The 71,075-nt window shown below is 47.4% G+C and overlaps 2 protein-coding genes, 1 long non-coding RNA gene and 1 pseudogene across 3 annotated transcripts in view; 3 read left to right on the top strand and 1 right to left on the bottom strand.

The window, feature by feature from the left end:
• Positions 1-29,378: 29,378 nt before the first annotated feature.
• On the bottom strand, positions 29,379-39,749 carry SNRPA (small nuclear ribonucleoprotein polypeptide A). The gene is made up of 7 exons (XM_039713994.1): positions 39,659-39,749; positions 38,404-38,489; positions 38,039-38,211; positions 36,109-36,291; positions 34,232-34,402; positions 33,427-33,515; positions 29,379-30,974 (listed from the first exon to the last, which is right to left on the bottom strand). The coding sequence occupies exons 2-7, from the start codon at positions 38,474-38,476 to the stop codon at positions 30,815-30,817; spliced, it is 849 nt and encodes a 282-aa protein (XP_039569928.1). The 5' UTR covers positions 38,477-38,489; positions 39,659-39,749; the 3' UTR covers positions 29,379-30,814.
• A 129-nt stretch (positions 39,750-39,878) lies between these two features.
• On the top strand, positions 39,879-48,827 carry LOC120504479 (annotated as a pseudogene).
• A 6,072-nt stretch (positions 48,828-54,899) lies between these two features.
• Positions 54,900-60,582, top strand: LOC120504481. Its single transcript, XR_005628037.1, has 3 exons — positions 54,900-55,112; positions 59,375-59,411; positions 60,337-60,582. It is a non-coding gene; the product is annotated as an uncharacterized LOC120504481 (long non-coding RNA).
• Positions 60,583-69,592: 9,010 nt separating this feature from the next.
• The window catches only part of LOC120504480 (zinc finger protein 397-like), a 3,414-nt gene continuing 1,931 nt past the window's right edge, over positions 69,593-71,075 (top strand). Inside the window, exon 1 of the mRNA XM_039713993.1 lies at positions 69,593-69,720. The gene's annotated coding sequence lies outside the window, so the exon portion shown is untranslated. The remainder of the gene's footprint in view (positions 69,721-71,075) is intronic.

Genomic DNA, 71,075 nt, shown 5'->3' with positions numbered 1-71,075 from the left:
CACGGGACAGGGGTGACACCGAGGACAGGGAGTCCTGACCGGGGGCTTAACGGCCACAGGGGACACTGTGGACTGGGCAGCAGGGACACCGGAAGAGAGGAATGACACCAGACCAAGGGGGACACGGACAGGAGGGTGACACCGAGCAGGGTGGACACCGGGACAGGGGTGATCCTGGGACATGGGGGTGACACCGAACAGCGGGGACACAGACCAGGGGGTGACACCGAGCAAGGGGAGCACCAGACCGAGGTGACACCGGTGGGTGTGCGCAGAGACCGAGTGGCTGCTGAGTCGTGGCACAGCACGGCCGAGGCAGCTTCGGTGCCGGTAGTGGAGGAGGAGCTGTGGTGCTGGCTCAGGTAATTCCTCTTGAGCCTCTGTGACAAGTACCGGGCCCGCGGCAGGCAGCCCGTGAAACTGGCGCTGGAGCTCGCCAAGATCATCCTTGTCACCGTGCAGGTGACACCACAGGGACAGCGAGCTGGGACAGTGGGGATGGCTGGTAGGGACACTGGGGATGGCAGCATGAGGGGCTGGGATACCAGGGAGGGAGCACGGGGACATGGGGACACTTTGACAGGGACACTGGGGTGTCCTGGGACAAAGCATTGGCAGTATGACCGTGGTGAGAAAGGGGCTGATTTGGGATGCTCTCAGGGCATTAGGGGTGGTCCAAGAGGTTTGGGAGCTGGGATTTGGGGTTAGGGTTTGGATTTGAGGTGCAGGGTTTGGCATGGTCCCTGGACATTTGGGGATTGGGATTTGGGTTGGTCCCTGGCATTTGGCAGCTGGGATTCGGGATTTGGATCTGGGAGTTGGGATTTGGGATGGTCCTGAAGCATTCAGAATGGTCCCGGGGCATTTGGGATTCAGGATTTGGGAAGTCTCAGGGGCTTTGGGCTCCTGGCATTCCCTGACCCCAATCCCAACCCCACAGAGATCCTGGGAGTACACCCTGGGGCCCCCCAGCTGCAGGTGCTGGATGGCACTAATGGCAACTTCACCCTCCAGAGCTTGCGGGCTGGAGCTTGCTGTTGAGGGGGTCACTCCTCAGGCCTTCCTGAGCTAGAGAAACCTTTGAGGCGAGGTGAAGAAAGGAGTCGTCCTGATGGAGAGTTTTCAATCCAGAGTTTTATTTTGGTGGCACGGCTTCTGAATCCTGCAACAACTCCACTAAACTTCTCCCAACAGAACTCTCCACCAGAACCCCGACAGCATGGTCTGCTTGTTCTTTTACCTGGGGAGAGGGGCAGGGGAGGGGACCCAGGGACCACCAGCCAGGCACAGGGGAGGTGGTCTCAGGTGAGAGGGACACCTGGGTGGGCCAATGGCCCCCCAGGGGGGGGAGAGCATCCTTTGAACCTGCCAGTCATTGGACGATGCTCTCCTTGGAATTTCTGGGTTGACAGACAATGCCCAGCAGGGGTTAAGGGTGGGGAAAAGGAGATGTGACTGACACCCCACCTGGGGAAGAAAATTTCAGGGAGAAATCAGGGGAAACTGAGGCAAGTCATGACATCACACTGCAACAGTTGTTGACCAGTTTTCCTGATTATATATGGTCCAATTTCAAAAATTCTTGGGCAGAGCATGACCGGTGATTGGGCTGGAGTGGTGATAGTAGAAAACTGGGTCATAGCAGTTATTACAAATTTGAAAGAAAGGCCTTCAGTATTTTTGGACCAAAGACAAACTACTTCTGCGTTTATGTTAATGTAAAACTGTGCCAACAGTCTTGTACTCTTGGGTGTGTACAAACCTGTTCATGCTTATTTGCCTGATCTGTTGAAACACTGATTGAGATTGCCTTACTATAGGTAGTTCCGTTAATCATTAGCATCCTATGCTAATTTCTTCTCCCACTACCCCTTGAAACTTCCAGGTTTTTTGTTTTTCCCATTCCTGCCTAGTGTTGATTTCAATATCTGATTTTCATGCATAACACAGTCGATAGGTTTAAACCCTTTACATTTCCCATGGATCCAGTAAAGTGAACAAAAGCCTGGGACTAAGGCCATTCGGTAACATACTGCCTAAGGGGGCTCTCAGTCCCTTCTACCAATTGGAGTATAACTATTGTACTTAATCTGGGCTTCGTAGTCTCAGTCCCTTCTACCCACTGGGATGTAACTACTGTACTCAATGTGAGCTTTGTGCTCTCAGTCCCTTCTACCCACTGGGATGTAACTACGGTACTCAGTGTGGGTTTTGTTATAGCGGTTATCTTAAATCTATAAACTAAGCCTTTTAAACCTAACAGGTCAGTCAAGTTATTTTGCCAGTGGCATGTCACATAAGTTGGTTTAGCTAAAGTGAAATTATGCCAGCAATCAATTGGTTCATTTTTACAGTCCTTTGTAATTGCAACATTGTTAGTTTTGGGACCTAGAGTGTAATTACCAACATACTCCAGGTTGTCCAGGGTGATGTGCTGGATTTTTGGAATCGTCACATACTGCCTAAGGGGGCTCTCAGTCCCTTCTACCAATTGGAGTATAACTATTGTACTTAATCTGGGCTTCGTAGTCTCAGTCCCTTCTACCCACTGGGATGTAACTACTGTACTCAATGTGAGCTTTGTGCTCTCAGTCCCTTCTACCCACTGGGATGTAACTACGGTACTCAGTGTGGGTTTTGTTATAGCGGTTATCTTAAATCTATAAACTAAGCCTTTTAAACCTAACAGGTCAGTCAAGTTATTTTGCCAGTGGCATGTCACATAAGTTGGTTTAGCTAAAGTGAAATTATGCCAGCAATCAATTGGTTCATTTTTACAGTCCTTTGTAATTGCAACATTGTTAGTTTTGGGACCTAGAGTGTAATTACCAACATACTCCAGGTTGTCCAGGGTGATGTGCTGGATTTTTTGAATTGTCAGGTCCCCGTAGTGAGGGAATGATGCTTGGAGGTGTCAGGCAAAAGGCAGTGATTTTGGGACATCCATTCACCCCCCACCTACTGTTCACTCCTTTAACAGCTTCCCATAACCGAACATCCCAATTTCCCTCCTGTGGCTTCAGAAGTCATTTCAAAATACCATTGGTCCTTTCTACAATCCCATTAGCTTGAGGGTAGTAAGGGGAGTGGAAAGTCCGCTTAATTCCTTCACCTTTTGCCCAGTCCTGTACACCTCTAGCAGTGAAGTGGGACCCGTTGTCAGATTGAATTTCCTGTGGCTTTGGGAAAGTTCCAAACCACCCGTGCCAAGCTTTAGCCATATTATCACCTGTAGCTCTTTTAAAAGCATCAGCTTGAACCAACCCAGATACAATCGCTGCTCCTACTAGCACAAAGTGTTTACCTCCTGACTTCTTAAAGGGGCTGATATAATCTACTTGCCACGCATTCCATAAGCCTTTATGCTTTTTTAAATGCAGAGGGTCATCTTCTAAAGGATGTCTCTCTCCAGTCGCCTGCAACGCTGCTCACAGGCTGATATGCATGTTTTTTTATCCTTTTGGGGCCTGTGATAGCTGTGATTAATATATCTCCAGATTTATTTTTAGTGAGCATTCTCAAATAACCCAGCCTCTGCCCCTTCGCCCACCTGTAAGTGGCAGAGATATTAGTTTCCTGAAAACCTTGTTGGTTTTGGTTCACTGTCTGTGCTCTGAAGGAGAGGCTGGGGGACTGTTGTGCTATTTAGATTCTGAGAGAGGAGCTGCAAGAGGGTTAATTTTGGCTCACTGCCAGTGTTCTGAGAGGGAGACTGGGGGAGGGTTCCGCTGCCTAGATTTTGAGAGAGAAGGTGGGATGAGGTTAATTTTGGCTCCTTGCCTATGTTTTGTTAGAGAGGCTGGGGGGGGATTAGAGTGTTGGAGGAGGTGTGTGTTGGTTCCTGAGAAGGGAGGAGTGCACTGGGTTGAGCCAATGGATTCGGTTTTCCATAGTGCCAATTGTTTATTATTTTCTGCAATTTATCGAGGGGCAAACCATCCATCACCTCTTTGAGGACCCCCTTTTTAATTCCCGACAACTACCAACAGTGGTGGTTAGAGATCTGTTTTCCCTTCTCTACATTTTCCGTGTGAGAAGTCCCAATAAACGGAACACATTTTGGTTTTTTCTGATTTCTCCTCCGGGGTTTTTACAGGTCCATATTGTCTACAATAATTAATCCGATCTACTGCAACTTCACCTCATGTCCAAACTTTACGGCTACTGGCAGATGAATCAGATTGAGAAGCTGCGGGCTGTGAGGGGGAAGAGTATGGAGTGAAGCCAGGATCAGTAGATCCAGTTTGGTCAGTGGAGTTACTGAGGAATCTAAAATGTCCCCACTGCGGGGGGACCCGCATCCCCCTGCCGGGGCTCTGCTGCCACCCACAGCGGGACCCCCCAAAAACACCTCTCAGGGACCCCTGATGTCCCTTTGAGGGGCATCTGTGGCTCGGCTTTGAAGCCCTGCCAGCTCCAAACATCCCCCCCCCCAAAAAAAACCCCAAACCCAGGGATCCCCCCAGGTTATTTGGGCCGAGTTCCTCCTCCCCAGGCACCTGCAGGATGGCGGGCGACGGTCCCAGAGCTGTGGTGAGTTCAGGAAGCGCCAGGGCCACGCGGTTCCCCCCTCTCCTGCTTCTTCCTGCTGCTGCTCCGCCTCTTCCTCCTTCCCTCCTCCTCCTCCGCTGGCCCTGAATCCCAAACTGTGACCCCAAGGTCAATGAAAGGGCGGGAACTGTTAAGGGAAGGGGTGGGGTCAAGGAAAGGGCAGGAACTGAGAGGGGAAGGGGCAGGCTCAAGTGGCCACATGGTCCTAAAAGGGCCTGGTTTGGCCTAAAATCATCCAAAAGGGTGTCATATGCAGCCTAAACCCACCTCTTTTGGCTGAAAATCAGCCAGATGGGCCTAAAATCCCCCAAAGTGGTTTACAATCGACACAAAATGGCTGAAAATCACCCTTAAATCTTCTAAATGGGTGTAAAATCCATCTTAAACATACGTGGTTTGGCCTAAAATCCCCCAAATGGGCCTAAAATCCACCCTAAAATCCACCCTAAAATCCACCTGGTTTTGCATAAAATCACCAAGACACCTAAAATCACCCAGACTGGTCTGAAATGTATACAAAGGCACCTAATATCATCCAAAATGGCTTGGTTTGACTTAAAATTACCCAAAAGAGGCCTAAAACTCACCCATATGGGCCTAACAGCATCCAAAGGCATCTAAAATCCAGTCTAAAACACACCAGATGTGGACTAAAATCAGCCAAAGGGGCCTGAATTCCACACTAAAAGGCTTGAAATCACTCCAAGGGATCTAAAACCCACCCTAAACCTGCCCAGTTTGGCCTAAAATCACCCAAATGGACCTAAAATCTCCAGGACTGCAACCGAGACCGAAATCAGCAGTATAATTGACACCTGCAGGAAGACTGAGACCTACACTGGAACTGAAACCACCAACACTCCAAGACTGGGACTGAAACTGAGACTGGAACCAGAACTGGCAGTGGGACTAAGACTGAGACTAAGACTGACACTGGAACCAGCACCAGGAATGCTTTGGAACTGGGACTGGCCTCGGGAGTGCTCCAGGACTGCTCCAGGATTGGGATCAGGATCGAGACTGGGACCAGGATTGTGCTCTGGAACCAGGACCAGGATCAGGACAAAGAACCCTCTGGGATTGAGACTGAGACCATCATCAGAACCAGCAACAAGATTGGCATGCTCTGGGACCAAGACGGAGATTGGCACTGGGAGCACTCTGGGCCCCAGACTGGCAGCAGTAGCAGCACTGCCACTAGCAGTGGGACCACTGCAAGACTGAGACCGAGACCAGCGCTGAAAGTGGTGCCAGCGCTGGGACTGAGAATGGCACCACTCCAGGACAGACACTGGGACCAGCACTGCTCCAGGATTGATATCAATACCAGGACCAGAATCGGCACCAGGAGTGCTCCAGGACTGAGACAGAAACTGAGGCTGGCATCAAGACTGGCATTAGTGCTGGAATCGCTCTGGCATTGGCACCAGGATTGAAAATGGGATCAGCAACAGGATTGCTCTGGAATCTCCATGTTTGCTCTGGGGAGTTTTGGCAGTGCCCCTGGGCAGGATGGGGAGGGACTGGGAGAGACACATGGGACTGGGAGGGAGTGGGACGGACTCCTGCGTGGTGGGGATTGGGTGGAGGCATTTCCAAGCTCCCAGGCCATGACACATGTAGTATCCAAGATATTATTAGAAGAAGTAATACCCAGGTATGGTTTAATAAAATATATTGGTTCAGATCAAGGCGCACACTTTACCTCAAGGGTGATCAAACAAATGGCCAAAGTCTTAGGGGTCCACTGGGAATATCATACCCCTTGGCATCCGCAGAGCTCTGGTCAGGTTGAGCAGATAAATCAGACCCTAAAAGCACAATTGTCAAAATTGATACTAGAAACCAAAATGTTCTGGATCAAATGCCTTCCTCTAGCCCTGCTGAATATCAGGACTCTACCAAATTCAGACACAGGAATATCACCTTTTGAGATGTTATACGGAATGCCGTATGAACACGGGATGCCAATAGGGCACCCCAAAATTGAAGACGGACAAATAAGACCATACCTTATAGGTATTAACTGGAACCTGCAGGAGCTAAGAAAACAAGGAGTTATAATATAATATATAACCTGCAAGGGACTCCTTTGGGTTTTGCCATTCACCCAGTCCGACTCGGGGATCACGTCCTCATAAAGACGTGGAAGGACGTACCATTATCTCATCATTGGGAAGGACCTTTTCTTGTTCTCTTAACCACAGACACAGCAGTTTGAACAGCTGAAAAGGGTTGGACTCACGCATCAAGAGTCAAGTGGGTGGAACCTCAAACAGACACACCAGAGTAGGAAGTCGTTTCTCCCCCTGGAGATCTGAAGCTTACACTGCGCAAACCATGCTGATGACCGAGATCGACCGGATAAAGTGTCAAGAGCACAACTGCCCATGCCATCCATTTGAGATATTTAAGTGCTTCTATTGTAAAGAATCGTGGGTGGTGCACTGCGAAAGGGGAGGGAGGCCCAGGGGTCTGTGTGAAGATTGTTTTACTCACAAAGTACGCTTGACTAACCTGTTCTTGGTGCTCCTCACAGAACTGTGGGTGATTGAGGCAGACTCCCTAGGGTGGTTTAGGCTCTTTCAAAATGGACTAAGAGGAAAGCTTCAATCTCGGGCCCAAATTCTAGCCGTCAAGTGCCAGAGACGAAACAAAGTACCCTGCAGTGCTTGGCCCGTGAGACTCAACCGGTGGGGAATATTTAAACGAAGGTACGCAGCTCGGGCTAGTTATGATCTCGTGAAACTACTTCCTGCTGCCAAGAAGATGGTCTCCCCGCCTCTGGTGGCAGCCCAGTAGGCGAGAGTGGAGGCAGAGGAATGCTAGTAGGAGTGATTCTGATGAACCTGAGTCTAGTCATGTGCCTCAGGACTAGTGCTTATGCCGAAAGCCAAATCAACTTAGAGCAGTGGAACCCCAGCCAAACTTGTGGAGTCTGTACCGAGAGCCTCGAGGGAAGTCAGGGTGAGGCGGAGGCTTCAACCAACGTCACCTCCAGGGACTGTGCTGAGGGCATAGGAAGCAGGTACTGTTGGTTCAATGGCACTTGATATAGAGCTTGTGTAGCAGAGGGAGAAGAAGTCTGCATCCCGCAAGGGGTAGCATCCAGAAAGAGTAAGTCAACCCATTTAAGACAAAAGTACAATATTGAACCTATCAAGATTCCTGTATGTAACAAATGCAATCGTTACTGTTTGGACTGGGAGAAGAATGGAGTCAGTTTTTGTAGGTTATTATCAAGTGAATAAATTATGCTATGAAAATGAGCAGTTGGGAATGTGTGCCATGGGAGGAAAGACCTACTGGGTAGGCAAAAATGTGAAGTATGAAAACAAGATCCATTTAAGAAGGGAACCAGTTATCGATTTACTCAAGAATCATGATGACTGAACCTGCCTGCAGTATAATAAAACCTTTTGTTTCTCCAGGAACAAAGAAGGAGTAAACCCGGAGAGTAAGATCCAGCAGGTCACTCAGGAATTAAAAAGGCAGGAATCAGAATTGAGGAAACACAGAATAGAACAAGAAAGATGAAAAACCTTGAGTGAGCAATACAACCAATTGGAAAAACGATACAATGATATCGGTCTACCCACATCAGACAGCAACCTATTTATAGATCTTCTGCAGGAAATAGCTACAGAATCAGGTCTATCAAATTGTTGGATATGTGGGGGGCTAACATCAGCTGAGAAATGGCCTTGGAAAGGAGAAGGGTTAACCCCAGAACAGCTGTTAAAGTAGGACAATACCAAAATTTCCAAAATTATACAATGAACCGAGGGATGGGTCCTGGACAAACAGGTAATTAGAACAATTTGCATAAGCCGAGAAGGGAAAGAATATACTGAAGTTATGAGATAGACGCCCTGTATTTCCACATTAGTATTGAACTCGGATAATAAAAGCCAAAATTGGCAGCCAGAACCTCCATCAGGGTACTGGAGCCAAGGACAGAATGATAAATGCGAATGGAGTGAGAAAATTGGGCTTTGCTGGAACAAAATGGCTGGGGCTAACCCTTTCCAATTCATAGGAGAATTAAGAGACTTCTGGAATAGGCCAAAGGATATAAAGAATTGGAAAGCACCAAATGGAATATACTGGATTTGTGGGAAAAAGGCGTACAGTGAGCTGCCTTGGAAATGGAAGGGGTCATGCACCCTAGGACTAATCAGACCAGCTTTCTTCACCTTGCCCTGGTCAGAGAGCAGCTCACTGGGGGCTCCCTTATATGAGACCCTCGATCGTCAGAAGAGGGAGGTAAGGAAGAAATTCCCTATCTTTGAAGGTAGCCAAAAATGAGGGGAGAAAGAATGGCCCGCAGAATGCATTATTGAATACTATGGGCCTGCCACTTGGGCCCAGGATGGTAGCTGGGGTTACCGTACCCCAATATACCTCCTGAACTGCCTGATTAGACTCCAGGCAGTGGTAGAAATTGTATCTAACCACACCGCAGATGCCCTTGAATTACTATCGAAGCAGCATTCTCAGATGAGGGCTTTTGTCCAACAGAATAAGATTGCATTGGATTATCTATTAGCAGAGGAAGAGGGAGTCTGTGGGAAATTCAACGAGTCCGAATGTTGCATTGAGATTGACAATTACGGAGAGACCATACAAAGACTTGCAGCAGAAATAAAAAGGGTTGCCCATGTGCCCATCCAGAAATGGAATTCAATCGTAAATGCTTCCTGGTGGGACAATCTGTTTAGTGGGGCTTGGTGGAAAAAGCTAATATTCTTTATACTTTGTTCCATAGCCGGAGTAATTTTTCTACCCTGTCTAATCCCTTGCTTCATCTGACTAATACATTCAGTAGTACAAAGGATGCAAATCGCAGCCTATGGACCCAGAGTGTGCAACAGGGAAAACCAATCTAGTTTCAAAGATTATTAAATTAGAAGAGGATGTTCCACATAAGTGGGCGGCAAATGCCCTAGCACAATTTGAAAAACAAATAGAAGGTAACGAGTCAGAACTCAGAGAGTATCAGGAAATACCTCAAGATTATTAGAATAAGAGAAGGGCTGGTAAAGAAATCACAAACATATATATAGATTCAATGGTGTACAAAAATCATAGAAAGGGCTAAAAATGAAACGCTTGAGTAAATTTTTAGAAAACTGCACAAATTAATATGTTTATGAAAAAGGAGAGGGAATTGTTAAGGATATAGTTAGTAATTCATGCAGATAAAGTTGTATAAAATATATAAACCAAACCAACTGTACATAGGAGAAGGGAGAGGGAAGAATTTTCATCCTCAGGATGGCAAAACCGTGGCAGATGGACGGGGAGGCACTGCAACATTTACATGTGAAAGAAACCTTGGCTGTACAGGAGATGGGCATTCATGAAGGCATATGTCCAGTGACACCCAAGAGATGATGGCCCAGATGAGATATCAGATCTGAGAAAACCAGAGCCATCAACATCTGCCATCTGAATGCCAGATTCCGGGAATCGGGAAAGTGCATTAATCAACTCCCAGATGAAGGCTTTGTGCAGCCCGGACCAAAGAAAGAAACCAACTTGAATATCAAGAACTCTAAAAAGAAACAAAGGGACTCTGCCATGGGCAAAATAAATCGTATAAGATTTATTTGGCTGCCTCAGAGCAGCCAGTGTGGGCAAGGAGGATTTGGTGCTATAGAGTCCGTATCCACGTTCACCCAGCTTACCTGCCGGGAGTGTTATGCTGTCCGTTTGATTGTTGGCTGTCAGGACTGAATTACGGTCGCAAAATAAATTATTTTTATTTTTATTGGAATTGGGCATATTTAAATTTTACTTATAACACTGGCCAATCAGAGCGCATGGCACTGAAGATGAAAAAGTTCCCCGTGGAATCTCAGGGTGCTGGCCCCTCCCAAACTGAGCTGGGAGGAGGCTGTGGACTGGGGGACTGCTACGAAAGGGGAGGAGAGGGGAGGAAAAGGTGGAGTGGGACAAACTGGGCAGGAAAATCAAACTTTACAGTCAGACAGAGCAGGGATTTGTTTATTCAGCGTGGGGAGTGGGGGGGATGTCTCCAGCAAAAACTCACTTGAACTTCTTTAGCCTTTAGTTATATTTTAAAAGCCACAGTTATGACATTTCATTAGCATACTCACATTTGCATAAAGCTGTTTTACAACCGTTTGTTGCTTCCGTGCATGCGTCAGTTCTTTCTGTGGTGATCCTCAGTCTTCTGGTGGTCTTTTGATGAAGGTGTGAGAAACAACTGCTCACTTTGAAAATTTAAAAAGGTTTATTAAACCTTAACAAAAATACAACAAAGGACTACATAAGGAAAAACTGCAGGGCTGGGAACTGCACCTCGTGCAAACCACATGGCCACTTCGTGGGTTGCATCAGCCAGCCCTAGCCCCTCCCAGTCTGTCAGTCAGCTCTTTTTTGCCATTCATCAGTGGAAACTGCTTTCTTGTAAGTTGATTGGAGGGTCAGGTGTTGCCATGCTGCACCCCCTAAGCAACAAGCTTTTCCATTCCCAACTGCCCCATGCAAGGGGCACATGTGCATGCCTTCTTTTTTACCTGTCCTAGACAACCCCAGCTGTCTGATGGTATCAATACAGGGGGTGAAAAGGGAACTATGGGGAGAACAGAGGACATCTAAGCTACAATAACATAACTATACATCACTAAAGATTTTCTTAATATTCACACAATAGTTATATTTTAATTGTGAGAGCCAATAATCTTCTTCTGTAGTCCTCTTCACATTTGAACTTTTTACCTGTATCATCAGCCCATGCCTGGTGCTTCTTCAGTCTAACCTGGTTTTAGCTGGTTTTGCGGTTTGCAAGTTCCGTAAAAACTTGCTATCTTGCTCTTGATGGCATTTGTTAAGTCACTTGCTCTGCTATCTTGCTTGCTCTGCTATCTCGCTTGTTTTACCTGCACATCTTGTTCCAGTGCTGCTTGTGGTGAACATTTCCTTGCACACCACTAAGGATTCCCCCCACCCCGGTGTCCCAGCAGCTCCACGCCCAGCCAGGAGGAGCAGCAGGGTTGACAGGGCATCCCTCCAGATTTTGCCCCCACCGATGACACAGCTGGACACCTGGGAGGCTGTCTCAGGCTTTATTGTCCACCAACATCCCAGGAGGGAGCAGAAAATTGTCCCCCCTCCTGCAGATGCTGATTCTGGAGGCTCACAATGGTTCCTTGCTTCCATGAGGTTCTGTCAAGTCCCAGTGAAACCTTGGTGCCATATTTGTTCCATAGCCTCACACTGCCCTCCTGGCTTCCACAAGGTTCCTCTCTGACACACTGCAGCCTTGGCTCCATGAGGGTCTCTTGGCTTTCATGATGCTCCACTACATACCAAGGGGCATCTGTGGCTCATCTTGGGAGTGCTGCAAGATCCAAAAGTGAGAAATGAAACCCCGGAGATGGGAGCTCTTTTTCAGAGTAGTAATTGTTAATTAATGTTAATGAAGTTGATAGGGTCTTAATTTGAAGTGTTGGTCTATTGTTGAATATTGGATGTTAGAGTTCTGATACTTGCCTTTGGTTGCCACTGTTAAGTGTTACTATCTTACCCTGTATTTGTATCCCTTTCCTTCAGGAACCACTTCCCCTGCTCCCTGAAGGACTTGCACCCTGCCTGAATTTAATGAGGGGCTGTTGGTATTATATGGACCCTCTCAAAAACAACAAACCAGCACATAAACTATGATTTTAACCCGTCAGCACCACAGAGAATCACCCACTATTGACCAGAGCTGGATTCCATCCTGTTACCATAACTTGAAGAGTACTCAGTCTGGATGACACCCCTAAACTACGAGCCAACATTGTCTTCCTAAGGATTCTCATGAGGATGGAAGCCCCAGCTCTGCCGAGAGACAGAGCTGCACTCCTCCTCCTCAGTGTCATCCTGTGGGAACAGCGGTGCTGTGCGTGACCCCTTGAGTTCCCCACCCAGAGCTGTTTTTAATTAAGGCCTTTTTAAAGGAGCTGGTCTCCTGGCCCTGTTTATTACAGCTTGGGGACTCGTCCGGGATAGCCACACCCAAAGACGACCAGGGAGGGGATGGCTGCCCACCCTATTGGGCCTCCTGGGACTAGTGACACAGAGGAGCGCTGGGACCTGGTAAGAACTGGTGACGGGAGTTGGAGGCGAGCAAGTGAGGAGTGAGTGAGAAGAGGGCCAGCAGCTCGGACCCCCGAAGCGAGTGAGGACCTCCTAGTACTACAGTTCCAGACACCCGCGAGGGGGCTGGCCAGGAACAGGGAAGCAAGAGAGGCCTAACAAGGCCCAGAGGAATGAGTGAGGCGTCTCCTGGAGACAGAAGGGCCCCCTCCTCGTGTGCAGTGGAGAGCCGTGTGAGTGGCACACAACAGGGGTAGGCCCCCCCCTTTTTTTTTTGTTGTTGTTAGGCCTGGTAGGGGTGCAAGGGAGGGGCAAGAGGGAGCCCTGTTGGGCCTAACCCCAGGGCCTAGGTGACTCTGGGCATGCAGAGGCTTAAAGTTTTGGTGTAAGTCACATGCACTGTAGGGGTGCAAGGGAAGGGAAAGAGGGAGCCCTGCTGGGACCTAATCCCAGGGAAGTGAGACAGTCGGGCCCAAGAGTGTGGGTGAGTATCCTCTCCTTGTCCCAAGTGTGTGAGTGAATTCCCCGTCCTTACCAGTGTGAAAGTGAAAGAATGTTTGAGCAGTAAAAGAATATTAAGTGTTGCGTTCCCGTCTGGAGATTTCCATTTGGGTAGGGGCACCTTAAGATTTCAGTTAAAAATCCAATTATTAAGTTATCAGTAAACATTGTGTTGCCTGTCTGTAGTTTTCCGTTAGGGTAGTGGCACCTCAGGATTTCAGTTAAAAACCCAATTGGAGTCAGTATGGGAAAGTGTTTGAATAAAAGATGAAGATTCAGAAGGGAAGATGAGAAAAAAGAGAAAAAATATTCCCCCTGATAGCCCTCTTGGACAGATGCTAGATCAATGGGACACTTGGGAGGCCATGAAAGGCTTAGACAAAATAAAAATGATTCACTATTGTATGGAAGTCTGGCCTAAGTTAAACCTGCAGGGGGAGTGGCCATGGTATGGGACAAGATATCCATGGATATGTTCCCAATTAAATCAACACCTGAAAACCTGAGAAAGTCCCAATCTTGAGCAGTTAACATATGCTGCATGGTGGCAGAGGGATGCCACCAGCAATGAGGTTATAAAAATCTGTAAGCTACAAAAACAGGAAGAAAAGAATGAGAGGAGAGAAGAAACTAGTAAAAAGTAGGACCCCCTTGATTACTTACCTCCACATCCTTTCCCTCCTACTTACCCGGCAATGCCCCATGTTCCTCTCCCAGATCCCCCAATTTTACCTCTGGCTCCTCCATCCCGGAATCAGTAGCTGCCCCGATCCCATCACCACGTCTGATTAATACTCCTATGACTAATACTCTTACCCTAACCTCAACTCCCTCACCTGCTCCAAATACTTCTGTCCACCTCCCTCTAATCCGGCTATTTCCCCAGTCTCCGTCTCAACCCCTTCAACTGTCTCTCCAGCTCCACCCCCAGTGTCCCTTCCTATGGGTTCGGTTTCTTCCCCCTTACCTACCCTATGCCATTACCTCCTCCTAACTGGGAGGCGACCACCTCCATCTCTAACCCAGTTAGTATAAGTCAACTAGCCCCCACTCCTCCCGTTTCTTCCCAGAAGGGTAACCTCACAGAGGGACCTTACTGTAATACAAGATCTAAAACATCTAAAGAGGAGAGTTTTTTTCCTCTTAGAGAAGTCTCCTTGGGTGGGATACGTGGGGGACTTGGGTTTGTGAATGCCTCACTAACAGCCACTGAAGTTCGAGGTTTTAAGAAGGAGTTAGTTTGGAACTGGGCAAAGCATCCTTAAAAAGGCGAACTCTAAAAGCAGTTCTGGTCCATGTGCAGTGGTGAGAGCACTGAACATGGAGGGAAGAAGTCACAAGGGCAGATGTTCTCTGAGCGGTGCTACGAGTGATATGGAAACACAAGAGGTTTCAGTTGTATTTCCGGGGGAAGCCTATGGTGCAAGGGGGGACTCTTCTCTCCATGACGGACTGAGAGTTGATTATTTGAGGGGTGGTGATGGACTGAGTGTTGATTATCTGAGAGATGGTGACTGGGTGAAAATCTAAGGTTTTATTTCATGCTGTGGAGGAAATGGGGGGAGGAGGAGGAATGTATTTGGAGGGTTTTCATTCTTAGTTCTCTCTCTGTTCCTCTTTAGATATTGTAGTTAATAAGGTTTTTTTTTTTCCCCTTTATTGCTAAGTTGGAGCCTGCTTTGCTCTATTTTTCATCACATCTCACGGCAGCCACTAAGGAAAGTATGTTTTCATGGGGGCACTGGCATTGTGCCAGCATTAAACCATGACAACTGTTAACATTACTTTGCAGTTGATGGTATTCTTAAGGAGGGAGGGAAAATGGATATGAAGCATCATATGCAGATATGTTTTTTACCCTCCAAAACCACCCAGAGTGGCAGAGAGACTGTGGGATTGTGCCACCACAAGATCCTCTTGTACTTGCCCTCGAGAAGGAAAATAACAAAGACCTTAAAGGTAAATTAAAGGGATGTTGCTCAGCATATGGTATTGGCCAACGGTACACTAGAAGAGATAAAATTCACCAGCTACCAGAACAGGATCTAACTGATTTGTTTAAGCCTCCCCGTTGATCATAGGAACAAGATGCAGACTCAGACAGAACCCTCACTTCCCCAGATAGTCCTGTGTCTTCCTGCACCAGAAAAAAGTCAGCTCCAGTGGTTGTGCAGGCACCTCTCTGGGAGGCAGTAGGGCCTAAGGGAGGGACATTGCTGATTAAGGCACCTTTTTCTACCACCAATTTAGAGGCATGGAAAAAGTTGCTAAAGATTATCAGAAAGACCCAGTGAGTGTATCCAAACACTTCCAGTTTATAGTAAAACAATACAATCCTGATTGGAACGACATACAGCTTTTGTTAGAATATATGACTGAAACAGAAAAGCAATTAATTCTAAAAACTACTGGGGATTTGGCTGAGGATTATTATAAAACCAAGGGGGAAGACATTATAGAATACCTCCCCCTCCAAGACCCAAAATGGGATGTGAACAGGTCTGCACACATGGAAAAATTACAGGCATACTAGGAAGGGATCTCAAAAGGAATGGAAAGAGCCATTCCCAAAACCATAAATTGGCCCACATTATACGTAATCAAACAAGATTCCTCTGAGTCACCATCTGAATTCCTGGATCAAATGAGGGACGTGATGTGGCATAACACACTGCTGGATCCTGGGTCAGAGGTAGGAATACAACAACTAGTTTCTTTGTTTCTGGGCCAGTCTAGACGAGATATTAGGCACAAGCTTCAAAAGCTGCATCCTACAGAAAGCAGGGACCTATAAGTGTTGCTGGATGAAGCATGGAGAGTTTTAGTGACAGGGAAGAAAAGTACAAGCAGAGACAAGGAAGAGTGGTGGTGGTCACCAGGGAGGAGGGCGAAAGAAAATGGGGACTGCCCCGACAAGGCAAGGACCAATGTGTGTTATGCAAAAGGTTTGACCACTGGAAAAATGAATGTCCAGAAAAATCCAAGGATAAGGAGATAGTACAGAATAACCAGAAAAGGAGGATAGCAGACCCTGAAGAAGAAGACTGATGTGACGTGGGGAATCCACCCTAGCGGATCCACTGATTGTAATGAAGCTAGGGAAAAAACAAAAGAAAGTAGAATTTTTGGTCAACACAGGGCAATGTATTAAGTTTTGAACAAGGATTTGATGCCCTTGGGAAATTATTATATTATGGTAAAAGGTGCAACTGGCCAAAGTGAAAGGGTGGTACTTTTGTGAACCCCTGAGATTCAAACTGGGAAAACAATGGGGCATCCACAAATTTCTGTATATACCTAACTCCCCAAAGGCACTTTTGGGAAGAGATTTATTAGAGCAATTGGAGGCAGTTATTAAATTTTAAAAAGGGAAGATTACTCCAGAGGTAAATGACCAGCAGTATATACAAATAATGAGCTTATCCCTAGCTAGTGTTTCTACAGAGAACAAAATCAGTGAAGAAATTACAGACCAGGTATGTCCCAGGGTAAGGGCCACTGATGTGTCCCAGAGAGCAAAGAATGCTCTGCCCATCAAAGTCAAGCTTAAAGAGGGACGGCAGCCAATAAGAATCAAAGAGTACCCCCTGAAAAGGGAAGACAGGGAAGGAATTTGGCCAGTGGTAGAAAAATTTTTACAACTAGGATTGTTAAAGAAGTGTGAGTCTGATTTTAATACTCCCATATTACCTGTCTGTAAATCTGATGGGTTATATCGAGTGGTGTAGGACTTACGTGCTGTAAATAAAATAACTGAGGACCTCTATCCAGAGATGGGAAACCCATACACCTTGTTAACTGTATTGACATCTGAACTAACCTGGTTTACTGTTTTAGACCTGAAGGATGCCTGCTTTTGCCTCCCCTCTCCATAAAGCCAGCCAAAAAATGTTTGCATTAGAATGGGAAAACCCCAAAAGTGGGTGTAAAACCCAGCTTACTTGGACTGTATTACCCCAAGGATTCAAGAACTGCCCCACTATATTCAGCAATCAATGAGCAAAAGATCTTGATACCTGGGATGTCCCATTGGAAGAAGGGAAGATGTTACAATACGTAGATGATATCCTGATGGCCATCAAAACAAAGGAGGCTAGCCTGACCTGGATGGTGAGTCTGCTAAACTTCTTGGTACTGGGTATCTAAGAAGAAGGCCTAAGTATTGCAGCAGGCAGTAATTTATCTAGGTTATGACATTAGTGCTGGACAAAAAACTCTAAGATGAGCCCAAAAAGAGTCAATATGCCAAATGTCAAGGCCACAAACAGTGAAAGAGTTACAAACCCTTTTAGGGTGGTGCCAGCTGTGGATCTACAACTATGGACTGCTGATTAAACCCCTATATGTGCTGACAACCACTGAATGAAAGAACCTTCAGTGGAACAAAGGAGCTATACAAACCTTTGAGTCACTAAAAAAGGCTCTGATGTCAGCTCCAGCCTTGGAACACCAGATGTCAGTAAACCGTTTTTTTTCTCTTTTCCCATGAAAGGCAGGGGATTGCCCTAGGAATCTTGGCACAGGATCTGAGCCAGTATTGCTGAGCAGTGACTTATTTTTCCTAACAACGCAAGTGCAAAAGGTTGGCCTGGATGTTTGTGAGCGGTCACAGCCACTAAACATCCAGGAGGCCTGAAAATTTACCCTGGGCCAGACAATGACCATGCTAGTGTCTCATACAGTATCTGCAGTACTAGAAATGAAAGGTGGGCATTGGTTTTCCCAACAAAGATTTTTGAGATATCAGGCTACAATGGTAGAACAAGACAATGTGGAAATTGTGGTAAGTAACATTGTCAATCCAGCCTCTTTCCTCAGCAGAAATACAAGGGAACCAGCACATCATGACTGTCTGGAAACCATCAAAGCGATATATTTAAGCTGTCCGGACCTGAAAGATAGTTCTGTGGAGAACATGGAAAACTGGTTCATGGATGGAAGCAGTTATGTCCTAAGTGGTAAAAGACACACTAGATATGCCATTACCACCAGCCAAGAAATAATAGAGTCAGGACCTTTGCCCATCAATACCTCTGCACAAAAGACAGAGATAATTGCTCTAACTCATGCCTTGGAACTGGTGCAAGGCAAAACTGTGAATATCTATACAGACTCAAAATATACTTTTGGAGTTGTATGTGCACATGGACCAATCTGGAAGGAAAGCGGATCATTAAATTCACAGGGCAAAAACATTAAACATACAGAAGAGATTCTGAAACTGTTGGAGGCACTCCAGCTCCCTGAGAAAGTGGCAATCATGGACATCAAAGCACTCCAAAAAGTAAGTTAGGAATTGGAAAAAGGAAATTAACTGGTGGACAGAGAGGCAAAACAGGCAGCCTAGAAGGTGAGTCAAAATATACCAAAGAGGATCAAAGCCTCATTTCTGACCTAGACAGGTCATTTAATAAAGAAGGGTGGGCTCTTACCCCACAAGGGCAACTGATCATTCCCTCCTATTTAATATGGCCTTTGGTTGTGGAAGAACACAAGAAAAGGCACTGGGGAGCAGATGCCCTACACCAATTCCTACTTAGAGAAATTATATCTAGAAATTACATGCCACTGTGAAACACGCGACTCTGCAATGTGATCTTTGCCTCCAGACTAATCCCAAAAACACACCCAAACCAAAATTAGGCCAAATTGGGAAAGGTAATGGGCCTGTGCACCAGTGTGAGATTGATTTTATGGAACTCCCAGGAAAAGGGGGGAATAGATATTTACTGATACTAACTAATACCTTTTCAGGTTGGCCAGAGGCATTCACTACCAGAAGAGCCAAGGTTTGGGAGGTAACTAGAATACTAATACAGGAAATACTGCTCTTTGGAGTTCCATCAACTATGTCTAAGAGGACACAGAGGACATAAGAGGACTAAGAGGATTAAGAGGACCACTTTTATCTCAAAAATAGTGCAGCAAATCAGCTGACATTTGGGTATAGATTGGCAGCTTCATACCCCATATCGCCCTCAGTCAAGTGGACAGGTAGAAAAGATGAACCACTTAGTCCAATAGCAGATTGTGAAATTAGGACAAGAAACAAACTTGGCCTGGCCTCAGTCTTCCTCTAGCACTCTTGTGCATACCAGCTAGGCCAAGGGGAAAAGAAAGACTGAGCCCTTTTGAAATCTTGTATGGGAGACCTTATGGAATATGAAAAAGGATGTCCACACAAGCTGAGGATGAAATTATGACCTCCTACATAGTGGTGTTAGGCAAACAATTCAACAAAATTGAGAAATGTGGTTGGGACTTGAAGCAGGGGTTTGGATAGGCCTGTGCATAACATCCAGCTTGGAGACTGTGTGTATGTAAAGACACTTGCAGAAAAAACTCTGGAACCACAGTGGGAGAGACCATTCCAAGTGCTCCTCACTTCCTTCACATCAGTCAAGATCAAGGAGCGAGCATCACGGGTACATCACACCAGAATCAAAAAGGCTCCACAGTCTCCTTGAAAGGTCACACAAGTACATCCTAGAAAGCTCTTTACATGATTCTCATCTTAATCAAAAGATGTGCAAATATGGGAAAAAACAAAAAACGTAATACCACTGCAAACTTTCAATGGCACCACCACTGTTATAAGGTTGTGGGGAGGATTGTATGAGTCTACAGGTATGATTGTTACTGGAAATGCTACAAACTTTTTAGGGAAAGTATTATATGATACAACAAAATACATGGGCCCATAGGTTCAGCAGAGGTTGGTAATAAATGCTTAATTAACTGTACAGTTTCTGAATTCTCATTGAAAGCCAAGAATGCAGGGGTGTGCAATTTCTATACAATAACACAAATTTATTTAAATAAAGTCAAGGATCTTGATGAAAACATAACAAAAAAATGAAAAGCCCCAACATAAAGAGGAACTCCAACCTCTAATTGCCAAAATAGGGCCTTATGCCATTAAAAATATGGCAATTTAAAAGCTATTGATTAACCCAGAATGGTCCCTGAAGCGAGTTGAAATGGCAGTGCAGGTGAGTGCTTCTAACATCTGGTCAGAATATTCTCCATTCCTTAAGACTTCCTTCATGGAATGCACAAATTGGCTACTGAAACTTATGCCCCATACAATTTGAAGGAAGAAAAACCTTACAGGGGTGCTGGGAACAGGACTGGGGGTTTTAAATACAACAGATGCAGAAGGATTAATGAACAGATTAGCTGTAACAGGCAGCAATCTAGTTAAATTATAAAAACCTCTACAGTCTTCCTTACTAGCATTAGGCACTAGCCAATGGAAATTATCTAAATTATTACCAGGGTGGGAAAATATGGAGGAATGGGATCATGAGTTAACAATAACTGCACTAAATACATTCCAAGACAATGTTTCTTTAAAACATTCTCAGCTGTTTACAGGCACAACTATGGATGCAATCAATCACTGCCTCAATTACACAAGAGAGAGGGGAGGGCACCTTCCCCACTGAGATCCAAAGGATTGTCTGGGACAATGCTACTGAGGTAGAGAGAGAGCTTGGTGGAGTCCTGGTGGACTGGAATATCACTTACGAGCCTGCCACTAGCAAAGTGACTGCTTTCATGTTGACCATTCATAATGCCTCAATACACATGATTCACCTCACCATTGCCTTAGGATTGAACCATGACAAAACCTTGTTATATCCTTCTGAACATAGAACTTGGGCACGAAAGACTAAAGGGAAGTGGCAAACTGTAAATATAGATTCTTGTATTGCAAGGGAACAACGAGGATTCATTTGTGAAAGCAACACCATAGATGAACAAGACATTTGCCTAGATACTGAACAGAATATCTGTCATTTTGAGCTTCATCCAGTTAACCAAACAACTATGCTTGTGTATATAGGCCAAGGCTGTGTATGTCTAAGAACAGCATGCCCCACCATAGTGATAGATAATTTCAACTATGATGTATAACCATTCTAACCTTTGTATCTTCAATTTTGTCAAAATGTGTGGGGGTGATTTTTCTTATCAGGCAATAGTTTTGTCATATCAATATGCAAAAATTAATTTTACTGTGGTTCAGGAGCTATTACCCACACCCATTGGGGTAAACCTTACTCTAGTAAAACAATTATTAAGACATGAAGACCTAGGGAACATTCTCAAAGAAGTAAAGGAGACTGGAAAGATAATTTTCATGACAGTCCACCATGATGCTGAAGAGATAGGGAAAGTTTTAAGACAAATAAGGGATGATATGACAGGGCACACCGTTGGTGGGAAGTACTTTTTGGATGATCCCCTGTGGATGCTTGTTGCGGCGAACCACCCATGTGTGAGGACACAAGGCTTGACTCCATTTTGCTCAGAACTCTGATTTATTATGTTATATATTATATTAAAATACTACATTAAAACTATACTAAAAGAACAGAGAGAGAAGAAGATCAGAAGGCTACAAAGAACAAGAATAGAATAGGAAAAGAATGCATAACAAAATCTTGTGACTGCTCACAGCCTTGGCACGGGTGGCTGTGATTGGTCACTGATTGAAAACAATCCACATGGACCAATGGAAGATGCACCCGTTGCATTCCACAGCAGCAGATAGTTATTGTTTACATTTCTTTACTGAGGCTCTCAGCTCCTCAGGATGGGAAAAATCCTAGAAAAGGATTTTTCATAAAATATCATGGCTACAGATGCTGACAGTCTGGTCAGAGAGAAAGTCAGATAAACTTTCCCAGGCATTACTCTGGGGAGTTTTGAGAAAGCTCAGAGAAATAATTAAAACAATCTTTAATCTTTGCAGCTGGTGTTTTGAATTTGTTGTTTACTTGTAAGATGTTTACAATAAGGGTGTTGTTCCTAATTAGCCAATTATATGAGAGGTGTTGATTGAGGACCAATCAGGTCCAGCTTTGTCGGAACAGTCTGTAAAAGAATATGATGGCTAACAAACCAGGCATTTGCCTTCTGACCACATAAGAGTCTGTGTTGCTTTCTTCAGCTGTCCCAAATACAACAATGACAGTCCCCTATCATTGGGATCTTAAATATGTTGTGTCATCCTATAATAGTGTTTTTAGTTTTAGTTTGCATAAGTCTAGTTTTATTATCATTTATGCTTATTTGAATTGTTAGGATAATGAAATATATAAATGTAACAATTGCAATGCTTGAAGCACATGAAAACACAATTAAAAATATCACGGTATCACCTAGAAGGAAAAATAATTGCCTATAGTTTAGAAAAGGGGGCATTGATATAGGCTTAAACAGACTATAGTTGGCTGTGTAATCAAGGATTAAACAGGCTATAGTTTACAGTGTAATCAAGAACAGATGCTCCTTTTCCTATATTGCTGTGTAATCAAGAGCAGATGGTCCTCTTTCCTGTACCTTAAAGGGACCTTCTATACCTTAAGGCATCTTGCCTATTGTTTAAGACTGAACAAGTGCTCGAAAAACTGGTAAAAATTGCATCTGTGATTTGGACCATGGCAAGAAGCCTTGGAGAATTGCCAGATGTGAAGAGTGCTAAAAGAGCACAAGCACAGAACAATAAAAGATGATTAACATACAAAGTGAGAACAGACAGGGATAGGCTATGAATATGTATAGATGATTATAAATATGTATGAGCTTAAGTGTATATAATACAGAGCATCTGCTCTGCTGGACACATACGGCTTTGATGAAGTGATTCCTCATGTGTCCAGTGCTGAATAAACAAACATACCTACTTCACTAACCTAATGGTTGTGGAATCTCTATTTCCACCTGTCAGCCCTTTGGTTCCATGGGCCCCACAGTGTCACAGGAGTTTCTTTGGCTCTCTGAGGTTCTTTAGTGTCACAATGGATATTTGGTTCCATGGGGCCCCACAGTGTCATAGGACTTTCCTTGTTTCCATGTGCCACAAAGTGTCACAGTCATCTCCTTTTTCCTGCAGCAACCAGCAGCAATCCCCACTGCCAGAGCCAAATGCCTGGGAAGAAGGAGACAGGGGGGACATTTGGAGTGATGGATTTTGACTTCCCAGGTCACAGTGACATGGGGTGGGGCCCTGCTGTCCTAGAGATGGCTGAACACTGGCCTGGCCATGGGAAGGGGTAAGAGACAACAACCTCTGACCATGGAACTACAACAACAGAGAGGTCAGGCAGAAGTCTGGATTTAAAGACTGTCACCAGCACAGGAAACATCAATTTGAGAGGAAATATGTGAGCTAATATCTACAAATAATTTGGTGAGTAAAGGGATGAGTGTTAATATCTTTGAAATGGGTTGTAATATTTCTACTGACTTTGGGCAGCAGTTTTGTTACCAGGTGCAGACAACATGACTCCTGAAACAGACAAGAGTCTGCACAAGCCTGAACTTGGAGGGGAAATGCCAGGTTCAAGGAAGAATATGGGGTAGGCAGGTCAGGAAGGCTGTGCCTTCTCAGTACCTTGGCCAATGGGGAAAGGAAGAGGGCAGCATGCAGCCAGGAGTTTAGGATAAAAGGAGGCTGCACCCTTGGAAACCTCAAGAGAGAAAACCCTGCAGGCATGTGCCCCAGTGAAATCTCTCCCTTTATGCAAATAAAGTTGAAGGACTCCTCTGTGTCATTTTTGGACATAAATCTCTGGCATTTATGGATTTTCCTGGCAGTGACAACATGGAATCTCATGGAAGCAAGTGTCCAGAGTTTCATGGCACAGACTCACAGAGTGCTGGAGACCATTGTCACAATGGGAACACATGGAACAAAGGCTCCAGAGGGACACAGCAGGGTCTCATGGAAAGCAAGAGATCATCCTGATGGAATGGAAACTCATGGAACCAAGTGTCCACTGTTTTACAGCAGGGCCTCATGGAATGCTGGAGACCATTGTAGCACAACTGGGCCTCATGGAACTAAGAAGATTGCTGTGGTACAATGGAATCTCAAGGAAACAAGGGTCAGTTGTTAACCCCAGGCTCTGCTTTGACCACCTGGGGCGTCATGGGACACAGGTGCCACTGGGACATTGCCAGGTCTAGTAGAAACAAGACTCCATTCTTGCACAGCAAGGCCTCATGACACCCAGGACAGCAGTGTGACACAATGACATCTTGGGGGAACCAAGTGTCAACTGCAAACACAACGGGGCCTCATGGAAGCCAGGTGCCACTTGGATAGTGCCAGGGCAGGTGGAAATCAGTGTCCATCGTGACACAGCACAGCACCTTGGAACTCAGCAAACCATTGGGACAACATGAAATCTCATGCATCCAAGGCTCTACTTTGGCAAAGTGGGGCCCATAGGACACAGGTGCCACCAGGACATTGCCAGCTCTTGTGGAACCCAGTGTCCATTGTGAGAGAGTGCAGCCTCAAGGAAATGTGGACCACTGTGACGCAATGGAGTCTCATGGAAGCAAGTGTCAATTGTGAATGCAGCATGGCCTCATTGAACCCAGGGGCAACTGGGACCATGCTGTGGCTCATGGAAGCAAGGGGCCATTGTGACACAGCGGGGCTGCTTGGGACCCAGGAGAACATTGTGGACCCAACCCAGGGGCAACTGCTGTGGCTCATGGAAGCAAGGGGCCATTGTGACACAGCAGGGCTTCTTGGGACCCAGGAGAACATTGTGGGCCCGTGGATTCTCATAGAAGCAAAGTGCGACATCACAATGGTCTCCTGGCTTTCATGAGACCCCTCTTTATAACAATTCAGACTTGTTTCTGTGAGATTCTATTGTGCCACAATTCTCTCCTGGCTTCAATAAGGCTGTGCTGTGTTTACAATTGATACTTGGCTCCCCAGGATTCCATGGCGTCACTCTGCTCTCTTGTGATTTGAGGCTGTGCTGTGTTACAATGGACGCTTGCTTCCACCAAGGCTGGAGGTGTCCCAGTGGCACCAGGCTTCCATGAGACCCTGCCATGTCACAATGGACCCTTGATTCCCTGAGATTCCATTGTGGCAGAGTGCTTTCCTAGATCCCATGAGGCCCTGCTGTGCAATAATGGAGACTTGTTTCTCCTAGGCCTGGAAATATTTCTGTGCCCCTTATGTTCCATGCGCCTCCTCTCTGTCAAAATTTACCCTTGGCTCCATTGCGTAACAATGGTCCCCATGTTTCTATGATCTTCCCTGTGTCTCAAGGGACACTTGATTCCATAAGAGCTGGCAATGTCCCAATAGCACCTGTCTTGTATTTGGCCCTTTTGTCAAAATAAAGTAATGGTTCCATGAGATTTCACTTTGTCACAATGTTTTCCTTGGTTTCCTGAGAAGCTGTTATGTTCACAATTGACCCTTGGTTCTTTGAGACTTGATTACATTACAGTGGTGTCCTTGGTTTCATAAAATCCACATTTGTCACAATGGAGCCTTGGTTTCAGGATATTCCATCGCAACACAATGGTCTCACCACTTTATGAGGTTGCACTGTGAAACAGTGGACACTTGGTTCCATGAGATTGTTGGTAAAAGTGTTCCATTAGGCCAGCCTCTGTCACTATGGACACTTGCTTGCACAAGCCTTGGAAATGTCCCATCAGCACCTGGGCTCCATCAGGCCCTGCTGTGCTGACAATTTACCTGTTGTTCCAGGACATTCCATTGCCTCACAATGGTCTGCTTGGTGCCATGAGGCCCCTCTGTGTCACAACGGAGCCTTGGTTCCGTGAGTTTCCACTGGGTCACAGCGGTCTCCTGTGTTCCATTAGGCCTAGCTCTGTCACTGTGGACACTTGATTCCATGGGCAGTGGCAATGTTTACAGTGGCACCCCACAGTCTTACAACTGACAGTTTGTTCCATGACATTCCATGGAGGCACAACAGTCACTTGGGTTCCGTGCAGGTGCCCGGGGAGAAGGAGCTCAGCCCAAATATCCTAGGGGTCCCTGGGCTGGTGTTTTCTGGGGAGAAATCTTTGGATCTTGCAGGACTCCAAAGCTGAGCCACGGATGCCTCTTGGGATGTAGTGGAGCATTGTGAAAGCCAAGAGACCTTCGTGGAGCCAAGGCTGTAGTGGGTCACAGAGGGACCTCATGGAAGCCAGGAGATCCTCATGGAAGCCAGGAGACCCTCAGGGAGCCAAGGCTGCAGTGTGTCAGAGAGGAACCTTGTGGAAGCCAGGAGGGCAGTGTGAGGCTATGGAACAAATATGGCACCAAGGTTTCACTGGGACTTGACAGAACCTCATGGAAGCAAGGAACCATTGTGAGCCTCCAGAATCAGCATCTGCAGGAGGGGGGACAATTTTCTGCTCCCTCCTGGGATGTTGGTGGACAATAAAGCCTGAGACAGCCTCCCAGGTGTCCAGCTGTGTCATCGGTGGGGGCAAAATCTGGAGGGATGCCCTGTCAACCCTGCTGCTCCTCCTGGCTGGGCGTGGAGCTGCTGGGACACCGGGGTGGGGGGAATCCTTAGTGGTGTGCAAGGAAATGCTCACCACAAGCAGCACTGGAACAAGATGTGCAGGTAAAACAAGCGAGATAGCAGAGCAAGCAAGATAGCAGAGCAAATGACTTAACAAATGCCATAAAGAGCAAGAAAACAAGTTTTTATGGAACTTGTAAACTGCAAAATCAGCTAAAACCAGGTTAGACTGAAGAAGCACCAGGCATGGGCTGACGATACTGGTAAAAAGTTCAAATGTGAGGAGGACTACAGAAGCCTTCATCAAAAGACCACGAGAAGACTGAGGACCACCACAGAAAGAACATGCATGCACTGAAGTAGCAAACGGTTGTAAAACCATCACACAGCTTTATGCAAACGTGAGTATGCCAATGAAATGTGGTAACTGTGGCTTTTAAAATATAACTGAAGGCTAAAGAAGATTGAGTGGGTTTTTGCCAGAGATCTCCCTCACTTCCAGTGCTGAATAGAGAAATCCCTGCTCTGACTGTAGCATGATTTTCTTGCCCAATTTGTCCCACTCTACCTTTCCCTCCCCTCTCCTCCCCTTTTGCAGCATTCCCCCAGTCCACAGCCTCCTCCCAGCTCATTTTGGGGGGTCCCATCCCCCTCTTTTCCCCCAGTCTTCCACTCCTTCCTCATTGTTCCCCCAATCCCCAGTCCCCTCCCCCATGTTTGGTTTTGGGGGTTCCAAGCCCCTCCTGCTCAGTTTGGGGGTCCCGACCCCTCTTTGATTTAATTTGGGGTCCCCATCTCCCTTCTCACCGTGCCCCACGCTCACCCCGCAGTCGGGGGGTTCCCAGCACCACCAGTATGGCCCCGGCTGTCCCCACATGCCCCATCCCCATCTCCAGGGTCATCTCCCCCATCCCCAAATTCCGCTCTTGGGGAGCGCTGTGGATCCGCCTGTCAACTGGAGTCAGAGCCACAACGGGTGCTGAGCCCTGAAAATTGCCAGGTTGGGCCACTGCGCCAAGTTTCCACCCGGCAACCGGTTCGTCATCAGGACCGTGCATTCTGATTGGCCAGGATCTGTTTTGGGGTGGGGACGGGAGGAACTGGGGACCCCCAGGAATCCCCCGGGTTTGGGTGTATGGGGAGGGTCCCCGGAGCCGTTTGGAACCCTCAAAAATTGGCTGGAAGCAGCAGGAGCTGCCCCAAAAAGGGATTGAAGGGTCCAGTCCAGGAATGGGGAAGGGTCTGGGGATGGGTCCGATCTGGATTGAGGTGGTCTGGGATTGAGGGAGTGTAAGAGACAGTGTGAAGTTCTCCTCATTTGCCTCCTGACTGTCCCAAGGACAGACATCAGGACCCTGAGGACCCCGATTGGAATTCTGGCCTGCCGGTGGTGGATGAACGCCAAAAATCCTGAAGCCCTTGAGCAGAATTCTGGCCTACCAAGTGATTATTCACAGCTGTCTACAGTGACTTCTAGCACGGCCTGGTAAGGGGGGTGATGTGCCCTCTATGCTTGCACCTGCTTCACAACAATAGCCCAGGAATTGTCCCACCTCTTGGCCAGACGAACTTGCTAGGGCAACTTTGGTAGCCCCCCATGGAAAATCCTTCATCTGCTCCACTACCACCATGATGGATGGAGATTGAAGCCCCCTCCCAAGGACTGAGACTGAGATCCCTGTAATCATGGTACAGGGGTGCTGGCCTGACTGAAGTGGGATGCCTGCTCTAAGTGTTGCCTGCAGATGTGTTCACTGGACCTAGACTGGTTTCCCATAGAAACCAGTCCTGAAACAATGGATCCCGCTCACTGCTGATAGTGACTTATCCTGCTGAGAACATGGACTTTCCAGACCCGTCTTCAATACCTTTTCCCCCCCTCAGTGATTTCAAGATCTGTTCCCTCCCCAGCAATGGACTATAATAGAACCTTGAGTTAACCAGGACTTTTGAGATCTCCCTGACGTGACTTAGGCGAACTCCATCGGCTGGACTACAAAGACTTGGTCTCTCTATGTTTGGTAGCTATCCTCCCTCTCTCTCCCTTCCCTTCCCTTCCCTTCCCTTCCCTTCCCTTCCCTTCATTTGCTGTGGTCATTCAATAAAGGTGCATTTGGTTTTGATTGATACTGCAATCCCCTTTCCGTGTTGTGTTTTTTGCACTCCAAGATCAGTTGGTGACCATTATTGGGCTGGGATGTCTCCCCTTCCCAAGCCTGATCCTGTTCCCATTCCTGATCCTGTTCCCAATCCCAATCCCACCACCGTTTCCAGGGAATGGCTCTGATCTTAACCCCGACCACAAACCTGAGGAGGTCAAAGACCCCAAATCCTGGGGTCAAACGCCCCTGACCCCAAATCCTGAGAGTTCCAACACTGGGGGGGAGGCCAAACATCCCCAAACTCTGGGATATCCTCACCCCTCCACCCTGAAACCCAAATTTTAGGATCAAACGCCCAGATCCTGGGGTGTCAAGCACTCCCCAGTTCCCAAACGGGGTTGAATCCCCATGACCCCAAATCCTGGGGTTTAAAACATCTGGGGTATCCACCACCCCAATTCCCAAAGTCTGGGGTCAAATATCTCCAAATCCTAAATCCCGAGGTGCCAAACACCCTCAATACCCAAAGTTTGGGATTAAAACCCCCAATTCCCAACTCCTAGGATTTAAAATATCTGGGGTGAGCAAGCCTCCTCATCCCCAAATTCTGGGGTCCAATCCCCCAGTCCCCAAATCCTGGGGCCAAAACCCCCCCAAATCCTGGGATTGTCAAATACCCCCAAACCCTGGGGTGTCAACACCCCCCCCCCAAATTTTAGCATCAAATCTCCCCAATCCCAGAAGTCTGGGGGGGGGCATATCCCCCCCAATCCCCAACACTCCCCCAAAACCACTCCAGCCCTGGGGGGCACAGTGGGGTTTATTTGGGAAGGCTCCAGGTGCAATGTCTGCAGAGAGACCCTGGGTACAATGCTGGGAAAGACCCCAAAAACCCCTTGGGAACCCCAAAAGTATCTGGGGGAGTGGGAAAAGGGGATTTGGGTTTATCTGGGGTGGGGGCAGCTCCAGGTGCAATGTCTGCAGAGAGACCCTGGGTACAATGCTGGGAAGAACCCCAAAAACTCCTCGGGAATCCCAAAAGCCCCTGGGGGGCTGAGAAAGTGGATTTGGGGTGGGGATCCAGGGTGGAAGAAGGGGATTTGGGGTGAAAGAAGGATTTGGGGTGAGGAGATTTAGGAAGGAATTAATAGGATTTAACAGAGATAAAGGAGATTTTGGGGTGAAAGAAGGAGGATTTGGGATGCAGAAAAAAGGATTTGGGATGGAAAAAGGAGATTTGGGTGGGAAAAGGGGATTTAGGGTGCAGATTGAGGATTTGGGGTCAGGATTGTGGTGGGAAAAGGGGATATTGGGATGGAAAAGGACTTTGGGTGGGAAAAATGGGACTTGGGGTGGAAAAAGAAGGATTTAAGATGAAAAAGGGAGAGTTTGGGGTAAAAAAGGATTTAGGGTGGGTGAAGGGGGGTTTAGGGTAGGGAGGAGAAAATGGGGATTGGGGTGGGAATTGAGGGATTCAGGATGGGGAAAGATTTTGGGTGGAAAAAGAGGATTTAATGTGGGCAGGGAAGCATTTGGGGTGGGAAAAGAGGATTTGGGGTTGAAAAAGGAGATTTTGGGTGGGAAAGGGGGATTTAGGGTGAGGAGGGAAGGATTTGGGGTGAAAAAGGTGATTTGGGGTGGGAAAAGGTGATTTGGGGTGGATAAATGAGATTTGAGATGCACAAATGATTTGGGGTGAAAAAACAGGATTTGGGGTGGGGAATTGGGGAGGAAAAGAGAGATTTTGGGATGGGAAAAGGAATTTGGGGACTCATAAAGGATTTGGGCTTGGAAAAAAAAAATTGGGGTGGGAAAAGGAAGATTTGGGGTGAGATAAAGGAGGATTTAAAAAAGGAGAATTTGGGCCCAGCTGAACTTACCTGGGGGTGTAGGGGTGCATGGGGGGGGTTTGGAGCACGGTCAGGACCATTTTTGGGGCAGTTTTCTGCGATTTTTGAGTCTTTTTCTCGGATTTGAGGGCAGTTTTGTGGGATTTAGGGTGTTCTGGGGTGGTTTTGAGGGATCATAGGGTGTTTCTATGGGATTTTGGGTGGTTCGGAAGGATTTTAGGGGGTTTCTATGGGATTTTGGGGTGGTTTGGAGGGATTTGGGGCGTTTTGGGGCAGGTTTTGGGTATTTAGGGGCGGGTTTGAGGCGCTTTTTTTGGATCTTGGGGTATTTTGGACCCTTTTTTGGGGGGGGTTGGGGGTATTTTTGTGGGGTTTGGAGTGTTTTGGGTCACTTTTTGGCGAAAGAGATCTTCATGGCGTTGCTCTGGGTGATCTTGAAGCCCTGCAGGGCCTCGCGCGCGGCGCCCGCCTGCACCTCGGTGTCAAACTCCACAAAGGCGATGTCGTGGCGCCCGGGCACCAGGCGCACCTCCTTGAACCCTGGGAACCTGGGATGGAGAAGGGGGTTAGGAGAGCCTGAAAAAACCTGGGACCCTTCCCCCAGAAACCCAGGAATGTTCCTCAAAAAACCTGGGAATGTTCCCCCAGAAAGCCCAACATGTTCCCCTAGAAACTTGGGAATGTTTCCCCAGAAACCCAAGAAGGTTCCCCAAAAAATCTGGGAATGTTCCCCCAAAATCCAGAAATGTTCCCCAAAAAATCTGGGAATGTCCCCCAAAAATACTCCAGAAATGGTCTCCCAAAAACTCAGAAATGTTGCCCAACATAATCCAGAAATGTTCCCCCCAAAGGATCCAGAAGCATCCCCCCCCCAAAATCCTGAAACAGCCTCTCTTAGAAATCCAGAGCCATTCCCAAATATCAGCAATGTTCCCCCCAAAATTCCAGAAACTTCTCTCAAAAACCCAGAAAGATTCCCCAAAAAAACCAAGAACCTAAAAATTTTCCCCCAAAAATCCAGAAGCGTCCCTCCCCCCTCAGAAAACTTGGAAAACATTCCCAAAAAGATCCAGCTATGTCCCCTAAAATCCAGTAACATTTAAAAAAAAATTTCCAGAAATCCAACTCCTCATAAAAGTCCAGTAACGTTCCCAAAAAAATCCACTTTCCCCTCAAATTCCAGACTTTTCCCCCTCAAACAATCCAGAAATATAACTGCATCAAATATTCAGAAATGTCCTCAAAAATATTCAGCAATGCTCCCCAAAAACCCAGAAATCCAACTCCAAAAACATTCCCCAAAAATCTGGAAACATTTCCCTCCAAAAAAAATTCCAGAAACATTCCCCCCAAAATCCAACCCAACCCCCACCTCCTCTTGAAATCCCCCCAAAATCCCCAAATTTCCCCAAATTCCAGGAACACCCTCAAATGCCCCTGAGGGAGCTCCTAGATTTTCAATGCCTGGGAATTTGGGATGGGGGTTAGAGTCAGGAGGAGCCCAGAATTTCAGGAAATCCCTGAGAAATCCAAGGGGGACAGCCTGAGTTTGGGAAAACCCCCAGTGGTGGGAAATTACCCCCAAAATTTGACTGAAACACTCTCAAAATGGTTTGAGAATCTCAGAACGTCCCTCAAAATCCCAAAACATCCCAAATAACCCCAAAAGTCCTGCAAGATTTCCCCAAAATTCCAGGGAGATGCTCTGAAAATCTTTCAATGTTCAACTCCCCAAAAATCCAACAATCCCAAATATTCCAAAACATTTCAAAAAATCCAACATCCCAAAAATCAAAAATCCATCTCCAAATCCCACCCATTCTCAAAATCCCCCAAAACCCAACAGTCCCCAAAATCCAGAAATATCCCACAAAATAAAAAAAAAATCTACCAAGTCCAGAAACATTCCCCCCCAAAATCCAATCCCCAAAAATTCATCTCAAAAATCCCACAAAAATCCTCCCAAAATTGTTCAAAACCCCCAAAATCCAACCTGCCTAAAAATCCAGCACCCCCACCAAACCTCCCTGAAAAAAATCCAGAAAGATTCCCAGAAATCCAGAAATGTTGCCTAAAAAAACCAGAAATCCAACTCCCCAAAAGTCCAGAAATGTTCCCCCAAAAAAATCCAGGAGTTGCCCCCAAAACATCCAGAAACATTTCCCCCAAAACATCTAGAAACATTTCCTCCAAAAATTGAGAAATGGTCCTCCAAAAGTCCAGAAACATCCCCCCCAAAACCCCAATAAACTCAAAGACTGAGGATCTTTCCCCAAAAAACCCATAACTGTCTCCACAAAAAGCCAGAAACTTTCCCCACACAAAATCCTGAAATATTGCCCAAAATCAAGGAACTTCCTCCCAAAATCCACAATGTTCCCCCAAAAATCTGGAAAAAATCCTCAGAATCTAGAAACTTTAAAAAAACCCCAGAAATATTCCCCCAAAAACTCATAAACCTATTCCCCCCAGTCCAGAAAGTTCCTCCAAAAAAAATCCTCACGCATTCCCAAAAATTGAGGAACTTCCCCCAAAAACTCCAGAGCCATTCCCAAATAAAACCCAGAAATCCAACTCCCCCAAAAAATCCAGAAACATTCCTCCAAAAACCCAGAAATTTACTCCTAAAAATCCAGAATATCCCTCCCCCCGCCTCCCAAGTCCAGGCATTTTCTCCAAAAAACGCAAAAATATTCCTCAAAAAAATCTGGAAACATTCCTCCAAAAATCCAGACATTCCCCCCCCCCCCCCCCAAAACATGCTTCAAAAAACCCAGAAATTCCCACCTTAACAATCCAGAAATTCCCCCCCAAATCCTGATACTAAAAAAAAAAAAAAAAAAAAAAACAAACCCCAAACTAAAAAAAAAAAAAAAAAAAAATCCAGCCCCAAATCCCCCTCATCCCTCTCCACCCCCAAGTCCCAAAATAACCAAATCCCCCAAACCCTGCCCAGAATTCCCGGAATCCCCGAAATCCCGAGATTTCCCCAGATCTCACTGGTTGAAGAGCATGGAGAGCATCAGCTCGTTAGTCTCCTCAGGGAGGTTGGTCAGGAACAGGATGTGGTTTGGAGGGTTTTCCGACAGCTGCAGGGAAATGGGAGAAAAAAACCCACATCAGCACCAAATCTGCCCCAAATCGGGCCCAAAAATCTACCTAAAGTCACACTGTATACACACTAAAAAATCTGCCCAAAAATCCCACCAAAATCCTGAAAAAAAAAAAAACAACAAAAAATCTCACAAGAAAACCCAAAAAATCCCTCTAAAAAACCCCAAAGAAATCTCTCAAAATCTGACCAAAAACTCACCAAAATTCCACCCAAAAGACCACAAAATTTACGCCAAAAATCCCCACCAAAAAATGCGCCAAAGTCCAGAGAAATCCCTCAAAATCCCAACAAAAATCACCCCAAAAATCCCCCTAAATCCCATGGAAAAACTCCTCAAAGACTCCCACTAAACCCCCATGAAAATCCCACAGAATCCACACAGAAAAATCTGCATAAAAATCCCTTCAAAAATCCCTGAATTACACAAAATCCACCCCAAAAGTCCCTCAAAATCATGCAAAATATCTCCACAAAATAACCCCCCAAAATTACCTGAAAAGCCACAAAATCCACTGCAAATCCATTCTAAACATCTGCATCAAAACCATACCAAGTCCCCTCAAATCCTATCCAAAATCTCAGTAAATCCACCAAAAAAATTCCCACAAAAAATTCCCTCAAAATCCCTCCAAAATCCACCCCAAAAATCCCACAAGTCCCCTAAATCACTCAGGTTCTGGAGTTACTCACGGGCTGTGGGGTAGGGATCGGGGCCATTCCAGGCTGTGGGGCCATTCCTGGGGGAATTCCCGGATTCGGGGCCATTCCTGGGGCCGGAATCATGCCCGGGGGAGGGATGTAGGGTGGTTGTCCCCCCAGATGCGGCATCATCCGGGGCGGCTGCGCCAGCGGCGGCATTCCCTGAGGAGAGACCCCAACACACCCCAAATCATCCCAAAGGAACAGACAGAATCCCAAAGTTATCCCAAACACATTCCCTGAGGAGAGACCCCAACACACCCCAAATCATCCCAAAGGAACAGACAGAATCCCAAAGTTATCCCAAACACATTCCCTGAGGAGAGATCCCAACACACCCCAAATAATCCTAAAGGAACAGACAGAACCTCAGAGTTATCCCAAAAGTACAACGAGAATCCCAAATCAATGTGGAATGATGCCAAATCCACACTGAATTATCCCTGAATTACCCCACAGACACGTGGCCTCAAAATCCCCAAATTTTCCCAAAACCATGAAAAATTATCCCAAATTATCCCAAAATCACTACAAATAACCCCAAAATTACCCCAAATTATCCCAAAATCACACCAACCAACCTCAAAATTTACCCAAATAACCCCAAAGGCATACAAAGAACCCAAAGAACTCAAATCCTCTCAAAATCCCATCCAAATCCCCCCATGCCCTCCCAAAATGCCCAGGAACAATCCCGAATCCCCTGGAATGATCCCACAATACCCCAGAATGATCCTAAAATCCCCCAGAACCATCTGCCAAATCCCCTGGAATGATCCCAAATCCCCCAAAATCTTCTGGAACAATCCCAAAATCCCCCTGAACCATCCCAAAACCCACTAAACAATCCCAAATCACACAAAACAATCCCAAATCTCCTAAAAATAATCCCCAAAATCCCATAAAATGATCCCAAATCATCCTGAACCATCTGCAAATTCCCCAAAACATCCCCTGAATTCCCTAGAAACGCCCCAAATTCCCATAAAGTGATTCCAAATCCCCTAGGAACAATCCCACAAATCAATCCCCAATCCCCACCCGAACACCTCCAAATCCCCCAGGACTGATCACAAAATCCCCTAAACCAATCCCAAATTCCTGGCACTCACAGGCACTGCCCCCTGTGCCCCAATCCCAAATCTGACAAACCCACCCCCAAATCCCCCCAAAATGATCCCAAAATCCCATTAAACAATCCCAAATGCCCTGTGAATAATCCCAAAATCCCCTAAAGCCATCCCAAATACCCTAAACCAAACCCAAATCTCCCTGGGACTCACGGGCACTGCTTTCTGTGCTCTGATCCCAAACCTATAAATGACCCCAAATCCCATAAAACAATCCCATAAAACCCCTGGCACTCATGGGCACTGGCTCCTGTGCCACAATCACAAATTCCACAAATTGCCCCAAATCCCATAAATGATCCTATAAATCTCCTGGCACTCACAGGCGCTGTCCCCTGCGCCCTGATTCTGATGCCAAAATCCCATGAACGACCCCAATCACATGAATGACCCCAATCTCAAAAATGATCCCCAAGCCCATAAATGACCCCAAATCCCATTAATTACCCCAATCCCATGAACAACCCCAATCCCACAAATGATCCTCAATCCCATAAATGACCCTAAATCTCATGAATTACCCCAATCCCATGAACGACCCCAATCCCACAAATGATCCCCAATCCCATAAATGACCCCAAATCTCATGAATTACCCAAACCCATGAACAACCCCAATCCCACAAATGATCCCCAATCCCATGAACGACCCCAATCTCACGAATGACCCCCAATCCCATAAATGGCCCCCAATCCCATAAATGACCCTAATGTGATCAAACAATCCCCTGGCACTCACGGGCACTGCCCCCTGCGCTGCCCCCTGCGCTGCAGCCCCGCTCTTTTTGGGGCCAGGGGCCTCTCCCCCCTTGGCTTTGCGCTTGTCCCGTTTGCGCTCCCGGTCCCGATCCCGCTCCCGCTCCACGAACGTTCCCTTCATCTTGGCGATGATGTCCGAGTCAGTCTTGGCGTACTGGATCCGCTGGAACGGCACATTCCGGGGATTGGGGCATTTCAGGGCATTTGGGATCAGTCCAGGGGGATTTGGGGATGGTTCAGGGGGTTTTGGGGTTGTTCCTGAGGATTTGGGGGGGATCTGGGGGGTATTTGGGGCTTTCTGAGGGATTTGGGAGAGTTCCAAGAGGGATTTTGGGGTTTTCCACAGGATTTTCAGGGATTCTGAGGGATTTGGGAAGGCTCCAGAAAGGATCTGGGGGAGTTCCAAGAGCAATTAGGGACATATTTTGAGGGATTTTGGCAAGTTCTAGAAGGAATTTTGGGAGAATTCAGAGGAATTTAGGAGGTTCCAACAGGGATTTGGAGATTTCCAAGGGGGATATTTAGAGTTCTGAGGGATTTGGGAGAGATTCCAGGAGGGATTCGGGGAGTTTCTGAGGGATTTTGTGGGGTTCTGAGGGGTTTCAGGGAATTTAAAGAAGGAATCTGGGGGAAATTGAGGTTTCAGGGGAGGATTTTGCGGTTTCCCAATGGGTTTTTGGGGGTTCTGAGGGATTTGGGAAGGGTTCCAGAAAGGATTTTGGGATTTTCAGATGGAGTTTGAGGGAGCTCCAAGAGGAATTTGGGAGTATTTCAGGAAGTTCTAGCAGGGATTTGGGAGTTTCTGAGGGAGTTGGGGGAATTCAGAGAGATTTTGGAGGAGCTCCAAGAGGGATTTTGGGGGGGTTCCAACAGATTTTTGGGGCTTCCAGGTTGAATTTGAGGTTTCACCACGGGTTTGTCATAGAAGGGAAAGCTTTGGGAATTTCTGGCTAGATTTCAGGGGTTTTCCTGGAATTTTGGGGTTTTTCCCAGGGTTTGGTTCTCACTGGGGTTGGTTGTAGCAGAGGAAGCTTTGGGGCAGCTCCTGGTTGGATCTTGGTGCATGCCTAGTAGGATTTGGGGTTTTTTTGGTGGGATTTTTTGGGTATTTGAGGCTGGATTTAATTTTTTTTCCCCCAGGAATTCAAGGATTTTCCCCAAAATCTGCAGATTTTTCCTGATATTTGAGTATTTTCCTCCAGAATTTGTCTCTCACCATGAACTTGTCAAAATGGGAAGCTTTGGGGTGTTCCTAGTTGGATTTTGGGGATATTTGATGCTGCATTTTGGGTTTTTTCCCCCAGAAATTCGGGATTTTCCCCAGAATTCCAGGATTTTTTCCCCAAAATGTCAGTTTTCTGCCCAAAATGCGACGATTTCCCCTCAAGTTTGGCTATCACCACGGGCTTGTCGTAGAAGGGGAAACCTTAGGGTGTTCAGGATGAATTTGAAGGATTACAGGTTGGATTTTGGGGATACTTGAGGCCAAATTCTGGCATTTTTTCCCCAGAATTTCAGAGTTTTTTTCCTGAATTCCAGTTTTTTCCCCAAGCTTCTGTCCCACTGTGGGCTTGTCATACAAAGGGAAGCTTTGATTTCTAATTTGATTTGAGAGTGTTCCCAGAGGATTTTTGATAGATTACCAGCTGGATTTTGGTTTTTCTCCCCAGGAATTCAGGTTTCTTCCCCAAAATACTAGGATTTTTTCCCAAAATTCCAGTGTTTTTCCCCAGAATTTCTGTTTCATCATGCGTGTGTCACAGAAGGGGAAGCTTTGAGTTGTTCAGGGTGAATTTGGAGGGATTAAAAGTCGGATTTTGGGGATATTTGAGGCCAGATTTTGGCAGTTTTTCCCTAGAATTCAATTTTTTTCCCAAAATGTCAGAATTTCCCCCCAGTTTCTGTCTCACCATGGGTTTGTCGTAGAAGGGGAAGCCCTGCATGGAGCGCAGGGCGTTGGTGGCGCTGCTCATCTCCTTGAAGATGACAAAGGCCTGGCCCCGCATGCGGAGACTGCGCGACACCAAAATGTCCAAAATCTGCCCAAACTGCGAGAAAATGGCGTAGAGGGACTTCTTCAGCTCTGGGGACAGAGTGACAGTATGGTGACCATGGGGACAGCACGCTGGCAATGGAGACAGCACAGTGACAGTCGGACATGGGGACATCACGGTGACAGTGGGGACAGCACAGTGACAGTGGGGATGCACAGGGGACAGCCTGATCCCCTGGGGACGCCCATGGACACCCTCAGACGCCCCCAGCCCCCTCTCACCATCCTTCTTGATCTTCTCGTTCAGGTTGTTGATGTAGATGGTGTGGTTGGGACGGGGCTCCTGCACCGCCATGGCCGGGACCACTCTGTGGGGACAGAGGGGCTTTAGGGGGTGTCTGGGAGGGCTGTGACCCCTTCACCCCTGGGCACCCCCCTTCAGGTGCCCCCAGACCCCCAAATCCACCCCAGGCCCACCTAACCCCCCCCCAAATTACCCTCAGACACCCCCAGCTCCCCCAAAAATTGACCCCAGACCCACCTGAGATTCGCCAAAACCCTCTCAGACTCACCTGAGATCCCTCCAAATTCCCTCAGACTTCCCCAAATTCCCCCCAATCCCACCTCACAACCCCCCAGATGCCCCCAATCCCCCTCAGACCCCCCTAAACCCACCTGAGAACCCTCCAGACCCTCTCAAGCTCCTCCCCAAGCCCCCTCAGACTCCCTCATTCCCCCCAAATTGACCTCAGATCCCCCTATTTCCCCTTAGCCCCCTCCAAAATCCCCCATTTCTCCTCTGACTCACCTCAGACCCCCACAAGAGGGCTGTGACCCCTTCACCCCTGGGCACCCCCCTTCAGGTGCCCCCAGACCCCCAAATCCACCCCAGGCCCACCTAACCCCCCCCCAAATTACCCTCAGACACCCCCAGCTCCCCCAAAAATTGACCCCAGACCCACCTGAGATTCGCCAAAACCCTCTCAGACTCACCTGAGATCCCTCCAAATTCCCTCAGACTTCCCCAAATTCCCCCCAATCCCACCTCACAACCCCCCAGATGCCCCCAATCCCCCTCAGACCCCCCCCAGATCCGCCCCGGGCCCATGTCGGACCACTCACTTCTGCTCACACCCAGTTCAGAAGCCCCCATTTCCCCTCAAATCACCCTCACACCCTGCAAAAACCTCTCAAACCCTCCCAATGCTCCCCAAAACCAGCTCGGACCACTCAATTCCCTCATACCTGTCTCAAACGCCCCCAATGCCTCTCAAATCCCCCTCAAACCCCCCCAATTCCCTTCACGTTCGCCCCAGATCCACCCCACACCCCACAAAAGCCCCTCAAACAACCCCAATTCCCCCCAAACCCATTCCCGACCCACCTCAGGTACCCCCCTTTCCCCGCCGGACCAACCTGAGATTCCCCTAATTATCCCTCAGACCCCGCAACCCCCATTTCCCCTCAGACCCGCCTCAACCCCCACCCACTTCCCCCCCAGAGCCATCTAAGGCCCTCCACTCCCCTCATACCCCACCTCAGCTCCCTGCTCAGCCGCTCTCCCCTCACGATCTACCACTCCTCCTCCCGCCGCCGCCGCCGCCGCGTGCGCGGGCCTCTTCCAACCAAGACCGGCACGGTTCCCTTCCAACCAATAGCGGCGCGATCCTCCCCAAACCAACCAATCACCGCGCGGCTTGCCTCAGCAACGCCCGCCTCCCCGAGCGGCTCCAGCCAATCAGAGGCGAGGAGGAAGTGGCGCCCTCTGACCGTGGGGCCGGGCATGAAGCGGGCTCCATTTCCTCCGCTCGGGCCGGTGCTGCGGGAGGCGCTGGGAGAGCGCGGAGGGTTCGGGAAGCTGCTGAGGCGGCCGGGACAGGTGGGGGAGCGGCGGGGGGATTGGAGGATGAGGGCTGGGGGTCCTAAGAAGGGATCGTGGGAGGGTCTCGGGGTGTTCTGGGGGTCCTGGTGCGGTCTTGGGAGGGGAGTATTGGGTGTGGGGGATCCTGGGGAGTCCTGGAGGTGTCAGGGAGGGTCTGGGGTGCGGTCATGGGGCATTGTGGGGGGATCCGGGGACATCCTGGGCTGGGCCCGATTGGGGTCTGGGGGCTCTCAGGGGGGTTCTGGGAGGGGATTTTAGGGGTCCAGGGTGGTCCTGGGCCAGTCTTGCCTTGGAGGGGCTCTTCGGGGGTTTGGGGTTCCTGGAGGGGGTCCTGGGGGAGATTTGGGGGTCCCAGGGGGTTCCAGGCCCACCCTGAACCGGGGTCTGAGGATTTTGGGGAGAGGGGGCGCAACAGGGGCTCCCAACCCCCGTTTTTGTGGGGGTCTCTCATTGTGCCCTGTCCCCAAAAGGCTTGAAGGGCACCCTGAAGTGGCTCCTGTTCCACCAGCCGGTGTCCTCTGATCCAGGAGAGCTCCAGTGAGTCTAGGGGGATTTTGTGGGCATTTTGGGGGGAAGTTTGAGAGGGATTTTGGGGGTGCTTTTTTGTGCTTTGGGGGATTTTGTTGGGAGTTTAGGAGGAATTATTGGGGTTTTGGAGAGAATTATTTGGTTTCGAGGGCTTATGGGATTTTGGGGGGTTTTGTAGATTTGGGGGGTTTTGGATTTTGGAGGATTTTATTGGGGTTTTGGGGGGTTTATTGAAATTTTGGGGAGTTTTTTTGAATTTTGGAGCGTTTTGCTGGAATTTTGAGGGATTCTTGGTTTTTGGGGGGGTTTTACTGCGATTTTTAGGGGCTTTTGTTTTTAGTAGAACTTTGGGGGGCTTTTGGCGGTCTGGGGGGGCTTTGGTGTTGTCCCCAGATGTGGGGAGGGGCTGAGAGGCACCAAAATGTCCTTAAAACCTCCAAGACTCCCAATGAAACCCACAAAATCCCATTAGAACATCCTAGAATTTCAATAAAAGCCCACAAAATCTCTTGAAATCCTAACAAACCCCTCAAAATCCCATTTAAACCCCACAAATCTCCCTAAAAATATCCCCAAAACTACAAAAAGTCCCACAAAATCCCAATACCCAAAGAAATCCTGGCAACACCCAAAAAAACCCACAAAACCCCAGCAAAGTCCCCCCCCAAAAAATTGCAGAAAAACCCCAAAACTCTCAAAAATCCCACTAAATGCCCACAAGTTCCAATAAAATGCCCCCAATATCCCTAAAAATTCCAATAAAACCACAAAAAATTCTAGAGAACCCAACAAAATCCCCACAAAATCACAGTAAATCCCACCAAAATTTAAAAAAAAAATAAATTTCAATAAACCCCCAAACACCCCCAGAAAAAACAACCCCCCAAAGCACCAATAAAACTAAAATCCAAACATGTCAAAATTCCGCAGCTCCCCCTAAACCCTATGATGCTCTTCAAAAAACCCAATAAATTCCGACAGAATTTCCCAAAGCCCCAAAAAGCTCAGTGTCCCCTCCCAAAAGCCCTGGTCCCTTCCAGGCTGAGCTCAGTCCTGTCCAGGGGTGCGGCCAAACGCAGAGGTCCCTAAGTGATCCTGGAGCCTTTGTCTGACTTTAGGCCCATATGGGTGAGTCAAAATCCTGCATGGCTGATTTTAGGTTGCTTGTCTTGGTGATTTTGGGCCCATCTAGAGAACCCAACAAAATCCCCACAAAATCACAGTAAATCCCACCAAAATTTAAAAAAAAAATAAATTTCAATAAACCCCCAAACACCCCCAGAAAAAACAACCCCCCAAAGCACCAATAAAACTAAAATCCAAACCTGTCAAAATTCCGCAGCTCCCCCTAAACCCTATGATGCTCTTCAAAAAACCCAATAAATTCCGACAGAATTTCCCAAAGCCCCAAAAAGCTCAGTGTCCCCTCCCAAAAGCCCTGGCCCCTTCCAGGCTGAGCTCAGTCCTGTCCAGGGGTGCGGCCAAACGCAGAGGTCCTGGAGCCGATCCCAGGTTCCGATCCTGGTGGCAGTCCCAGAGCGATCCTGGTGCCAATCCCGGTCTTGGCCTCAGTCCCAGCCCATTTGGGTGATTTTAGGCCAAACTGGGCATGTTTGGGGTGGGTTTCAGATCCTTTGGAGTGACTTCAAGTATTTTAGTGTGGACTTTGGGTCCCTTTGTCTGACTTTAGGCCCATATGGGTGAGTCAAAATCCTGCATGGCTGATTTTAGGTTGCTTGTCTTGGTGATTTTGGGCCCATTTGGTTAAATTTTTTGCTTCTTTGGCTAATTTTAGGTTGAACCACGTCTTTTTAGGGTGATTTCGGGTCCTCTTTTGTTGGCTTCAGGCGTGTTTGATTTCAGATCCCTGTGGGTGATTTTGGTAAAAACTAGGTGGATTTAGGCACGTTTGGGTCATTTTAGGCAAAACGAGATACTTTCAGGGTGGATTTTAGGCCCATTTGGGAAATTTAGAGTGATTTTAGGCCATTTTGTGTGGGTCACAAACCACTTTGGGCAATTTTAGGCCCATTTGGTTGGATTTTAGACCCCTTTGGGTAATTTTAATCGCATTTGGCTGATTCTAGGCCAAACCTGGGGGACTTCTGCTGCATTTGAGGCCCTTTAGAGTGATTTTAGGCCAAACTGGGCCCTTTTAGGACTGCATGTTCCCTTGACCTCGCCCCTTTCACCTCACAATTCAGGGTTCAGGAACGGGGAGGAGGAGGAGGAGGGAGGGAGGAAGAGGCAGAGCAGCAGCAGGAAGCAGCAGAGGAAGAGACGAGGGGGGAATCGCGTGGCCCTGGTGGGTCCTGAACCCACCGCAGCCCTGAGACCATCACCCCTCATCCCGCAGGTGCCTGGGGAGGGGAAGCTCGGCCCGAATATGCCAGGGGATCCCCAGGTTTGGGGATTTTTTGGGGGAATGTTTGGAGCTTTCAGGGCTCTAAAGATGAGCTGCAGGTGCCCCTCGAGGGGACGTGGGGGCGTCCCTGGAAGGTGTTTTTGTGGGGTCCCGGTGTGGGTGGTGGCAGAGTCCTGGCAGGGGGACAGTGGTTTTGGGGAGCCCCAGGAGAGCTGTGGTTTCCCTGAGTGGGAGCCCAGAGAGAGGAGAGGCCCAGAAGGCCAAAGCAGGCTTCCTGAGAGGGAGAGACTCTTGGGATTCCTGGGATCCCGGCAGGTGGGATGGCTGGGAATGGGGTTCAGGGTTCCTGCTGCTGGAAGTGGCTGCTCCCACTATGAGCCCAGTTGCTCCCTCTGTTTCCAGCTTCCTCGGCACTCCCAGTATGAGCCCAGTCACTCCCGGTCATTCCCTGTGATGATGCAGTTTGCCCCCTGCAAGGTCCCACTTTCTGCATGTTGCTCCCACTTTCATCTAGTGTGTTCCCAGTTCTCCCAGTTGCCCCTAGCATAGTCTTAGTCATTCCAGTATGGTCCCAGTCCCTCCCAGCAGGGCCCCAGTCACTCACATTTGCCCCCAGCATGATCCCAGGTCCCCCAGAGCATTCCCAGCCACTCCCAGTTTAGTCCCAGACATTACTTCTACGATGTCAGACACTTGCTGTATATCTCAAGTACACTGAACTTTCTGATAGTTGTTACCAGGCACTTCTACTTACCTCAGTGAACCTCATGGTTACTTGCCCCTGTGTTTATCCCAGTTGTTCCCAGTTCTTCTAATTATGTCCCTGGTTGGCTCCCAGCAAGGGCCTGGTAGCTCCAGTAACCCCCAGTCATGGTCCAGTGACATCCACTCTAATCCCAGTATAATTGTTGCCACTCCCAGTATGATCCCAGTCACTTGCAGTCTAATTCTAGTCACTCCCAGTCTGATGTCAATTGCTCCCAGTGTGATTCCAGTTGCTCCCTGTCAATGCCAGTGTGACCCCAATGGCCTCCAATGTGATCCCAGTGAATCTCTGTCTCTCACAGTGTATCCCAGTCACCCCCAGCATGCTCCCAGTCACTCCCACTTCCTCACAGTTGCTTTCAGCACAATTCTAGTTTCTACAGCCACTCCTAGTCAATCCCAGTATGGTCTAATCACCCTCAGTGTGATCCCAGTTGCCCCTGGCATAGTTCCAGTTGTTCCTAGTTCCTACAAGTATGATCCCAATACAGCCACTCCTAGTCAATCCCAGTATGGTCTAATCACCCTCAGTATGATCCCAGTTGCCCCTAGAATAGTCCCCGTCCCTCTCAGCATGGTTCCTGTCACACCCAGTGTCCCCCAGTGTAAATTCAGTCACTTCCAGTTTCCTGTAGAGTAGCCCCAGTCATCCCCAGCATGATCCCAGCTGTTCCCAGTGTTGTACCAGTTTTCCCTAGTATGGTGACAGACACTCCCAGTTGCCCCAGTGAGGCTCTAGTTACTTGAGAATGATCCCAGTTACTCCCATTGCCTCCAGCATGACTCCAGTTTTTGTCTGTTGCCCAAAGTGCTTCCAGTATGATCCCAGTTGTGGTCTCAGTCGCCTTAGCATGGTTCTAGTACTTTCCAGTTTGTCCCAGTTGCTCCCAATGTGTCCACATTTTCCTCCCAAAATGGGCCCAGTAGCTCTCAGTAACCCCCAGTCAGGTTCCATTCACACTCATTGTAATCCCAGTGGCTCCCAGGATGATCCCAGCAGGACCCATAGTCACTGCCAGTATGGTTCCAGTCACTTCCGGTATGATTCCAATCACTCCTAGTATGATCCCAGTTGCATCCAGTGACTCCAAGATCCTCCCAGTATTATTCCAGTCATGCCCAGAGTGACTCCCTGTAACTCCTAGTGTGGTCCCAGTTGCTCCCTGTGACCTCCAGTATGGTTCCCGTCATGGCAAACACCTTTCCAGTCACTCCCAGTCTGATTCCAGCAGGATCCCAGTCACTCTTAGATACTCTCAGTACTATTGCACTCACTCCCAGTATGATCCCAGTATGACCCTGACATAGGCACACCTCCTGCCATTATCACTCAGTGTGGTTCTAGTTGCTCCCCTTTACCCCCACTATGGTTTCAGTCTCTCCCAGTATAAACCAGTTGGTCTCAGCATGTTCTCAGTCACTCCCAGATTGGCAGAGTTGCTTCCAGCCTGATCCCATTTAATCACAGCCACTCCCAGTCACCTTCCAGTTGCTGCAAGTATGATCCAGTATGATCCCAGTCTGCTCCAGCATGGGCCCAGCTGCTTCAACTGTGATCCCAGTTGCCCCCAGCAGGGTTCCAGTTTGTCCCTGTTCCTCCCAGTGTGATGCCAGTTGTCCCTAGTATAGTCCTAGTGACACTGTGGATGGTCCCAGTCCCTTCCAGCATGGTCCAGTTACTGCCAGTGCAGACCCAGCCACCCCCACTTGCTCCCAGTTGCCCAAATTGTCGTCCCAGTTCTCCCCAGCATGGTTCCCATTGTTCCCAGTGTGGTTCCAGTCACTCCAGTATGGTTACAGACACTCCCAGTATACCCCAGTTGCTCTCAGCATGCTTATAGTAATTCCCAGTCATTCCCAGTTGCCCCAGTAAGGTTCCAGTTACCCCAGTACAGCATAGTCTCTGCCAGTGAAGTCACTCCTGGCATCCCCCAGCCCTCTCTGTGTTCCCCCATCCCGAATCTCCTGAGAGGAGCCCCAAGGGCTGGAAGTCCCCAGCCAGGATCCCCACCAAACCCCAGTGTGGATCTGCAGCCCCCACTTTTCCCAGTTTCCCTCTCCTTTTCCCCGGGCCGGGTTCCCCCTGCCCCCAGCGGGCGGGAGCAGCCGAGAGCCCCGCGCTGCCCGTGCCGAGCTGTGCCGGCTCCAGCCCCGCTCCTGCCACGAGGGTGTCACTGCTGCTGGGGGAGGAGGACGAGGGATGAAGAAGGAGACCGATAAGGGATGGAAATAGGAGAAGAAGGTGGGCTTGGGGAGGAGGAGGGATGGAAGAGGAGGGGCGGGAGGAGGAGGAAGAGGAGGAACAGAGGAGGATCAAGGAAAGGAGAAGGAACCATGAGGTTGAGCTCTCCCTGAATTCGCAGTCCCCCGACCTGTGGGATCATCACCCCCCCCAGCCCCCCACATCCTGCAGGTGACAGGGAAGGGGGACCTCAGCCCAGATATTCTGGGGGCTCCATGGGTTGGGTTTTTTGGGGGGGAATGTTTGGAGAATGAAGAACTGTAAAGCTGAGCGGAAAAGGCCCCTCTTGGGGACATTGAGGGGTCCCGGTGGCGGCTGGCGGCAGAGGCAGCCTGGAGGAGCAGAGCCCTGTGTCCCCCAGGAGCCCAAAGTGGGGAGCCCAGAGAGGGGGGAGCGCCACCATTGGCAGGACCCTCAACAGCCTGGAGAGGGGCAGGTGGGACTCCTTGGAGCTCCTACACCCAAAGCAGACAATAATGGGAGAAGGTACCCTGGGACCCCAGAATCCCCCAGCATCCTTAAATGGGGAGACCGAGGAGGGGGAAACTTTTCGGATTCCTGCGATTCACAGCAGCCTGGTGAGGACAGGTACCGAGGAGAAGGGAGACCCACAATATGAGCGTGACACCGAGCAGCTGGGACAGGGAGGAATCCCCAAAGACCAAAGTGGAGAGACCAGAGATGGGGAACTCCTGGGAGGTTTTCCAGGGCTGAATCTTGGTATTCTGGAGGATTCCATGGACCCCAGATGCTCAGTGACTTCCAGAGATGGACTTGGGCAGAGAGACCTTCAAACTCGAAATGCTCATCCCTTATTTTCCCCCAAACCAGGATTCCTATTCCCAGTCCTTGGCTGGATGGAGAAGGAGGATGTGAGGACGAGGAAGATGCCATGGGACACCCAGGCAGGTGAGGAGGAAGTCAGTGTCCCTTTCCCCCTCTCTTCTGCTCCATCTCCCAGCCCAGCATGGCCCCGGCTGCAGGACAACCCCACTGCTGACGCTGTCCTACCGGGGACGCACTGGGGGGGCTCTCCTTGCCCTTCCCTGGGGCACAGAGGCAAATCCCATCCTCTCCTTGTCCTTCTTCCTCCAGACAGGGAGCTGCACATGGAGGCCAGGGAGGACAAATCCTCGTGGCAGAACCTTGTGGAAGAGGCTGTTTTGTGCAGCTCCACAGCACAGGAATCAAAGGGGAAAGAAAAGCCCCGGGGACCCCGCACAAGGAGGGGCTGCAAACGCAGATTGAGGGGATCTGAGGAGGAAAGACCCAACCTGGGCCAGGAAGGTGGCCAGAGATCGAGCCAGAGCTTGGACCTGATGGTCCATGAACAGCTTCATGATGGGGAGAAGCCCCACAAGTGCTTGGAGTGTGGGAAGAGCTTCAGCCGGAGCTCCAGCCTGATTCGGCACCAGAGTATACACACAGGGGAACGGCCCTATGAGTGTGGGGTATGTGGGAAGAGCTTCAGAGTCAGCTCCAGCCTGATCCGCCACCAGATTATCCACACTGGAGAACAACCCTACGAGTGTGGGGAATGTGGGAAGAGTTTCAGCCGGAGCTCCACCCTCATCCGTCACCAGGTGATCCACACTGGGGAGAGGCCCTACGAGTGTGATAAATGCAGGAAGAGGTTTCAGCTCAGCTCTAGTCTCCTCGTGCACCAGCGCACGCACACAGAGGAGAAGCCTTTCCGCTGCACCGACTGTGGGAAGGGCTTCAGGCAAAACTGCCATCTTGTCAGGCACCGGCGCATCCATACTGGGGAGAGGCCCCACGAGTGTGAGGAATGTGGGATGAGCTTCAGTCGGAGCTCCCACCTGATCCGCCACCAAAGGATCCACACTGGTGAGCGGCCCTACAAGTGTGGGGAGTGTGGGAAGAGCTTCAGACAGAGCACCAACCTGATCCAGCACCAGAACATTCACACTGGGGAAAGGCCCTACAAGTGTGGGGAATGTGGGAAGGGTTTCAGCCAGCATGCCAACCTGATCCAGCACCAGAACATCCACACTGGGGAGAGGCCCTATAAGTGTTCAGAGTGTGGGAAGGGGTTTCGGATCAGCTCACATCTCCTCGTGCACTATCAGATTCACACAGAGGAGAGGCCCTTCCACTGCCCCGACTGTGGGAAGGGATTCATGTACAAATCTCACCTCATCATCCACCAACGGATTCACACAAATGAAAGGCCCTTTCGCTGCCCCGACTGTGGGAAGGGCTACAAGCACAGGTCCACCCTGATCACCCACCGGTGTATCCACACGGGGAGATGCCCTACGAGTGTCCGCAGTGTGGGAAAAGCTTCTCACAGAGCTCAACCTTGACTGAGCACCAACGGAGCCACCGGTAAGGGAAGCCCTGCAAGTGCCCCAATTTCAGGAAGAGCTTCATACACTGCTGCAACTCCATCCCCCACTGGAGGGCCCTTGTTGGGAAGAGCCCTGGTGACCCACATTTGCTGTGATCCATGTTGGGAAGGCACCTAGCTGTTTCTCCTTTTGTTTTGGCCTTCATTTTCTTCTGATTCATCGTTGTCCCTTAAAAACAGCCAAAATAGTGTTAAAAAGAAAGAAACTGATCAAAAATATCTAAAGTCCCACCATTTCACAGTTGTTTGAGGGGGAATTTAGGATTTGGGGATGTAATCTGGAGATTTCTGGGTTCTGGGAGGATTTTGGGCAGTGTTCTCCATCTCTTTGCACTGCAGAAACCAAGAGGGATCAACCTGTCTCCTCAAAACAACTCAATCCTACTGAAAACCATACAGTTGTACCCCAAAAGGGCTCAATCCCAACTCAAAATTGCTTGTTCTCTCCTCAAAAATAATCCTATGCCAAACTCGATTCCACAGGCGCCGTGGTGAGAAGGGGCTGGAAGGAGATTGGGAGAAGTGGGATCGAAATTTGGAGCGGTGGATCGGGATTGTGTGGGGCTGGGTGGGTGGGATGTATTTGATAGTAAATAAAAACTTCAGAGTTACTAATTTCTGTCCTATTCATTTTCAGAGAGTTGCAATTCTGTTTCCAGAGTGCCACCTTCCCAGCTGATTTTGTTTGTGTCCTCCTTTCTCTCCTGCCTCTCTTTGCCTGCTGTGTTTCTCAGTGCCTCCCTAGAGCCAGGGCAGCTGCCACCAAAGGCCCTGCCCTGATTTAATTCCTAGTGCAGAAGCTACAACAATGATTGATGAAGTTATGAAGGCTGGCAGTGAAATGTCATTGTAAGATCTTGCTCTACTTGGCTTTTGGCCCCTTCTTAAGAGCTTTGTCTTGGAGGGCAGGAACACCTTTTCCTTGCTGCAAATGTGATTGTATGGGTTGGGATCGTATGGACTGGGATTGTGTAAACTGGGATTGTACAGACTGGGATCATATGGACCGGGATGGCTGCACCAGAACAATGCAAACTGAGGCAGTCTCACCCCGCCCAGGGATCCCTCCCAGTCTTGCATGGGGGCATAGCCAAAACTCTCTGGAGTGAAGACAGAGGTCCTGATGCAATCCCGGTGCCAATCCTGTTCCCAGTTTTGGTCTCAGTCTCCGTCCAGGAGCGCTCCCAGTGTCAGTGTCAGTCCCGGTCCCAGTCTCGGTATCAGTCTCAGAGCACTCCTGGAGTGCTTTTAGTGCTAATTCCCGTCCTGGTGTTGATCTCAGTCCTGGAGCTGTACTGGTCCCGGTCTCAGTCTGAGTCCCAGAGCAATGCCAGTCTCACTGCCGGTGCTGCTTCTGGTTTCAGTTCTGGTCTCTTGAGTTGTCCTGGTTCTAGTGCTGGTACCTGTGCGAGTCTTGGTCCTGGAGTGCTCCCTGTGCCAGTCTCAGTCCCAGCCCCGGAGTGCTGCCAGTCTCGGTGCTGGTTCCAGTGCTGGTCTCGGAGTCAGTCCCACTGTGCTCTGGCTGGTCTCCTTCCTGGTCCAAGTGAAGCCAGAGAAGTCCTGATGTCAGTGCCAGTCTAGGTTCTGGTCCCGGTTCTGGTCCCAGAGCACTCCCAGTGCCAGTCCTGGTCCTGAAGCACTCCCGGTGGCAGTCCCAGTGTCGATCTTGGTCCCAGTTTCAGTTTCAGTCTCGGTCCCAGTAATGGTGCCGGTCCCAGAGCGGTGCTGGTCTTGGTTCTGGTATCAGTTCTGGTCCCAGTCTCTGTTCCAGTCCCTGAGATTTTAGGCCAATCTGGGCAGGTTTAGGGTGGGTTTTAGATCTCTTGGCGTGATTTCAGGCATTTTAGTGTGGATTTTAGGTCCCTTTGGATGATTTTAAGCCCATATGGGTGGATCTTAAGCCCGCATGGGTGATTTTAGCCTTTTCTTGGTGATTTTGGTTTCAGGACTCAAATAGTGTTGTCTTTCCCCACAGCTGTTCCTTCAGCTGGATTGGGAGGACCTTTTGGCCTCTGGACCCACACTTTGGCTCCATTATTAGGACTGCTGGATCCAAATCCTTTATCTCCAGCAACAGTGATCTTGGAGGTGCATCTCCTTTTTTCACAATTGTTTTCAAAACTGCAGTATCAATAACTGTGCTACCCTGTCATGGAGTTGAATAATCACCTTATTCACTGTTTAGTGACTTTAATTACTTTAATTCCTCCTTGATAATCTCCATCAACTCCTTCTCCCATGACATGAACGCTTTTCAAAGCCAAGCTCCAGCGAGCAGTTATCAAAGCAAAATGTCCTGGAGGAGTTTGAGTTCCTATGTCAGTATTGATAACTTTCATTTGCTTTTGATTTATCCTAATTCTAATGCATGAAGGTCCAGCCCTGCAGCCTCTGGGTGGACCCTGTCAGGTGCCATCAGACCCAGAATAATTTCTCAGGAAGTTAAAGCATCACTGTCCATGGTTGTATTTGCAAACTGGGTGCAGCCATGCACAGCCAGGGGGTTTCCATTTCCCAGGGTGCCCCTTGTACCCTTGTTAAAGGTATGGAGCACATCTGTGAGATGAATTCTCCATGGGGACAGGCTCCCATCTCCTCCTTTTTTCAACTGCTCTTTGAACAGCCCCTTTACCCTTCAATCAATCCTGTGGACTGTAGATAGTGTAGTGTATGAAAAACCCAGCAGTCTTAATCCCTGTATTTTTCACAGTAACACACAAATCATTCCACATCACAGTATCAGTAAACCCCATAAAAACAGCCAATTTCATCCCTTCCTCCTTTATTTGTTGTACACAATCTCACAAAGTTTACCACTGACATTCAGGTCCTGGCCAATGCTTTTCTGTAGGATATTTAGTGTGAGATCCTTGAGCAGCCAAAGGTGGTAAATCAAAATTGTCAGCATTATTTCATGTTATTATATATATATAGATAAAGATATAGATAGAAACATAGATTTAGCTAGACATATTGTTAGATAAAAATATATGCTTATAAATATATATTAAAATATTGTATTACATATATGTATATAGTTATTTATTATATTAATATTCTTTCACTTGAACAAATTAATACAAGCTCAAGATTAAAAACTGCTGTCGTTCCATGTGAGAGTGTTCCAACAACTGTTCCTTCTGTTGGTGCTGTTTCCAATGTGATGTTAACAAAATTAATCCTCATCTTTACCCATCCACAAGTTGTTTTCCTTTCTCCGTATGCAATTATTGGATGCATTTTAATACATCCAGTGGTTCAGCTTCTTTAAACTGACTGCCCCATTGCTTGCACGGTGTTCTGACCTCAGTCCACTTCAGAGTTAGTGAACTCTAGAGAAGAGCTTCCCATCTGCGAATTTCAGATGGGACTGATTCCTTACATTTACATTTAAGAAGTGACATTTTGTTGTGATCTGGCCAGACTGTGCCAGTTTTGTTTCATGAGTGGGGCAGGGTCAGCACTCCCACAAAGACACAAACACAAACTGAAGGAAACAGTGTCATTTACTGTAGTTCAAAGCAGCAAAGAATCACAGAAGGAGAAGCTCAGCAATGCACACAATCATCGTGACCAAAGATTGCCTGCAGTGATTAAGATCCATCACTGCCGTGGTGAGGGTGGTTGCAACAAACCTCTTTGGTTCCCTAACTTCAGGGCGAGGGTGGAGAAAATGAAAAAGAGCAGGTTCGATGGAGTTGCCTGGAAAGAACTTTAATAAAGGGTGGAAAACAGCAAACGTAGAGTAGCTGAGCATAGTATGAGGGGCAGCATCCAGAAACCCAAAACAAAGGGGAAGCAGCAACATATACACTTGAGGGTGGAACATTCTGGAACTGTAACCATACAGGGGAAACAAGTAATCAATAGGGGAGCAGAACTTGGACAACATAATAACACCAAGGGCTTATGGGGGAACTCTCAGGCTTGCCCTAAGTTAAATAATTCCCAGGGCTTGAAACTAATGCCCAGTTCTTTTGGGATGAAATCTGGCTGACTTTGAGTCACAGCTGGGCCAATTCCCACATCTCCCCTTTTCTGTTTTCTAACAAAAATTGAACTGAAAGAACTTTGCAAAACTCTATAAAAAGATCCAAATAAGCATGGAACAACTAACACCACAGTAACAGCAACCAAGAAAACCAGCAGTCCCCTCTCGACTAAAGACATCATCCAACCCTTCAGTCCTTAGGATTAGAAGAGTTTATTCAACCAGTCTTTGTTTTCCACTTGAAGCTTCTTGAACCCTCCCCTCAGCTGTTGTGTATTGACTCGCTGTGGCTGGAGAGGTTCATGCAACACATTACCTCAAAATCCTCACAGCTGTGCTCATGTGCCAAAAGTAGAAAGTCTATTGCTGCCCTGTTCTGCAAGGTGGTGTGCCTCATGGTATCTACGTCTGAGATCAGGCCACTCAATACAAGGGAGGTAGCATTGGTTTGCTTACTTAGCAGGCACCCAAGATGCTCTAATTGTCCTAATGTTAGAGTTCAGGAACACATAATCACAGAATGATTATATGCAGGTGCTTTTATTGAAGAGCTCTGGGTGTCAGGGGTACAAACCCAAATCTGACTCCAGCATGGGTTCAGGATGAACATGTTTTTATACCCTTATTGTTATATAACTACATATTAATTATTAAACTTCTATTTTTCTATTGTATACATTGATTTCATCCAAGCATGGTTTTTTTAATTTCCATCAAACCATGCCAACATAGTTTCTCATGATTCTTGTTACAATTAAACAATAATTATATCCAATTACCAAAAAGTCATTGCATCTAACAATCATATTATTTATCATAGTCATTAAATAATTATACAGGTGCAGCCTAACATTTTCCCAGGGCCTACTTTAACATATTCCCAGGGCCTACCAGGCCTATCCTTCCTTTCTAACTCCCCTAAATATTCAATGGTTTTAGAAACATTTTATCCCTATACTGTCACTAAGGCTTTGGCTGCAGCCACCCAAGGGAACAAGATGGAGGCTGCTATTCTCTTGGTTTTACTCCAATACATAACATTGTCTTTGCCATCAGATTCAAAGTAGTGCATGGATCTTTTCGCTCTATCTCTCTGGCTATGAATCATTTTCGTGTTGGGTGCCAGCCAGGTAAGCCTCCCCAAGCTACAAGGTCCGCCTTTGATTAGTGAAGTGATACTGGGCCATGTTCTGTCCCTGCAAATAAGAAACACACCCTGCGGCAACTGGAGTGGGTAGCTACTGGACCAGGAAATTATGGGAGAGGTGTAATTATACCATCGGCCCTGATTTTTATAAGTGGGATGGAATGGGGAGATGTCCCTCCTGCTAGTTTCTCTTTCTCTTGTAATTTTGGGTCTTTCACCCTCTTCCTATCTCAGTCAGTAATAAAACTTTACACAGAAGTTCATTTTTACAGAGCCGAGAATTTCTAGCTCCTGGGGTTCAAACGGTGCATGCGGGAGCTTCCAGGTCCAGTAGTCCCAGGTGTCGACAGAGCTGCATTTCCATTTGCTATCAGGATTGTCACCTCACATACTATGGATGGCATCCTCAGTTATCAGCCGCACCCACAGATAACCCTACTAGACAGGTGGAAAAGGGGTCATCAGGGCTAGCAATGGACAGGCACAGGGTAGCTTGTTTTATGGCTTTTGCTAGGGTTGCCCATACATTCTGTTTTGTCTGTGGAACTACCCATCCACTCACAAGGAGCCTGGTTGCAAACAGGCTGAGGAAGGTGAGCCAAAGCTTATTATGGGTCATTTTCAAAAGAGTTGTCTGGTCCATGTGTCAAAGTCATTGTCTGGTGGTTCTTGTCTTGGGGTGGACTTGGGGTGTTCCTCTGGTGAACCCTCATTCAGTGGCTGTAGGTAGGACTTGGTGTTTTTCACTGGGATCCACCAAGGCCCTTTACTGATGGAGACAGAAGCATATCCCCTCCCCAGATAATTAATGGAAATGGCCCCAGGATCTGGGTAATTTCAGGTTCTTTCATCAATACTTGTGGCCTTTCTTTTAATGGAGCCTGTGAAGTATTTGTAAAATGTCAAAGGACAGAAGGACTGGGTTCCATAAACAAATTATTTAAAACATTAAAGACATACAGTGCCTTGCTTAGTCTCTCTGTAGTGGGTTACTCCCTTTCTGGTTATCTAGAAGACCTTTGAGAGAGTCATGAGTTCTTTCAACATTAGATTGATGTTGAGGAGTTTTTGCAAGTTGAGGAGTTTTTGCAAAACAATGGCCATATTCAGCTGATGCACAATCCAGCCTGCTGGTAACAATGGATAATGGACAATGAATAATGGACATATTCAGAAACGGGATCAGTATGTCCTTGAGAAAGATACAAGAAGAAGAGCCATCAAGACTCAGCAAGTTTGTCAGCAAGTTTGAGAAAGTGAGAAAAAAGAAGCAAAGGGTGGGCCAGATGACCACAGCAAAACATGTGAAAAATCAGACTATCCAATGAGCATTCTAATTTAGACGCGTGAACAGCTAGGATTAACCAATCATGTATTAGCTAGACGTGTAAACAGTAGAAACTTATTACAAATATAGCCTTTTTGGGGGTAATAAATGTGGCTTCACTTAATCACATTGATCATGGCGTGATGTCCCATTCCTGATCCTCCGCACCGCATTTCTGGTGGAGAATGTGGGCACCCCTAGCATGGTAGCATGAGAGGGACTCGAGGACAGCAATTTGGCTGCTGTGCAGAAGATCAGCCTGCCTTTGTGGAGCAGAGAAGCTGGTCGAAATTATCCTCACTGCCCTAGTGGGAAGAAAAGGTTACAGACTGGAGCTCCAATTGCAGATGACTTGAATCTCTCCCTGATCAAGGTGGGCGGCTGGGGAGGAGATGGGGTCTGAATACGAACAGGAAGCTGTCCAGAAACTCCTCCAACATATCCTCTCTAAGAGAACAAAAATATGATGCTTCCATTTTGAAAGGACTAATTGACTGGGTTTGGGACCGTAATCTCATAGCAGGGGCACAGGTTGTTTTTGAAATTCCAACCTGGGAAGCTATGGGGCGTATGATATGGGATTCTATTTCATCTGGTGGTAGTGAGGCAAAAGAGGCGTCTAAGTATGCCACTTTGTGGAGAACTGTTATAGACGTATTGCAGACTTTGAAGGCTGAGAGAAAGGCAGCTGCTGCAGCTTGTGCTGCACTGGCTGAGTCAGACGAAAAGCCTCAGGCATTTCCAGTAACTCCAGTAACTCCAGTTCAGCAACTGTTCTCTGCGACCTTAACATATCCCCTCATGCACTCCAGAACTCCTCAACTCAGTTTCGACACCAGAATAGAGCGTTACACCAACTACTCTCCCAGCTCAGAGTAAGAATGCAGAAGCTGCTGCCTCTTTGCGATGATTAGGCTGTCAAACAAAAAACAATTGTACTCCGAGTGAAGGAACTGTTGATAACAGTAACTGAGAGGCAAAACATGCTGTAAGTAAAAAGGATAAGGAAAGAGATGTTGTCATGAGTAGTGCTTCTGTTGAGGAGGATCTGAAATCCTTAGTGGACAAGTTGCAAAAATTAGTGACTCAACAAAAAGATGCAGTTGTCCCCAAAAGAGACTATTCTTTTGAAAAAATAGAACTGCCAATGATAGTAGATTAAAATAAGCATTCAGGAAAGAGATTTACATCCTCTCACTCTGTTTCTGAAACAAAGTTAGAGCCAGTCAAATGAAACATTCCCCCTCACGCTGTTAAGAATGTGAAATTAGAGTTGGAATGTAATCCAGAAATAGAAGCAACTCAGAAACGAAAGTGGAAGGGAGTTATTACAGAAGCTATTGTGGAAGGGACTTTCCTCTCAAATGACATTGAGGCTTTCCCTGTAGTTAGTAATGCTACAAGCAGAACTTAAGAACCTTTTAATTGGAAAATTCTAGAGAAACTGAAAGCAGCAATATCACATTTTGGTATAAAATCCCAACTTGCGCAGTCACTTCTACAGTATGTTTTCACATCTAACACATTAATCCCAGCCGATGTTCACACCATAATAAGACTTATAATGCCACTACATGAGCAAGTAATGCTCCATAAAAGCTGAGAAGCGAGATACACCCAAGAAGCAGCAAAACGTAGAGATCAGGGTGACCCTCTGTATGGTGTAACAGCACAACAGTTGCTTGGCTTGGGCCACTGCTCAAGCGAAAAGCATTGATATGGTCTTACAGATGAGCCAACAACTAGCATATAATGCCATCCTCACACTTCCAGATGGGTTACACACTAAGTCTTTTACTCAAATTTGTCAAGGAGTAAATGAACACTTTGATAAATTTGTAGATCAATTGCATGAAACTATTTATGATCATTCTGATTTAGAATTGGACACAAAGGTACAATTGTTTAATATGCTAGCTTTTGACAATACTAATGATAAAACTGAGCAAATTTTAAGTACTTTAAAGAAGGGAGCTGATGTCACAGAAATGTTGGAACAGATGGCTAGAACTACAGAAAGACAAAAAGCAGCCTATGTAGCTGCTGCAGTACAGGATGCAGTAAAGCCACTGATTTCTAAACTGCAAAAGAAAGCAGAAGGAAAGAACATTAAGTGCTTTGGGTGCAGTAAAATTAGACATGTTCGGAGTCAGTGTCACTTAGCAACAATGAAAAAGTTTTGTTCCATCTGCAAAAAAGATAACCACAGTACTAAAGAATGTAGTTTCTAGGGAAACGCTTTTTGGAGTGCACCCCCCGAAAGCTCGGGGAAATGCATGGACAGCTCAGCCTCCAATGAAGGAGGAGGAGGATTATACTCACTCAAATCATCAACTTCCGGAAGCGCCGGAGTGGACGTGGAAACCACAGCAGACATTACCATCACGGACTCTGCTGTACACCTGATAGATACTAATGGGAAAGGACCCTTGGGGAATGGGTTTAGTGCTTTTTCTGTTAGTGAGATCATCTGCTAGCAAAATGGGATTGGATATAATTCCTGGGGTTATTGATGCAGACTTACAAGGGGTTATTAAAATCATGGTTAGGACATTTTTCCCTCCTGTATCTATCTCCAAAGGTTCACAAATTGCTCAATTTGTTCCTTTTAAGTCTAGTGTCCCTTGTACAGGCTTGAAAGAGTGGGGAACAGGAAGTTTTGGCTCCACAGGTAAACCAGAAGTATATTGAGCCATGGACATCACAAGAGGTAGACCAAACAAACAGGTAACCTTGACACATCCTAGTGGTGATTCTATTACTAGGACACTCATAATTGGCACTGGAGCAGATGTAACCATCATTTCAAACACAATATGGCCTAAAAATTGGGTATTGATAAGCCCTACCTTAGGTATTGCAGGAATTGGAGGAACTCAGGCAACTCAGTTAAGCAGAGAAGTGATTGCTTTCACTTTCCCAGATGGAGTGAGTGTATCTACAAGATCCTATGTCATGCAGACTCCTGGCAATTTATTAGGTCTCCTTGGAAGAGATCTATTAAGCCAGCTAAAAGCAACCATTGTTATACAGCCTTTTTAGCAGCAGCCACTGGAAGGTAGCCAATCCTCAAAATTAGCTGGACCACTGATACACCTGTGTGGATTGATCAGTGGACGCTGTCAAAAGAAAAGCTGCTAATAATACAACAATTAGTGCAAGAACAGCTTGAAGCAGGACATATAAAACCATCTACTAGCCCTTGGAACACCCCAATTTTTGGCATCCCTAAAAAAAAAGGGTAATGGAGGTTGCTACATGATTTACGTGCCATTAATGTAATAATGCTAAGTATGGGTGCCTTGCAACCTGGTCTTCCATCTCCTACTATGATACCTGAGTCATGGAATCTATTGATCATTGATCTCAAGGATTGTTTTTTCACTATTCCCTTACATCCAGATGGTACTAGTCATTTTGCATTCTCTGTTCCATCTATCAATAAGACAGAACCCTACAAAAAGTATAAATAGGTTTATTTGCCCCAGGAGATGCGTAACTCGCCTACAATGTGTCAAATTTATGTCGCTTGGGCACTAGAGCCTGTTCGGCAAAAATTTCCTGAATATATCATCTATCACTATATGGATGATATCTTAGTAGCTAAAAAACAACTGGACTCTGTAACTGTTTTAAAAACCATAGCCGCTTTGCTAGAAGAAAAAGGATTAAAAATTACACCTGATAAAGTGCAACATTCAGCTCCTTAGAAATATCTCGGGTAGCAGATCGATCAATCTTTAGTGAAACCATAGAAACTCACCATCACCACTGAAATTAAAACTGTACATGATTTCCAGAAATTAGTGGGGGATATTCAATGGATTAGAACTATTTGTGGGATAACTAACAAAGAAATTGAACGATTGATACAGTTACTAGGTACTTCATCTCAGGCAGATGAACGTCAGACCCTGGATAAGAGACAACAGCAGGCCTTGGATCACATAGCCACAAAGGTTGCTACAGCGCATGCACATCGCATGATCAAAGACGTTCCACTTCAATTGAGGATCATCAATCAGAGCAAAGAGGGTGACCATTATACCAAGCATCCTTTCACCTTGTCAGTAGATAAAAACTCAAGCTAATCCCTTAGTTATTTTGGAATGGGTATTTTTACCTGTAAAAACAGTCTAGAACTATTACCACTCGATTGGAACTTTTTACTCATTTGATTATGAAAGGCAGAGGGAGAATATTAGAAATCTGGAGACATGAAACCTGGAGACATGCACCATCTGCAATTGTAATACCATTGGTTAACTGGTATCTTGAATGAGGAATCAGGCATTCTGTTCCTTTACAGATAGCATTGGGTGATTATAATAGTAAAATTCACAATACTTATCCGTGACACCGAGTGTTATATTTATTGGAGCATCAGCATCTGGAAGACAGACCCTAGAGATCTGACTGTCCAGTATCTGGGCTGACAGTGTTTACAGATGCAGGTAAAAGGTCAAAATAGGCTGCCTGCACGTAGCAGCAAGATAAAGTATGGAAAAATCATGTCATTTTTAAAGAAGAAAAAGATACACTGCAGACATTAGAATGAAAAGCTGTTATTTAGGCTTTTGAAAAATAGAACAATTAAGTCATTAACATTGTTTCTGTTTTACTTTATGTAATTAGCTGTATCCAACGCCTTGAAAAAGCAGTACTTAAGGAGGTGAGTAATAAACATCTGTGTTCCCTTTTAAGCTGATTCCTTAAAAACTTAAATCAACAACAGCAAGAATACTTTATTATTCATGTTCGTAGTCATCAAACTCTCCCTGGTAATGCTCAAGCTGATTGTTGGTAGCCACTGTCTGGCCAATGCCAGCCTCTGATAAATTTCAGCAAGCTAAAAATTCCCATGCCTTTTTTCATCAATCTGCAAAAATGTTAGTTAAACAATTTAGTGTTCCCCTTACTGATGCTACTGGTATAGTGCGATCCTATCCTGATTGTCGATGAGGTAGCATTAGTTTAAGCACTGGTGTCAACCCCAAGAGTACTCAACCCTTGCAATTATGGCAAATGGATGTAACTCATGTAGCAGAATTTGGTCAAAGTTTGTACATGTTTGCATTGATACCTGCTCTTGTGTTGTATAAGCTACTCCCTTAACAGGTGAGACAGCACATCATGTTAAAAAACATTTGTACAATTGCTTTGCCACATTAGGTATCCCCTTAGCAATTAAGACTGACAATGATCCAGCCTACAGTTTCCTGCAATTCAAGCGTTTCTGTAATTTATAAAGTATCCAACATGACACTGGTATTCCTCACAGTCCTACTGGTCAGGCAATTACTGAGCATGCTCATCAGACATTTAAGGGCATGCTGCAAGAACAAAAAAGGGGAAGCACAGGGTTATCCCCTGAAAAAAAAAACAAACAGCTAAAGCCATCTTTGTGCTTAATTACCTTAGAACAACAGGAGATAGGGGTGATCCACCTATTCTTGTGCATCATGTCCTTATACGTAATCCAAGTGAGGAATTGCCTGATGGAGTTCAGGTCGTGTTCAAGAGCCCAGAAACAGGGATGTGGGAAGGACTAGCTGCAGTAAAATTAATAGGTAGAGGTTATATGTACTTACTTACAGATAAAGGCATTCGCTGGATTCCAGCCAAGTGGGTGAAGCCCTTGTCTGAAACCACCGTCATCAACCCGTGTTGTGCCCAGAGGTGGAGAGTCGGTGACAACCCCGAATCCAGACAGCCTTGAATCCACTTCTTCAACACCTGACAGCTGAACAACACTCAGAATCTTTACCAATATTGCTAGAATTTGCTGCAGCAATAGAGGCACCTCCACGAAGGTTTACTATACACGAGTTGGACACAACCGGAAACTATTTCCTTTTATTTTCATCACAAGTTGTAAGTCAGATAGAAAATGCTTGCTCTGTGCATGGCTATGCATGTAAGCCTTGTATAAAGTGTAACTTGAAAATTTGACGGTAAGTTCGTCAAGAACATAATCTAACTTTAGCTCAAGAGAGAAAGCAAAAATTTAGGTCTGCTAACCTAGCGTGCAATAGATGTTTTCAGATACTTAGCAATATTAACCCAACCACAGCATTAGCTCTATTTTTAGGGCATAATCCACAAAGGTCAGAAGGACATCAGAGTTTTCTCCAGGATTTATCTTTGATAGAAAGACAGGATCAAAGATTGTTACTGTGGGTGCAATTACATCTTGCTATAGTTGCTTTAACAAACCAAATTATACTAGAGAGCAAAATAATAGCTACTGAATGTGGAGTAGGAATAGCAGAGCCACAAAAACATCACGTTGCTGACTTTCAGTGGGACGAGGCTAAGGTATATTAGGCAAAGAATAGGCATGAATTTGGAAATTGAACCAGAGCTCAAATTTATGGTAACTTAAGTAAGGCCTGGTCAAATTGGTGTACCAATTAAAACGGGGTTGTTACAGAAAATTAGTGTGAAAAACAAGGGATTAATAAAAACCCCTTAGGAGCTCAAGCATTTACAATTGCTCGAAACTTAAATACTACAAGTCAAGAACCACAAGAATTGGATATTTTGGGATCAATGCCAGGAAATTACTGTTTGTTCTTTGGGTACTACAAACTTAAAGAGCTGATTAGGGACAAATTAGGAAAACCCAGAAATGACAGCACTTGTATATCTCCTGTTTCTTCATGGTATTACAATACTACAGCATACTGTGCCAACTGGACACAGCTTGTACCCATAAAACAAAAATCAGCTAGGATGCTACCTCCCAGAGTTTTTCTCATTTGTGGAGATAGAGTTTGGCCTGTGGCTCCTCAGAAAGCATTAAGAGGACCATGCCATTTTAGAAAATTGATATTGTTTTACCTGAACATTCAACAGATGCTTAACATCAGGCACAAGTTCCAATGTGCAAAATGTAGTGTGCATCTATTAAGGTCAGACTGTAAAGATGATGTAGAATTATGGAATCAACCTTCAGTTATACTAGCCTCAATTTTTTCACCAGGAGTAGCCTCAGCACAAGCCCTTACTCAGTTAAGACGATTAGCTTGTTGGGCAGGAAAGCAAATTAACCTTACATCCACAATACTGAATGAACTTACCACTAATGTAGGTAGCATATGCCACACTGTGTTACAGGACAGAGTTGCCATAGATTTTCTGTTGCTAGTTCAAGGACATGGGTGTGAAGATTTTGAAAGAATGTGTTTGCATGAATCTCTCTGACCACTCTGAATCTATTCACAAGAAACTGTCACTGCTTAAGGAAACCATGAAAAAGCTCACAGTTGTAGAGAATTCCTTTGATGAGTGGCTAAAATCCTAGAGGATAACAGGCTAACTTAAAGATTTAGTATGCATTAGCATTATGATACTTTGTATTCTTTTAGCAATTTTACTTATAGTGCCTTGTTTACTACGCTGTGTGCAAAAGTTAATTGAACATGCTTTTAATTCAGTCTGGCTTGTGCAAAAACAAAAATGGGGAACTGTTGAAAATTTTTTTTGCAGGTTGCGGAGTTTTTGCAAAACAATGGCCATATTCAGCTGATGCACAATCCAGCCTGCTGGTAACAATGGATAATGGACATATTCAGAAACGGGATCGGTATGTCCTTGAGAAAGATACAAGAAGAAGAGCCATCAAGACTCAGAAGAGCCATCAAGTCAGCAAGTTTGAGAAAGTGAGAAAAAAGAAGCAAAGGGTGGGCCAGATGACCACAGCAAAACATGTGAAAAATCAGACTATCCAATGAGCATTCTAATTTAGACGCGTGAACAGCTAGGATTAACCAATCATGTATTAGCTAGACGTGTAAACAGTAGAAACTTATCATAAATATAGCCTTTTTAGGAGTAATAAATGTCCCATTCCTGATCCTCCACACCTCACTGACTTTGCCTACAAAATCTAGAAACACTTCATTGAAGGGAGATACAGGGGGTAAAGCTAGGGTAATTGGAGGATGGGAAGAGGAGTAGCCAGAGCACAATTGTGGGGTTTGGGACAGGGGAAGGGAACAGAGGAAAAAGCGATTATGGGAAGTAGAAAGAGGACCACAAGATGGGGACCAAGCCATGCGGTGTCCACCATTTTGTGATTTGAGGGAAGGGGGAAGGGAGCAGGTGAGAAAGGGATTATGGGGAGAAGAACCACAAAATGAAGGCAAAGCTATTTGACATTCTCCATTCTGAGACTCTGGGTGAGGTGCCAACTTCAGGGTACCCCAGTTGGGTCCGTCCCAGCCACTGGAATACTCACGAAACCGAAGATTCTTGGTAATGAAAATCTCGGAGGTAGTCCTTGATCCAGGGGAAAGCTTCTCTCACGTCTGGAACGGAGGGGGTTGACTTTCCTGCCCGCCTGGAGCTGCAGCAACCAGAAAATGTGTGAAATTGCCGGCGGCATTTGATGGACTACGAACTTCACTTCGCAGGGGCATCCGTGCACCCTGCAGACAGCTGAGGTGTGCACCAGCGTGCCCCAATGGCTGGAGGCAATCAGGGCAGGCGCCACAAGTGGCTGTGCCCTACCTCTGCTGCCGGCCGGCAGGGTCACGGTTCAACTGCTCAAAACGTGGGCTCAACGTCTAAGCATCATGATAAAGGAAATAAGGAACGATGCTGTGCTGGCTTCTCCGAGCTGCTTTATTTCTCTCCCGCACGAGGATGGTGCGGCTTGGAATCGGCAGCATGGCACAGGAGCTGTTCTTTCCCATGGTGGCAGCAGCGCTGGCGTAAGTCAGATGGCGCAGCACTTGCACGTGAAATAAATGGGCAGGAGATCTTTCTCCTTTTTAATGCCTTTATTAAGAAAAATCAGCTCAGATGGGGAGAAATCAACGGGTCGCGCCCACGCCACCGTTGCTCCCAGGAGTGGCATGGAGGAGGAGGGTGATGCAGCTTTGTCCGCTGGTCTGCAGGCAGAGCTGGGGATTCCGTCCTCATGAGAGATTAGCAGATTCTGCCTTTTTGGTCCAACACCCCGGGTCATCTCTTTAATCAACATCTTTTGAGGTTAGGGTGAGAAGCAAAAAGGATCCAAGCAGGTACTGGACTACACTCCCATCCTTAGACGTCACTTAGGTCACTTAGTTCTATGTTGGCTCACAACTTTAGGGGTTTTCCTGGGAAAACTGCAAAATTTGGGGCGCAATGCATTTCTCATCTGCATACTAGCTCTGATGCCACTCCCATCCTCCTTGTACTTGGAGGGTGCCGGTGTCCCTCCTTGGCAAGCATCAGGGGGACAATGGTTAATCACCAACCATTAACAGGTAATTGAAGACGAACTCTTAACAATGAAGCTAACTTAACAGCAACTGGTCTGACTTGTTTTTAACTCTGCAACCTAAAAAAAAAAAATAGATAACTTTTTATTCATAACAGGAGGCATGCGCGGCGGTGACTCTGTCCTCGTGGCGGGGACAGTCTCTCTCCTCGCTAGCAGCAGCGGCCGTACCGGCAGTGTTATGAATAAAAAGTTATCTATCTTCATTTAGAGCAGCTGGATCTATGTCCTTCCTGTTGCTCCCAGATTTCCTCCTGCAGCTGCTCTCTGGACATTCCAATGTGTGTCGTTTGACTGGCTTCATGCTTTGAGCTTCAGGGAGTCACCCAATCTTTCAAAAGTTTAAATACGTCTTTAGTCAACTTCTTAGTTGCATTTTTATCTTTTATATCACCTCTTCTTCAGTCTTTGTCTAAAATCCTTCCTGTATGGCAATCTCTTGTGGATGGTGGACATGTCAGATGTTGCTGTGATGTCACAAGTAACTTAGGGAAGGGGTTTGATGTTTCTTAAATTTTATTATGTTCACATTTTTTATGTTGGCCATGAAGAGAAGCCTTCCTGTGCCTCTGAGTCTCACCAGTTCCTGGTCCCTCAAAGGACACCTGATGAGTTGTGGTTCCCACTCCAGCGGCTGCACTTGGACCTCCATCCATACCCAGTCCAGAGCTCCCTTGTCCCAGAAAGTGCCTTGCAAAGGAGGGTTGAAGGAAACAGGGCAGGCTGTAGGGATCACGGGCAGGGCAGAGCCAGGGAGAAGAATGACTTTTGCATTGGATGGAGTTGTGCCTTCCCTTGGCTTTGTTGGCTGACAATCAATGAACATCCCTCTGTGTCTCGGGCAGCTCCTTCTCCAAGGAAAGCAGGTGGGAGTTGGTGCCAAGGAGCTGAAACCTGCAGGGGCAGTCTTGGCTGGAGGGAGCTCAGATTTGCACAAGGCTGCTCTGAGTGCCAGGGCCTGGATGAAATGGTGGGGTGGGGGTAGGGATAGAGTCTGATTGATTGTCAGCCATGAAGGGTCTTGATTTTCATATCTATTGAAACTGCATCAGGTGGTACTTGGATTCAGTGTCAATTGGAGATTGCACATATCAATGAATTACCAGTAAAAAAAAAATAAAATTTGCAGGACCTAAACAAATATTTTCTCTCTCTTTTTTTCAATATAGTCTATTTGCTTTGAATAGCCTTCTGAAATATTTCTAATCAACCACAAAGGATTAGGAAACTTAAATCAAATTATTCCCAGAGGCGTGGAATGTTAATGAGCCCTGGGACACTGAATTCCTGCACTGAAGAGCTGAAGGCTGAACAAGCCTCTGGAGCAGTGAAATCCAGCAGCAGGCTCCAAGTTGCTGAGGATGTCAGAAGCCCCCACTGAGGCCATCCCTGCCCAGAGACCGTGGGGGAATGGGCAGACAAGGAGAGCATCCCTGGGGCTGGGCCAGCAGAACTCAGAGGCAGCAGCGGCTCCAGCTGGGAAATGGAGTGTGGAATGTGGCTGGGAAAGCCCTGCCTGGGTTGTGCCAAGCAGGAAAGACAAGCCCTGACTCCCACCCTCCAAACAATTCTCTCAATGAGACATTTAAAAGGAATTACAATTGTTTGTGTACTCTGAGTTGGATGTACTGAGAAATACTGAAAAGAGTTTCTGAGGAGCTCAAAACAACAAAACAGCCTTTACTGGCAACTTTAGAAAATCAGAGAATCTTGGCACATGGTTTAATACAACATTCAATCAATCAAAGACACTTCTCAAAGCATTACCTTGCCCCATTTAACTTGACAAACTCTTAGCTCATTCAATTTTAAGTTACTCAAAATTTGCAAGAGGACGGAACTAGAATACGACACACAAAGCAAGGAAGACAAAAAAGATTCAGAGAAGCACAGACACAGCTACCAACTCCTGGATTCAAGCAGTGTTCAGACAGAAATTCCAAGAAGAGGTAGGTTCAAGATGTGTGCTTGCCTTGTAGTCAGCCTTCAATACCCCTTGGTCTTCCTGGGTCTTTCCCCCAGGTGAGACTTGGGGTCATTTGGTCACTCAGGAGCTGGGCTGGGGCTCCAGAGGTGGCTGTGGAGCATTGCCTGTGCTGTGCCAGGGACTGGCAGCCACTGCTGGGCTGGGATAGAGGCTCTGGGGGGATTGGGGTTCCAGGGCAGGGCAGTGCTGGGGTTACAGGGCAGGGCAAGGCTGGACCTGCCCCTTCCTCCCCCACACACATGAAATGTTTTGAGCCAACAATCTTTTCCACTCTATCACAATAGGCAATGTTGGAGGTGAAATCCCAATTCTGACCATGGACACCTGGCTGAGAAGGACAGTTCTTTTCCATAGGAAGGAAGGCCCAGAGCCCCAGTGTTTGGAAGGCAGGGAAGAGCCTCACTTGGCCAAGGCCAGACAGACTTGTCAGCAATGGTAGATTTTTCTGGGAGCCATCTTTGGACGTAGGGAATTTTGGAAGTGGAAGCCCAATCTTGGCTATGGGTGCCTGGAGAAGCAGGACAGTTCTTTCCTATAGGAAGGAGAGCACAGAGCCTTCCCCAGTTTTTTTGGGGCAGATGGGAGGTGACCCTCATGAAACCATTGCCAGCCAGAGTGGTCCTGGCAATATTCCTATGGGAACAATCTCTGGATATAATGGAATTTGGAGGTGAAATCCCAATTCTGGCCATGGGTGCCTGAAGGAGAAGGACAGTTCTTTTCCATAGGAAGGAAAGTACGGAGCTCCAGTGTTTCAGAAGCAGAGGAGAAGTGACATTCAATATGCCAAGGTCAGCTGGACCAGTCAGGGAGTCTGGGAGGCCAAACCAGCCAGGCCTGTTCCATGTTGCCTTGGTTTTATGGTGCCCCATAGTATCACAATGACAGCTTGGTTCCATGAGGTCTTGCAGTGTCACAATGGTCTCTGTGGTTCTACAGGCCCCACAGTGTCATGTGGCTCCTCTGTTCCATGAGCCCTGCAATGTCACAATGGACCTTTGGACCCTGGGGGTTTGCAGTGTCACAATGGTCTCCTCTGGCTCCACAGTGTCACAATGGGCTATTGATTACAGGAGGCCTCTCTGTGTCACCCTGGACCTTTGGTTCCATGCAGCCCTGCAGTGTCACAAAGACCTCTTGGTTTCACAAGGCCCCACAGTATCACAATGGCCCTCTTGGTTCTGTGGGGACCCCCAGGGTCACAGTGGTCTCACTGGTTCCATGAGGTCTCACAGTGTCACAATGGTCTCCATGATCCCATGAGTCCCATCAGTGTCACAATGGCCCCTTGGTTCCATGAGGCAAAGACTCCACAGTGAGCATTTCCTGTCCCCAGGGGTATTTCTCACAGGTGCCTTACACTGACTCTCTGTGTCTGTGTGCACACAGGAGTGCCTGTGCTTGGTGAAATGTGGCAGAAATGCTGCTCTCTGAGGGGTTTGAGTGCCTTGGATAGCTGAGTCAGTCAGGCCTGTAAGTGAGGTTAAGTCATGACGTCTAAGCTAAATGAAGTGCTGCTAAGAGTTGTTTTTTTTTGCTAAGTTTAATATAAGTTATAAGCTAAGTTAAATATTAAGTGTTATTCCTATTTTTAATTGCTATGTCATAGGCTTTAAGTTAGGTTAAATACTATTAAGTGCTGTTCTTTTGCTAAAATATGAAGTTGAATGTATCGGTTAAGGTTAAAGTGTAAGTTAAGTCCTGTTAACTTTGAGCTCTGTTCAGCTTTTGGGCCATATTCCTTTTATCCTTGCCCTCACTGTCCTTGTGTCACACACACACACACACACACACACACACACACACAATTCTCGGTTCATTTCTGATTTGTTTGCCTGGATTTTGTTTGGTTTTTTAGTTGCTGACACAGCTGTCTCTGTGATGCCACAGTCACCCTGTGATGTCACAGAGTCCCTGTAATGTCACACAGCCTCCCAGTAATGCCACAGCCCACTCTTGGATGTCACACAGCACCTTTGTAATGTCACAGTGCCAATGCTGTGATGTCACCCTCTGATGTCCTACAGCTGTGTTGTGACATCTCAGAAGACTCTGTGATGTCACAATGTCACCCTGTGATGTCACAGTCTGTTCTGTGATGTCACAGCCTGCTCTATGATGTTACACAGCCAGCCAGTGATGTCACAACCCACTCTCTGATGTCACAAAGCCACCCTCTATGATGGCAGGGTTTGCTCTATGGCCACACACTCTACTCCATGATGTTACAGCCAGCTCTATGATGTCACAACCCCTCTAGTGATGTCACAAAGCCCTCTGATGTCACACTGCCACTCTATAATATCACAGCACACACTTTCACATCACAGCCTGCTCTATGCTCTATACAGCCATGCCATGATGTCACAGTCTGCTCTGTGATGTCACACAGTGTCCTCTATGATGGTGCAGTTGCTTGATGACCTCACAAAACAAACCCTGTGATGTCATAGCCCAACCTGTGACCTCACACAGCCCACTCTGTGCTGTCACACAGCCCCTTGCTGACATCACAGCTGCTCTGTGCCTCTATGAAACTGCCACAGAGGTGCTGCTGTGACACAGCCCTCTCTAGGACATCCCCCAGCCCCTGCCAGTGCTGAGCCACCTTCTCAGTGGATTGTGATTGTGTCTTTTCTCTGCCTGCTCTGTTTCTGTCTCAGTGTCTCTCCTGACCCAGGGCAGCTCCCACCAAAGGCCCTGCCCTGATTTAATTCCCAATCCAAGAGCTGCAACAGCCATGGGTGAAGTTATGAAGGTTGGCAGTGAAAGGTGACTAAGATCTTGCTCCACTTGGCTTTTGGCCCCTTCTTAAGAGCTTTGCCTTCAAGGCCACGAACATATTTTCCTGGCTGGGAATTGGAATTCCAGCCCCTGGGAGTGTGTGCCGTGGATCCCAGAGGGGCATTCCCGAGGCTCCCAGGGTGCTGCTCCTGCCGCGCCTCCCGAGGAGCTGTGCAGGGCCAGGGGACAAGGTCCAGCAGCTCTGTGGGCTCCCGGAGCACACAGCAAAGGTGGCATTTTCCAGTACATTCCCAGCTGGAAGCAGAGGGAAGAAGGGAAGCGAGTCCCTGACAGAATCCTGGAACGACTGCGGTGGGAAGGGAGCCGGCCCGCGGGTTGGGATCCCATGAGGGAGAGACGCCTCTGCCGCAGTGAAGGTGCAAATGAGACCTTGTATTGAACATGGATTGAACTGAACAAGAAATGGGAAGGAGAGAGGGACAGAAAGAAACAGGAAAGAGACCTAAGAGAGACAGAAAGAAATAGGAAAAAGCTCCGGCCCGGGCTCCGCAGCTCCCAGGGACACCCGCAGGGCGACAGCGCCTTTACAATTTCAGCCAATCAGAGGACGCACTAGACGATTTCCAGCCAACCAGAGCTTTTTTCTCCGATGACTCACCGGTTGCCAGGCAGACCCGCAGAGCCCGGCGGCCCCGGAGCGGAATTTGGGGCTCGGGCCGGGGGGCGGATCCGCCCCGGGGGGGTCCCCGAGCCCCCCGCCCACCCCCGGGGCCGATCGGGGGCTCCCCCCACCCAGCAGCCGGGGCAGGGGGCGGGAAAGGGAGCCGCGGGGTGGGAGGGGAGGAAATGCGGGAGGAAGAGGAGGGAGAGGAGGAGGAGCAGGAGCGGGAGCGGGAGAATCCCGGCGCTCGCAGCGCCCGCACGCTGAGCCTGCAGCACCCCCTGCCCCGGGAGCATCGCCCCAGCCCCGAGCCGCAGGTGAGGGGGGAGGCCGAGCTCGCCCCGGCTCTATCGAAGGGTCTCCGGGAGGATTTTCTTGGAGAGCGTTGGGAGCCGGCAGATCCCGGACTCCAGCCCCGGATATCTCCGGGCTCCCTAGAGCAGCTTTTTCGGGGGGAGAGGAGCTGCGATCGCTCCTCGGGAGGGTCCCGGGGGATCCATGCGGGGATGGCCCGGTACCGACAGGGCGGGACATTGGTTTTGGGGATCCCCGTGAGAGCCGGGGCTGTGGAACGTGGGAGCCCCGGGGCGGGGAGAGGGGAAGGGGCGATACCGGAGCCGGGGGACCCCCGGCAGCCCGGAGATGAGGCGGGGACGGGACCCCCTGACCCTGACAGGGGCGTGTCCTGGGGTGACTTCATGATGCTCGTGCCCCCTTTGGTCTGTTTAGCCCAGAAATGAGTTCTGCACCTCTAAGGCTGGTTCTGAGAGTGAAGGTGGGGAGGAAGAAGCAGCAGTTTGTTTTCAGAAACTGCACTAACTCCTCCACATTCCAGCTCCTGGACTGTTGTGATGCCTTAAGGAGCTGGAACAGAGGCCGGACGGAGTTAAGAGGAATAAAGTGGATTTTTATTGAAGTGCCTTCAAAGGCCACACCCTGGCAGTACCGGAGCCACAGTCCTGGCTCTGCCCGGATGGCTCCAAGATGGGAGCAAAAGAGGGCTTGGTCAGGAGATCTCACATTGTTATAAGTTTTAGTCTGTTTACATATAGGGGATAACTGCCCAATTAATAGCTTCAAATCATGACGTTTCATCCTCCTTGCTTGCTTGCCCGCCCTCCTCTTTTCATGTTGTTTATGCTTTGGGCCTGAAGTTTGAACAGATTGTCCTTGAGTCTCCAGCTAGAAGAGGATTGTTTTGTCTTCATCAACCTGTGAAAAGATCCCAGTAACACTTAATATAAAGCTAAAAGCTGCACACCAAAACAGAACAGAAAAACTTAAAACCAAAGGTATCATTGTCTGTGAACAGACAGCAGGACAGAGCTCTCCTTTGCTTTTAGTTAATTTTTAGCTCGCTGAGGCAGAGAAGTTCCCTGGACTGTGGTTTTTCTTTTTCTTTGGAGCTGTTTAAACCTGCTCTGATCACCCAGAAGAGCACCTGTAACTCGCACCTGTGGCCCACGAGGCTAAGCCAGGCCACAGCATTTGCAGTGCTGATCAGAGGCTGATCAGAGACTGATAAGAGACTGAGTGAGCCAAGCTACAGCCTGCAGAGGGCCTTTCTGAGTTTCTGATCTCCTTTGGAGCAGCAAGAGGTTTTATTTCCCGGCCACAGCATTTGCAGTGCTGGAGGGACTGATAAGAGGCTGATCAGAGACTGATAAGAGAC

This window comes from Passer montanus, unplaced genomic scaffold (genome assembly GCF_014805655.1).
Source record: "Passer montanus isolate IOZ18808 unplaced genomic scaffold, ASM1480565v1 scaffold293, whole genome shotgun sequence".
Classification (NCBI taxonomy): domain Eukaryota; kingdom Metazoa; phylum Chordata; class Aves; order Passeriformes; family Passeridae; genus Passer; species Passer montanus.
This window is presented reverse-complemented; position numbering and strand designations above follow the sequence as displayed.

Bases quoted from the DNA above. Each gene is read 5' to 3' on its own strand.
- SNRPA (XM_039713994.1), bottom strand. From the start codon at position 38,476: ATGGCGGTGCAGGAGCCCCGTCCCAACCACACCATCTACATCAACAAC. The intron at 38,212-38,403 runs GTGAGAGGGGGC...CTCTGTCCCCAG, and splicing joins CGAGAAGATCAAGAAGGATG to AGCTGAAGAAGTCCCTCTAC. The intron at 33,516-34,231 runs GTGAGTAACTCC...ATTTCCCTGCAG, and splicing joins CGATCCCTACCCCACAGCCC to CTGTCGGAAAACCCTCCAAA.